General features: G+C 42.7%; 2 protein-coding genes and 1 non-coding gene across 5 annotated transcripts; all 3 read right to left on the bottom strand.

Annotated features, from left to right (window-relative positions):
- Nucleotides 1–996: 996 nt before the first annotated feature.
- On the bottom strand, nucleotides 997–10767 carry Morf4l2 (mortality factor 4 like 2). 3 transcript variants are annotated; one of them, XM_036174740.1, is made up of 4 exons: nucleotides 10257–10361; nucleotides 8859–8948; nucleotides 3709–3807; nucleotides 997–2551 (listed from the first exon to the last, which is right to left on the bottom strand). In XM_036174740.1, the coding sequence occupies exon 4, from the start codon at nucleotides 2524–2526 to the stop codon at nucleotides 1660–1662; it is 867 nt and encodes a 288-aa protein (XP_036030633.1). In that variant the 5' UTR covers nucleotides 2527–2551; nucleotides 3709–3807; nucleotides 8859–8948; nucleotides 10257–10361; the 3' UTR covers nucleotides 997–1659. The 3 variants fall into 3 exon arrangements, with proteins under 3 accessions (XP_036030633.1, XP_036030634.1, XP_036030632.1); XM_036174741.1 differs by lacking the exons at nucleotides 3709–3807; nucleotides 10257–10361 and adding an exon at nucleotides 10746–10767; XM_036174739.1 differs by lacking the exon at nucleotides 3709–3807 and having other exon boundaries at nucleotides 10257–10394.
- LOC118574926 lies at nucleotides 7833–7994 on the bottom strand. The gene has a single exon (XR_004943801.1). It is a non-coding gene; the product is annotated as a U1 spliceosomal RNA (small nuclear RNA).
- An 18413-nt stretch (nucleotides 10768–29180) lies between the features above and the next one.
- Nucleotides 29181–52681, bottom strand: LOC118574014 (glycine receptor subunit alpha-4). The gene is made up of 9 exons (XM_036174607.1): nucleotides 52283–52681; nucleotides 48320–48450; nucleotides 47975–48042; nucleotides 47043–47266; nucleotides 46819–46901; nucleotides 45525–45665; nucleotides 41686–41900; nucleotides 37208–37357; nucleotides 29181–31066 (listed from the first exon to the last, which is right to left on the bottom strand). Exons 1-9 carry the CDS (start codon nucleotides 52345–52347, stop codon nucleotides 30776–30778), a joined length of 1368 nt encoding a protein of 455 aa, XP_036030500.1. The 5' UTR covers nucleotides 52348–52681; the 3' UTR covers nucleotides 29181–30775.
- Nucleotides 52682–71423: the final 18742 nt, after the last annotated feature.

Consider the following 71423-nt stretch of genomic DNA (forward strand, 5'->3'; position numbering starts at 1 on the left):
TAATCCAATCGACTGGGTCCTTGTAAGAAATAAGCAAATATATGAGGACAGAGATGGTCATGGATAATCCTGAAGAAAAGCCAGCTCTCTCAGCACCATGATCCTTTTATGTGGCAGAACTAAGAAAATACATTTCTGTTCATCAGTCTGTAGCATTGTTATGCTTGTCCAAACTGAACAATGTATGCCATGACTCTGCCTCTCTGCCAATAATGGGGAAAAACCCCTCAAGGACTCTGACTGATCCTATGGGAATCATGATTCCCACTTCCAAGTGGCCCTTAGTCACATTTCCCCAAATTTCAGTAACAACTATAGAATACTTCTCTTGCTAAGAGTAAAAACAGCCATATGGGGGGTGGGGTGGGGAACATGACTGGGAAATTTCCCTAAGATTTACAAAAATCCACAAGTATTCCTAATAGAAATAATACATAGGGTGACTATCCATGCTTCCTTTGGTGGGAAAGGATTAAACTTTGATTCTGGGACCTGGATATAGGGTTCTCAAAAGAAATAGAAAAGAACTGGTTTGGGGCAGTTTAGAGTACTCATCCTGGTATCCATGCCAAAGTCACAGGCATAAGCACCCAGAACAAACCTGGCTAGTATGAGCAGCACTTCTAAGCAATCTAGCCCAGAGAAGCCACACTGAGGAGGGGCAATGACTTGATAGGGCATAACCTTACTTGCTCCAGCAAGCATTTTTTAAAGAAATATTTTCACTTTTAATTATGTGTATGTGTAGAGGCATGTGCATGTCCATACAAGTACCTGAAATGGTCAGAAGGTACCAGATCCCCCAGGGCTGGAGTTACAGGTGGTTGCGAGCTGCAGGGAACCAAATCCAGTCTTCTGAAAGAGCAGTACAGCTGAGCCATCTATCCAGCCCAAGAAAGGAATTTTTCTTTTGGGAAGACAAATTCTTCTGTGCTGCCTATATATTTCATGAACCTGCATTTGTCGATCTCAGTAATATAAAAGGCACACCACAAATTTTTTTTTTGCTTTGAAATTTAGAAACAAGTTTTATTTAAGATCTGAAATACAATTCCTAAAATATCAACTTTTCAGAAAACTGTGGCTACACAATAATGCATTGCCTCTATCATGTTAGAACGTGCATTAGACTCAAATACAAAAACCAGGAAACAAATCACCATCCTTCAACAATTTGAGCAAAGATAGAATGAATGCCTAAGGAACAACAAAGATGGATTTGCAGAGGATGGGCTGTTTACGTCAAGCACCATAAAAAAAAAAAGAGCACAAATGCATGGGTTTTCAGGTATATACATTAAGTTGAACCTTTGGCACTAGGAACCAGGGCATCTTATCACGTAGCATTAACACATATTAGAAAACCGTGTAGTGTCAAAGGGATAGAACCACCAGCATTCAAGCAATGTTGTCAACTAGGCAATAAAATGTTCTACTGAATATCATCTTTGTCTAATTACTGCATACACTGGTAGCAACTTTGAAATGAGGAAAGGAGCCAGGCACTCCTTTTATTTTCTGCTTACAACAGAACAGGAAACGAACTGAAACATAAGCCCTGTTTTACATCGACAGTTTTAAAGAACATCAATTATACAATGAAAGGACTAAACAGAAGTGTTTACAGATACCAGACAATAGTAAGTGGTCAGTAGACCTTCACAGGGCTTTGCGATGGTACTCAGCAGAAGCCACTTTGTAATCACTGGCAGTAAACAGAGAGGCAGAATTCTTTGCCAGATACTTAAGGAAATCATGCAAATAGCCCAACAATAATGCAAGGCTTTTCTCATCAAGGGGCGTATAGGCCAACATTGCCCCAATTCTCACAAATAATCTCAGTAGGTGCGGAGCCCCATAGATCTGCGACATTGGCGCATCAGGGTGAGCCAAAAGGATTTCAGCATATTGGGGCCTTTCAAACTTGTAGAGCAGCTGAGTGCCCAGCATCACATTGAAATACTCCTTTATCCCTCCCACAACTTCATTGACTGCATACTCCTTATTATCAACATTTCCCTGCGACTTCTTGCAATTGGCATACTCCTCAAGAATGGCATCTACATTCTTTTTAGCAGGGAGCTGGAACAACTGCTTCTGCCTAGTAACCAAGTCCCAGTCCTCTACCAGCCATGGTTTCAATTCTTCGGGAATCTTCACTTTCACCTCCATTCTATTCTTAAATGCCTCCTCACTCTCCACAGTGGGGTCAGCCCGTGCCCTTTTCTTACGAGGGGGCTGGGCCACTTCGCTGGTGCTGCCACCGTCTCCGTTGCCAGGAGTCTTCTGCTTGTTCTTCCTTGTCTTCCGCACAGACCCAGAAGGGGGGTTCTCAGCAGAGCGACCCCCCCACCTTCCTGGGAGGGCTGGTTCAAGATTCTTCGACTGTGAACCAGCTGACTTCTTTCCTGAGGCAGCTCCCCTCATCTTACTTCTCTGCATGTTGCTTCGAGTTGGCTTCTTAAAGTTGTCTTCCTCAGCAGATTGTTGTCCACGAGTCTGAGAAGCCTGCTTTCTGGAACTCATTCAACCCTGCTTTTGATTCCAACCACTGCAATACATAAAGTATTGTATTTGCTTGTTGACTATCGTGACTTTGGGGACCCCAGAGCACAACACATGCCCAAATCTGTTGGGTATGGATTTTAGGTCCTATTTCTGGACCATTTATAAGTGCATTTCTATCTTCTCCTTTCTCTAATCCTTGCTACCACCCACAACCCTTGCCTCCCCCAACAACTCACCAGACATGCCTACAAATACATTTCTCGATGCTGTTTAGAAGACAGCGATTTAACTTTAGAGAAAGATATTGTGACAAAACCATAAAAGGAAGTAAGCTGAAATTCAAGACTTTGGAATAAGAATGAGAATTTGAAAGTAACAGGGAAGAGTAGTTTAATGGGTTGTAGGTAAAATGAGTTAACAGTAAAGGTTTGTGTATAGAAGTCTAGGAGGCCTTAACTAGTGTGACGGCAATGAAGGGGAAAAAACACACACACACCCACACCCCTCACACAGAGGGATACAATAATTGAAGGTTAATTTCAAACTGGATACTGCACCACTAATCCTAGGTAGTTAATTAGAAGTGCGGGGTTTTAAGGGTTAGTTTGACACCATCAGAAAATAAGATTAGTACAATGAGAGTTACACGCTCAAAACATGTCAGTGACTGCTTGCTGGAAGATGAGAAACTGGGGAAGGTGTCAGCAACAACATTCAGGTTTGGAGGATGATCTTATTTGTATCATCATCAAATGAGGATTACATATATACACACATATGCGCACACTGCTCCGAGAAGGAAGATAATTAGTTTGAGGCTTTTGGATCTGGAGTGTGCACTTGAACAGACTGTTCAGACTCAGGTCAGAGGTCAGAGCAAATAAATGGAGATTTAAGTAATTGTTGTATAGCTGGTAGCATATACTATGAACCAGTGAACCGTTTCATTGAGAACAGAGGAATTTTACACATAGAATTCTGGAAAACCTAAGGAAGAAAGGTATCAGGTATTAGAAAGGAGTTATCAAGAAAGAGACCACAGATAAAATGAAGTGGTGAGACCCTCATTGGAGAATAAGAATGTGATTTTGGAAGCCAAAGTAAGGTTTCAAGAGAAAGAATTTTCAGTGAAAATGCATTAAAAAATAAGTCTCCTGCTACTCTTATAGCAGGACTCATTAGACAGTCCCCTTGACTTACACAATCTTCCTTCTTTCCCTTCCAAGGACTCCTAGTAATTTCCCAGATGGAATCTTACAGATCTCCTAGATGGTCTGAAGGATGAAGTGGGAATACAACCTAAAAAGGAAAGTAAGTATGTGCAATGAAGATGAACATTTGAGACAACATGAAAGAAAAAAAATTACAAACGTGTCTTAGACATATGAAGGAAACTATTAAGAGTTCTTGATTTGTTTGCCACATGGAGTTGGAAGAACCCGGACAAATGATACATGACAAACTATTACTGGTTGTTATGGGCTGCCTTAAGCCTGTCTTGTTATGGCTGAACAGCTAGCACAGTACCACACACAAACATGGATAAAAAAATGGTTCCTGAAGTGGTATTTGCAATTAGGAACTGTATACATTTACATATTGAAGACAGTAATATAAAATAGATATGCATACTACAAAATACTCAAATGAGCCAAGCAAAGGCCCATACACTGAGACTGAAAACTAAAACTGTTCAATGTCACTAATTAAACAGGGAAGTAGCACAGAAAGGGAGCCTAAAATGGACAGATAGCACAGGAAGAACTAAGCACTATTCTTATGACCAATGTGATCCCATCTGTTTTAAACAGGAGTGCTAATGTGTAAAACATGACTGTTACATACTCAGGGCAACCCCAAGAAAAGGATGACAGCCCAGATTTAATTAAAGCCAGATTTAGCCAATCATGTGGGTAGGTATCATGGAATTCCCAAGGACGAAAATTCAGACTTAAGACTTGCTTAGAAATGAAAGCCATAGGTGCTTAGACTACTATGCAGTTTAAGAAAATACTCTAATTCAAGACACAAAGCTCCAAGCAGAGAGTGGAAAGCAATATCAGCCTTCCAAGCATTGAAATTGGTGACACAGAAGCTAACAATATGGGAATAAAAATCATTATGCTAAGAGGTAAAAATTTCCCTGTAAAGGTTCTGTGGTGATGGTAGCTAGAAATGCCATTATCCTGTAAACTCTCATACTCACAAAATGCTATTGCTAGTTTTTTTTTTTTTAAAATTCAGAATTATGAGTAGGACAGAAAGGATCTTGGAGAATGAGTAAAGTCCAAAAAGCTCATCCTAGGACTCACTATAACTGTTCCATAAAACTGAAGAAAATTAAAAAAAAAAAAAAAAAAAATCACAGCATCCAGGAACCATTTTGGGAGCCATACTGAATCAGCACTTCCTTACCAACGAACTTGAGAATGACAGCTGAACTTATGACATATCCTTATATTTTTGCCCATTTTGTAAGAATTCTACCATTCATACACATTCCTATGCTAAATGCACTGTCTTGATATTTCTATAGGAAAATCCATACAAAATTTGGGCCATGCTTGTATGACCAGAGTAAAGGCAGGGACACATGCCTGACTCTACAGCCCAGGTGCTGGGATTAAACCTCTTCTACATCTAGCTCCTAGATGTAATACACATTTCAGGACAGGTTTACTATTTACTATGCTTTGTACCCACATTTCCTACAAGTTTAATACCACCCCATGAAAAAAGTTGCCCTCGCTGGGCAGTGGTGGCACATGCCTTTAATCCCAGCACTCGGGAGGCAGAGCCAGGTGGATCTCTGTGAGTTCGAGGCCAGCCTGGGCTACCAAGTGAGTTCCAGGACAAAGGCACAAAGCTACAGAGAAATCCTGTCACGAAAAACCAAAAAAAATTGCCCTCATATATTAGCACATAGTGCTTAAATTTTGGCTCAATTCTGTTCTCTTGCCTGTCTCCCCAAACCCCACTACTAATGTTCAGGCAGCATACCTACCTTTATTCCAGTCTTCCCTCTCCCTCATTTAAATACAATGAAAGCCCCAACACAGAGCTTGCATTATACCTAATCTTGGATCTTTTGCAGTAGCACACAGGTCTTGGACCAATATATCATTTTCCCACTCAATCCCTATATGCTATTTCTAAAATTATCCAGAGAATGTAGTTTTATGTTTGCCCCTATTTGTGTACTGAAGTAGAGGTGAGCACGTTATCAAATCTTGGATCTCATCATTAAAAAAAATCATGTTAAGGTAATTATATTCATCTCTTGGCCTATGATTAGACATTTTCTGTTTTCCCCAACACTCTAAGTTGATTTATTTAGTGAATCAAGAGGTATAACATATTTAAGGCTTTTTACCATGGTGCTAAATTGTTTTCCCTTCAAAAACTATATGTATTCATAACTCTAGCATTGAGTAAAAATACACATCTTCTGGGAAGCACCGGCAAACCTTCACTTTTATTTTTTGCCTTGCATGTAAGGCAAGTGCTCTATCACTGAGTTATATTCCCGAGCCTCAGTACCTTTAATTTAGGGCCTCCTACATATGAGGCAAGCATTCAACTGCTATGTCAACTATACCTGAAGCTTTAAACATCTTTTCAACAAAAATCTCTCATTTGTTTTTGTTTGTTTGTTTGTTTTTTGCTAATCTAACTTGCACAGTGGGGTATCTTCACTTGAAAATGTATGATCTCAAGGCATCTTCATAAATCAGTGGTCAGATCTTTTTTTCTTACATGGGCATTTTTATTTCCTTTTTTTCTAGGGTGCTTGTTTCACATTGATCACAACACCATGCTTTTTTGTTCAAATATTTTAAGTGTGCTTAATAGTGTCTTACAGACTGTGTATATATCTCAGTATTACAAACAAACCTGGCTGGCTTTTCCTTTGCAACCTTTGGCTTTGTTATGCTCAGGAAAAATGCCAAACAAATGTTAAAAATGAGTTCCTGTATTATTTCTTTTTATGTTTTTAGTTTCCCCCAAATTTCCAGCAATATTTTCTCAATGATCATTACTGATGAGTCTATCCTTTTCTCAATGGGAAGTGCTATTTTATAAATATTCATAAATGTATGTGGCTTTAAAAAATCATGTGACTCTTGAGGGGCTCTCTTCCCAAGTCCAGGCTGGTCTGGAATTTGCACCAATCCTCCTGCTTTTGCTTTCCAAGCACTGAAGTTACTGCACAAGCCACCACACCCATTTCTAGGTCTTCCCAGCGATAATTCTGGTTGTTCTTAGAACAGCATCATAATGGTTCAATTATTATGGTTTAAGGGCATAAATGTTGCTCTAGAATGCTACATGCAAATGGATATAAAAGGGGATTGGTGTGGTATTATTTTAGAAGCAAAATACTGGAGAAAACCTTATAGTGTTTGATGAAATGTGATATATTTGTAAATCGGAATATCATCTTAGCTAAAGGAATGTCACTGTGAAAGAAACCATGAAAAGAAGTTAGACAAAGCTCTATGAATGGACAAAGACATTCAAAGACAATTTGTTAAATACACAGGAGTTATAAAATAGTATGTATATCGACACCACAGTTTATATAAAGAAAATCATAAAACACTCTTATGCATTATCTTTACACATTTTAGACAAGTTTGCAATTAGGTCATCTAGAAGGAAATGAAGAAAGCTGGTAAGTGACTGACTGTAGGGAGAAGTAAGGTTAGTGAGAAAAGCCCCAGAGCCATACATATTCCTCACGACTTTGTGATGTGCTCATCCAAGGATTTTACATATTTTCATTCCATTACCACTGTACACTGTATGCTTTATAGGCACAGTACTCAGTCAGTTCCCAAAGGTCCAAGTCAAGATCCCTTTCCTCTTTGAGGCTTTCCTCATTTCAGAGCTCTCTGGCCCTGGCTTTTGTCAGCCCCTATCGATCCACTTTCAGCCCCCAATCATTCTCTAAATTGCCTCTCTACCAGGGAAGTGCTCTCCGCTGAAACCTAGCTTTCACAGAGGAGAAAATTAAGGAAATTATATAACTCCTTTCAAAATGTAGCTCTGAAGAGACTGGGACACACCCCTTCCTTTCACTGTTTCATGCAATCAGACTCCAAATGCAGTTTTGTGTGTATGTGTCACAAACATATGTAGCTAACAATTCCAACAATTTGTTGGCATAAACCTTTCATTAACTGTACACATGGGACCACATATTACATCATTTTTTTCATTTCTTGGTTTTTAACAAAACCTTTCATTTCTGGATAAAAACAGGTATACATCAACTTTCTCATTTGAATCTTGAAACATTTATTTTTATTCTTTTTTTTTTCCCGGGGAGAGCACGAACGCAGTCCCCCACTACCACAAATTATGCAGTCGTTTCCCACATTTGGGGAAATCGCAGGGGTCAGCACATCCAGAGTGCAATGGATAAGCCTCGACCTGGGAAAACCACCTTTGTGATTATGGAATCTCCCCTGCCAGGTAAATATTAACATTTCTTATTCTTAAAAAAAAAAATTTTTTTGGAGAAAGGGTCTCATGTGACCCAGGCTAGACTCAAACTCATTATAAAGCTGAGTATGACCTTGAGTTTCTGAACTTCCTGCCTCTGCCCCAGGCTTGTGTAGAGCTGGGGAATCGAACTGGAACTTCATGTATGCTAGGGAAGCACTCTACCAACTGAGCCACATTCCCAACCCAGTAGATTATTTTCAGTCTGAACAAAAGAGGAAAATGATATAAAAAATGTTAGCTGCTGGATATGGTAGCTAAAATCAGGGTTCCTGGCAATTTCCTCTAAAGTAAATGCACTTAAAACTCTGATCAGGTAATTTCACAATTCAGTTCTAGTAGCTAATTGCCGCTTCTGGAAAATGAGAGAAACCAAAAATATTAATTAAAAAATTCCAAGAAAATTATACTCACTATTTTACAAGAATGTGTTTTTGTGTATGTATAAAATGTTTCACGACTACTAAAGCCAGAAGTATTATTCTAGCAAATATTTTAATGAGGACATTTTGAAACAAAGGAAGTTTCTTGCTCAGGATTACACAGTAAATGGCAGAGCCAGCAATCAAATCTATCACGTCTGCAATTGCTCTTGAGAAAAATACTGTACTACTGGAACCTGTGAAACCATTATATAGCACTAATTTTCAGAATTTTTTTAAATTAAGAGATCAAGATTACACAGGCCTATATTGTTTATCTAATTTGCACCCTTCCCCTTTCAGAATTTAGAATACTCTCTCAGATGAGAGCTTATTAATCTTCAAAATATTCCTAGACAGTTAGGAAGGTTATGGGAAATTATCTTGTCTGTGAACTGAGGCCAGAAGGAAGGCACTTACCCTGTATTCTGCAAACAGGAATGGTTCTGCAACCAGGGCCAGAGCTCCTGATCCTTATTGTATAGCAAACTTAGCTTTTCTGATGGTGACCTAGAAGGTCAAACAAAGAGATGGAAAAAGACAGAAAAAGAGATGAGATGGTGATTTTCTTTTCTATCAGCCAATGCAATTTTATCTCACACAAAGGACATCAAAGCTGATAATGTACAATTTTTATTTTCCTGTGGTTATATTTTCAAATGTGCTTTATTTGTTTATCAATTTTTGAAAAAAAAAAAGATTAATTTCCCCTAAAGATAATGTGAAATAAATAAAATTGTAAAGGAACACCATTACAAACCGATGCGAATCCATCATCCAGCTCCAACAATTACCAACTGAAGGCCATCTTGTTTCATCTGTAACCCCACCCACTGCTCCCCCCCACTTTTTTTAAGCTTCCGAAAAAAATGACTTAAAAATTTATGAAAAATTTCAAATATATACCAAGAGAAAAACATGAATACAGGAAACCCCATCTGCCTACCTCTCAGCTTAAAGTGATTAATCTGGGGTCTCAATTATACCCTCCCATCTTTCTCTACCGCTGAAATTATTCTGAAGCAAATCCTAGTCATCCACGTATTTTGAAGCCATTTTCAGACATTATTTAATCCCTCAGCAAATATATATACATATTTCCACAAAATAAGGCAATCTAAAAACATAACCACATTGCTCCCATAAACGCCTAAAAAAACCTGACACCAATTTCATTAAAGAATATTAATTCTGCATTTAAAAATTCCCGATGCGTCTTAAAGAAAATTTTACAATTGGTGTGCTCGAATCTGGATTCAAACAAGGCCTACTCATCGCATGTGCTTCATATCTAGCTTGCTCTCATTCTCCTTCCTCTACTTCCTTTCTTTTTTTGAATTCAATGTGGGAAAATTCCAACCCCCAGCTATTCTAAAGCAATTCTCGGCTAGCAAATTATTTTATTGGTTAGGCTTAATATATGCCTGTTATCAAAATTTCGTCTAGAAACGAGGATTATGTTCAGAAAAAATACCATATCGAGCGAATCTGCGTAATTTTTAATTTTCTTCTGCTACGCAAATATCTATCTTTAATAACAATTGCTAGAATTTTCCGAGACAGGCTTCACATTGAATACTTTACACGCACTATTTTATTGTGGACATTTGAGTCCACGTCTCTGAGATGGATACTATTATCACCGTTTTACAAACATGGAAACCGAGACACAGAAAGGAGCCTTGCCCGAGTTGGGCGTTGGCGAGCAGGAATATGAATCCAGCTTTGCCTGAATGTGAAGCCGCTAGCTAATCCTGTTTATAGACACGAAGAAAAAAGGAAATCATCGACCCTTCCTCCCCACCCCCACCCCGAAACCTGAAACGAGAATCCAGTTCTTTCCAGCAGCCGACGTGTGATCACTGCTGCTCCTCCAACCGCCATAGTAAAGCCAGGTTTCTCTGGCAACTGATATCCATAGGCAGACACGTCACCCTGGGGGCGGGCTTAGCCTTTCAGCCAATCGTAGTCGTCTTGTCTCAGTTTTAGAATGTTCCATAACCAAATGATTGGACCACCGCCCTCACGTCAGCAGTGACACTCCGCCGCAGTAAAGGCGGGTGCTAGCAACCTGCTTCTTCATGGTTAGGGCCGAAATCAAACCAATTACCGTCCTTCTTCAGTGCGGATTCCGACCAATGACAGTCGCCCTTTTAGGCTCTTAGCCCGCCCTCCAAATGCGCTACAGCCGTTGGGTCATAAGTCTATAGGGCAGCGTGTTCACGTGGCCTATTTTCACGACCCAGAGTTCCTCTGACCGTGGGTTTTTTTTTTTTTTTTTACCCCCACCTCCTTTCCCTGGCTCACCCTTTTTCTCCTGCAGGGAGGCATTATGGGTTTGTGGGTCCGTTCTCCTCCCCCGCCCCCGCACCACTGGGAAAGGAAGTGTCTACGTGGCTTGCGGAAATAGGATAGGCGGAAATGAGCTAAGGTTCCCGCGAGTGGGAAGAGCGAGGTCAAACCTAGGGCCACGCCCCCCGAGCCTGTTGCGCAACTCTCGGAACGGGAGAAAAAAAAAAGGAATAATGAAGGTTTTGCTGTATGTGTGTGAGGGTGGTGAGTGCCACAGGCTCAAGGCGTGAGAACAAGGGTGCATGTGCGCGGGTACGCTCGCGTGGCCGTGAAGTGTGGGTGTGGGCGCACACCAGCCCTCGTGGCGCTGGAGGTGATGGGTGTGCGCACGCGTGCACTCCTTGCGGGGGCGGGAGGGGCCCTGTCTGTATGTGTAGGTGAGATGCTTTATATTGATGGATTGCTGCTTTTTATGTTTGCAAACTGCTTTATGGAAAGATAAATAATTACGGCCAAGTACTAGTAACAGAAGTAAAGGGCTTTTGTTAGAAAAGGCCTGCTGATTTAATTTATTTTCCTTTTTTTGTTTGTTTGTTTGAGACCTGGTCTCGCTATGTAACCCTTGGATGGCCTGGAACTCCTAGAGATTCCCCTGTCTCTTTTCTTCCTCCCGAGTACTGAGATTAAAGGCATGTGCCACTCCACCCAGTCTGATTTAATTTTAGACCGTATTGATGTGCTTTGATTTATTCCCGCATTTTAATCCACCAAAATAAAGCCAAAGCTATATTAGTAACTTAAAAGAGCGCTTCTTTAAAGTTTTCAAGTATATTCCCCTCCTTCCCATCACTGAGACCTTCCCTTTGCACCTCACCAATTTTACTGCATAATGGCAGAAATAATTTCTAATGAGAATGTACAGAATTAAATTCCCCTATGAGAGACCCCTCCAAATTTTTGTGGACTTTTAAGCCTCACCTACCTTTTGTCCTAGTCTCCAAGCATAGTGATCCTTAGGCAAATAAATATGCATTCGGTCAATTTTCCAGAAAGTTCACTGGGTGAGGTTTATACCTCTTGAATCTTCCACTAGATGTCACCAAATCCCAGCAATGGATTTGTTGTTAGGTTCCCAGAGATTGTGAGATTTATTTATTTTTTTTGCTCCACCCACTTCTAATTTGATGAACTCAATCATCTCTGGCTGTCTCATATATATCTTAAATTCGCAAAGAAGAATAAAATCATGTTCTGTAAAATAACAACACTAGGCAGGGAATTATATATCCAAATATTTTTGTTATTTTCTTTCCTTAAAGAAAAAAGTCATGTGCTTTTCCAGATTTTCTTTCTCCCTTGTATTCTTTTTTACTCAGCGTTAATAAAGGAGCCTAAATGCTGATGCTAAAATACTGTGTGGGCTGTGGTGGCATGTCTGCAGTATCAGCACTCAGTAGGTAGAAAGACCCCAAGTTGAAGACCAGTTTTTGAGATCATGTCTCTACATAAAAAAAGAGAAAGAATATCCTTTCTGCATTTTTGCCCACTTTATTTTCAAAAACTTAAAATTCCTCCAAATGGTAATTGCAGATGACTATAGTCAGTCTGTAAAGTTAACTCGGAGGTAAAGTTAGATCTCAGTATTGAAAATTATCGTCTTGAAATTTTTAGCAGATATGTGTGTTTGCATCTTAATTTTATGTGATGTTTCTGTGTTGCGAGCAATAAGGTAGGTATGTATAGTTGGTATAAAAAAGTTATATTTTATTATGCGGAGGGTCATCATACAAAGTTCACACTCTTAAGTTCCTAACTACAGTCCTAAGCTTATCCCCCGGAAGGTGGCTTACCTGTTCGAAGATCCGGTCCAGCCTCAGGATCCCAGGAAAGACTTTCCAGCCCCAGGGTGGATCAAGGTGGCGGCTTCCCTCCAGGTGGAAAGAGGAAGAGCAATGCTCTGGGTCCCTGCTTATATACTGGCCAGAGGGCGTCATGGGGTCTAGGACTGTGTCTGGTTATCTTGAGTGATGTCACTGGGTTCTGGTTATCAGATCTAGCCTTGGGTGTAGTGCAGTTCCTGACTAAGCTGTTTTTACAAGTCTGAAAGGCATTTTTAAAAAATGCTCATTGCATTTTACAGAACTTGATTGTGTCTTTAGAGTCAGATAGTAAATAGTGGAACATTTCACACTTACTTGCCCTATGTTTCAGGGCAAATAATGATGTGGCCCTGAGGTTTTTTTTGTTTCTTCTTGTTTTTAAAATTTCTGTGTGTTTGCACATGTGTGCAGGGGTACTTGCCTGTGTATGTCCATGTTGGGGCTAAAGGTCAGCTTCATTTTACGTCTCTTCCTCTATTTCTGTCCACCTTATATTTTGAGGTAGGGTCTCTCAGTGAACTTGGAGTAGTCTATGTGGGCTGTCCTGGCTTGTCAGTGAGCTCCCAGGATTTGCCTGTCTCCACCAATAGTTCCCTTAAAACACTGGGGTTACAGATGTGTGCCCCATGTTCAGCTTTTATGTAGGTTCTAGGGTACTGAACTCAGGTCCTCATGCTTGAGCAGCAGACACTTTACCCCCTCAGACATCTCTCCAGCCAGACCCTCATTTTTTTTTAATGTTTTCTATATTTTGGATGTTGTATTAAATACTTTTTTCTTAACAAAATTATACACCATAATCAACCAACAAATGTCTGTTCCAGTTATCAATGATATGTACTTGTGCACATGTGGGTAAAGAATTTTTTTTAGGATTTTAATTTTATTGTTTCTAATTATGTGTAGGTGTATATATCTGCTTTTGGGTATGTGACCTGAGTTCAGATATCAGAGGCATTGGATCCCCTGGAGCTGGAATTATAGACTGTTCTGAGACACCTGATATGGATGCTGGGAACCTAACTCGTGTCCTCCGGAAGAGCAGTAAGTGGTCTTAATTGCTGGGCCATCTCTCCAGCCACAATGGTGAAAGGTTTTTAGAATAGTTCAACTGTATTTCCTAGGCAAACCAGAAGCATCAGTATCACCTGGTAAGTTACCAGAAAATTAGATTCTTAGGCACCACCTCAAATCTCATAATTCAAAGGTTCTCTGGATGGAGTTTGGCAATCTGTGCCACTACAAATTGTTGTGGTGAATCCAAGGCTGTCAAAAATTAAAGAACCACTGCTTTGGAGGGCAAAAATGCAACACTTGTTTGTACACCACTAGAGGGTGCCATTGAATGTAAAGCAAAATCAACAGGACATAAGTGTTCTGAGATACCCTACATAGTATCAGTCTTATTTTGCAGATTAAGGGATATGTAGAAGTGTTGCCATAAGTGTTTATCTTTCAGAGTCTGAAATAATCTTCACATTCTAGATTGTTCTCTGCTTTGACTAATGCTGACTGAACCATTAAGAAGTTAGTATGTGGAAATAGCTTGAGGATTTTCACTCCTTTCCTCCATTCCCTTCTATAACATGGTATAACACAAAAGCCTAAGAACGGCCTCCTTCTTAGTTCTTATTTCCCAATGCTCTTTCTAGTCTGTAGTTACCTGTTTTAGCTTGTGTCATAATATATTTTATGTATAATAAAGGCTTGAGGGTGGTAAGACAGAGATTTGAAAACCCATCATGGGTCACCCACTCTATTGCTTTATACACATAACTCCCAATAATAAGATTATAAATTAGGTGAAATTAAAGTTTCATAGTGATGAAGCTGAGTTCTGGTGTAAAGTTGCTTTCATTCATCATATAATTTACGAGTGATAAAATCTGAATAATCCCTGGCATTTGTAATTCTAGTATTCAGTTAAGCTTTCTAGTTCTCTGGTTCAGTTTCTATTTAAATGGTTTTTCTTCTTTTTTTACTTGTGAGACATTGATACTTTTTGACCCAAGAGAAAATGTAGAGAAGTCTCTCTCATATTTTGGCTAGGTTTTATCTGACACCAGATATGCACTCTCCAGGAGCCCTCCTCTCAGCCACTCCAGTGGCAGGATTTTGACTCATCCAAGCACTTTAGAAACAATTCAAGGAATTTGACACCCAGTGAGGCTGACCATTATGGCACACCACATTGTGGTGCTTTGTAAAATAACAGTGTGTTCAAGACCAGAAGTGTTTCAGATTTCAAAGTTATTCAGATTTAAGGGATTTTAAAAAACAAGTTCTCCTAAATTTTATAAACTTGAGTGTCATACCACCTATTAGATAGAAACGAACATTTTATTTTCATGGTCTTAGAGCCACCCTATATAATACAGTATCCGACTAGCATATGTGACTGTTTAAGTCACAATTCATTAGACTAAAAAAAAATTGATTCAGTTGGTAGCTCTGGCTATATTTCAAAGGTCACTACATACTGTTAGCTGTTGTCTTACATTTAGATACTGATCATTTCTGCCATGACAGAATGTTCTGCTGGACAGTGCTGATTTAGATGATAGACAGTATGGGAAAGGGCCTAGTATAGTGTATGTCTCTTGACAGATGCCCCAAAAGGTGACTTATTTTCTCTGCTCTTCTCAGAGCAAGGGTGCTCCATTTGATTGATAGGGTCAGGAGAGGGAGGTAAATTCCGAGGTTCTTTAGCAGGGGTGTGTCTGGCACTGGAATCTCTATTTCTGCCTGTGGCTACAGTTTTCTAATAGGCCTGTCCTTGTGCTTTACTGGGCAGGCTTGCAAGAGCAAGACCAGTAATAATGTGAACTAGTTTTAGAATCAGACTAGGAACAAAAAAATGGCTTAGAAACAATGTTTTCTGTATTCCAGGTAGCACAGGACTCAGCTCTTTCCATCTGTTATCTTAGCAAATCCTCACAGAAGCCCAGAGAAGTTAAACAGTCACCTAAAGTTGCTCAACCAGTAAATTGCAGAGCAAGGCCAGACTTGTTCCCGGCTTAAAGCCAGGCTTTTTCCTGTTATGCTATGTTGTCTCATCAATGTGACTATTCCCCTGCAACCTTAACTTATTAGTGGGATAAGGCCTCAGGTAGATTCCTCACTTATAGTCAGTTCTCGGAAAATGAGAAACGTTCTTTAGAGTTTACAGCTGCCCTGTTGCCTTCACATGATTTCAACTGGAAGAGAAACATAGCTTAATTGTATTTGGTTCTGAGGCCCAAGGCCAGACAAACTATTTAAGGTCTCAGCCCTTACAGGATGTTCAGTGGCTCTATGAACCCTGTATTAATTTGCAAGACCACCATTAGCTCATACAATGCCTTTGTGGTAATCAGAATCATAGGCCACCTAAGGGCAGGCAAATTGCAGAGATATGTGCACTCCAGTGGAACAATGAGAAAAATGACCCTTTCCTTGCCCCTGCTGACTGCTGCAACCTCACCAAGGCAGTTAGTTGAAAAGGATATTTCAACTAGGAATTGTGTTCTCTTAGTTGAATACCGTTGTGTAGCATGTAACCTGCCTGTCAGTACATATAGGCCTGACTTGTGTTACCTTATGAATAACAAAACCGTCCTTGGTCCAAAAGGTAGTGTTCAATAGTGGTCAGAATGTTCTATTGTCTATTCCCAGTGTCCTCCTATGTCTTATGAGTAGTAAGGAAAATTGCTCTAGCCTAAGCTTTATTTGATATTGTATATAATTTTAATTTTTTGTGTGTGGGTGCTTCATTTACATGCATGTGCACTGTGTATGTGCCTGGTGCACATGGAGGCCAGAAGAGGGCATTGGATCCCCTGGGACTGATAGTATATACAGTTGTGAGACAGTATGTGAGTGCTCCAGCCCTAAATCAGAACCAAACTTTAAAAATATCAAATAGAAGCTGGAGAAATGGCTCAGCATTTAAGAGTACTCACTGCTCTTGCAGATGACTAGGGTTCAGTTCCTAGCACTCATATGTTGGCTCAGAACCATCTGTAACTCCAGTTCCAGGGGACTTGACACCTTTTTCTGACCCCTGTGGATACCAGGCACGTATGTGGTGTACATACATATATGTAGGCAAAACACTCATGCATATATAATTGAATAAATAAATCTAAAAAACGTGTTTAAAAATTGGTTCTGATTATCTTACTTAGTATTTCTTAAAAGCAAATCCTAATATTTCTCGAACTCTGTGAGTTTGAGGCTAGCCTGATCTACAGAGTGAAATCCAGGACAGGCACCAAAACTACACAGAGAAACCCTGTCTTAAAAACAACAACAATAAAAAGTATAAGTTCCACTCAATGTTTTGGTTAATAAGAACTCTTCTAAAGAGAAACCCATGTGTGTACTCTAATCCATGACTGGAAGCACTTTTAATTTTTTCTTCTTTAAAGAACTATTTTATAAAGAAACTTTCAGCACTGCACAAAAGTAGGGAAATAGTACAAGCAACCTTATGTCTACCATTAAACAATTTAGATATGTACTTTCAAGTACTACTGGCTTGTCCTTTTAAACATGGCAGTTAACAGCTTCAAAAGCCATAACTTTTTATCACTTCTAGTAAAATGTAGACGCTAGGTGGGAATTACAAACCTAAGAAACTTAGCTGGAGAAAAATGATTCAAAGCAACCACTTGATGCAAGGTTCCAACTACAGGCATAAACAATCACTGGTGAAAAGCAGTCTTTATCTTTCTGAGTTAATGTATACCATGGGTGGCTTTAAGTAATCCTTCCAAGTAAAGTGTGTGCTGACAAAACCATGAATTTTGGCATGCTTCAAGCTAAACTATTAACTCAGGAGGAGAAAAACAAGGGATCATGTGCAAGTCTGGCATCTGAAGGTCATCAAAGGTCATCGCTGACTAGGTTCAATTGTCAATGGTTTGGTCATTTGAAATAAGCTTTTCTACGTCAAGTGGAGCCATGAGGGAATAGTTGAACTATGGAAGAGAAAACAGATATCACTAAAAGGACAAATTTTTCCCCTTGACTATTTCCATTTGCTTTGCCATGGGCTAACAAACTAAACTGATCCAAAGAGATATGCAGGACTGGCTTTATGAAATTCCTATGGAATGAGGCAGTATAAATAGACAGAAAGAAAGATATCCTTATTATAGAAATGCAATTTTGCTTGGCCTTGAAATATTAGGATTTGGGGGGGATTGTTTTTTGTTTTTGTTTTTGTTTTTTCAAGACAGGGTTTCTCTGTGTAGTTTTGGTGCCTGTCCTGGATCTCACTCTGTAGACCAGGCTGGCCTCGAACTCACAGAGATCTGCCTGGCTCTGCCTCCCCAGTGTTGAGGTTAAAGGTGTGCACTATTGCTGCCCAGCTGGAACTTAAACTCTTTAGTAGAGATGGACCATGTCATATTTAGGGAGAGAGTCAAATTGAAAAACCAAAACAAACCTCTTTACTAGAAATTGATAAAGTCTCCTCAGAGGACGGTCTCTTCCTACCTCTTCCCCTCCACCAGACGCCATAAGAAGCCTTGCTGAAATGAGCTACTGTAAGTGGCGTCTTACAATCCCTCAGGCAATTATGACCAGAGAGAGGTTGAAAACCACAGAAAGAACCTTCTGCTCGTTCGTGAACCTGTTAGCCAGGAGGCGGAAAAACACAGGCAAATGGAAGCTGGGGCTCTGCAAGAGAGAGCTAAGAGTGTGTTAGAGCTTTGCACTCACCCTTGAGGAGTGCTGCAGAAGGCAAAGCTGCTACGGAAACAGGAGACCAGATTGTGGAATCTATGACAGGACGCCACATCTATTTTTAGAAGATGCTTTTTCCTACCTTATTTACAGTTTTGAAGAGCAGGAAGACCATCTGAAAGTGAAGCATGTGAGCGTGCACGTGTGCAGGAAAGTGTAGACATTTAGAAGAAAGGTGTCTTACTACCCTGCTTAGAATGGCAGGTTCTACAAAGCACACGTCGAAACAATGGTTTGGGTCTGTTTGTGGCAGTGTTTTACCATATGGATGAGCAAATGAAGCTGTTTATACAGTACTGTGACAGAGCAGATAAGGCAGGCTTAGGGTATGGGGGCCTCAGAGGACATCTTCCTTCAAGGCCCTGAGCTTGTACCTGAGGACGGAGAAAGGAGTAAGAGCAGTTCCTAAAAGGTACAAAGCTGAGATACACCCAGTTGCTCCCAGCCTAGAGTTCTGGGTGGGACGTCAGTGGGGCCCAGGACAGTACAGCCAGCTTTCAATAAAGCTGGTCTGTGAAACTTGGCTAAGAGGACAGAGGAAAATTGATGTTTGCTCCAGAGTGGGGCTGTCAGCTGTGCTCACCGCCTCACCAGGCTCCCAGCTGTAAACAAAAGTCCTGGCCCTTCATGGCACTGCAGAGCAGTCCAGGCTGGTGTAAGTCTCTGAGGACAGCTAGACCATTTTCTCATCCTGGCTGACAACCAGGAGACAGAAGAAACAATAAAAGGTAGAGTGGGGGAAGGGGCAAAATTGCAAGGGAGTGAGGAGCAGAGACCATTTGAGGGAATTGTGTATTTCAGATCTTAGGGCTCTGGATGAAAGTAGTAGAAGCAGTTCAGGGAAAGCAGACCCCTTTACTTATGTAAATATCCCAGGTAGTAGTGAATTACAAAGGGGCTTCAGAGACTCCAGTGTATCATCCACTCATTCATTTACAAACATACATGCTCACGACCATGCTAGCTATTCTGGGTGATGCTAAAGTACTGGAGGATAGCTTATACATTCCAGGGTCTAAGAAGGAGTTTAGGGGTATGTGTGACAGTGAGTCTTAACAATACCAAATAGACTTTTTATTTGTTTGTTTGCTTTTGAGACAAGGCCTCATGTAGCACAGGCTACCTTTGAACTTGCTTTGTAGCCAAGGATGGCCTTGAATTCTTGAATGCCCTTCTTGCCTCCCCCTCCACAGTGCTGGGATTACAGGCACATAATACTATGCTCAGCAAATAATAGACCTTTTATAATATTAAGTGACAGACTTGGAATAAAGTATCGAAGCAACATAACTGGGTATGGATTACAGAAAGTGGGATTTGAGAGAACTGTAGTAAGTTAGACATGATGTGGCTATGAAGAAAGGGCATCTAGAATTTGAGGCAGAACAAAATTATTAGTACAATTGAGACCTGCTTTGACTGAAGCAGTAGGTTAGTGTGCCACAGAGACTCTTCATTTCTTGCCTCCTTACACTCCTCATCATGCCTAATCCAGTATTCAAGTCTCCCTTTAAGTGTCACTTCCTCACAGTGTTCCAACCTTCTCGCCAGGACCAAGTTAAGTACCTTGTTTTATGTTCCTCTAGCGCACACTGCCTTTGCCTTTCCAAGATATGGCCATTTTCACTTGATGAACTAAGCCTATTTGTCTATAGTATACAAGTCAGGAAGGCATATTTGATTGTTTTCCCTCCTCCTTTTTGCAAAATTCAAATCTGTTCTTTCACGTGCCCTTTTAAAACTGCCTTGCTCCTGCTCAGCTCTGGAAGGAGAGGCAGGCAGATCTCTGTGATTTCCAGTCCAACATGGTCTACGTAGTGAGTTCCAGGACAGTCAGAGCTATAGAGAAACCCTGTCTCAAAACAACAAACAAACAACAACAACAAAACCCCATTCTACTCCTGACATCTTTGTTTCTTTGGATGTTTCTGTTCCCTTCTCTTCATTCAGGTCATAAGTCTCTGTCCTAGGAAAGACTTCTAGGACATACTCTTTTCATCACAGAAACATTGTCCATAATACTTAATAGTTTCTCTATTTTTCTACTTCCTAACAACTTAGTCAAATTTTATTTCTCCTGCCATACTGTAGGACCTCTGAGGGCAGGGCTGTTTTTCTTCACTGTGTATTCTGTGTACTTAGTATGTAGTACCTGGCATGTGATGGAAAGTACGCTGTGAACATTTGCAAATGAATCTAAAGCAAATGATACAATATTGGTATCAGTCTAAAGGTTGATTATATTCCTATACATGAAGAAAAATCTTTAGAAGTTTTCAACTATAAAGGGGGAGAATTATTTTTAAATTACCTTTTTGCCAGGTAGTGGTGGTGCACACCTTTAATCCCAGCACTCAGGAGGCAGAGGCAGCTAGATCTCTGTGAGTTTGAGGCTAGCCTGGTCTACAGAGCAAGTTCCAGGACAACCACGGCTACACAGAGAAACCTTGTCTCAAAAGTAAGTAAATAAATTGCCCGTTTTGTTTTAATGCTAGAAATGGAATTCTTTTATATGTTAAGCAAGCACTAGACTATATTTCTTGCCCTTGAAGGACCACTGACCTCTGTAAAAATAACAGAGAATGTAGCCTCAGCCTACTCCTGATTCTTGCCTTCTCATTGTCTTGTGGTTTCATGTTCTCTACCTCTCTGTTATTCCCATGTCCTTCATCTCCACAAGCATAAAATTTACATATCAGTCCTCCTAAACAAAAAATTGGCAGTATGACCAGACACTCCTGTTTGTACAGGTGCAATTGCTCATTGAGCTGCTATTTATTGCCTACCTTCATTGTACCAAGCTTGGTACTGATACCTATAGATGAAAACCTTGTCTGTCTGTCTTAATGAAGCTCCTAATTGCATGAATACATTACACTGGTCACTCAATGGTAGCTTTACATTCCTGGTGAAGGGGTTTGCCTTAGAGTCTCAGGCCCATCAACTGGCGATAACAGATTAGGTTCCTATCACAGGTAAAGGAAACTGAATTTCTACAAGTAGAACTCAGCATGACCTTTTTGCACCCGTAATATTGTCCTAGATCAACCCAAAGTCTGTGCTCTCTTCTTTCTACAGGAACTGTGGCTTTTATACATATCAGGCAAAAGATGAGGAAGGCAGGGGTTGAGGACTGCTTGGTTACAATCCACCACCACAAATTACCATTAGCATGAATCTGTCACAGACTAAGCCAGAGCAGTCCCAAAATGAATGTGTATAGCTAATAAGTGACATTTTGTTAGGGAACAAAGGGAACTTAAAACAAGGGCCTGAGCTGTCAGTCAGTCAGCCCTCAATAACTGTATATTTGATAAAGAGACAAGACTGAATGAGTAGAGAAGATCCTCCTGTTGTATCAGGTGCTAGAATTATAAGACACTGTGGTCTGTTGACTGTGGTGTCTTACAGGAAAGCCTATGAAATAGTAGTTTTCCAAAAGAGTCAAGTATTTGTTACTCTGTGTGAAAACAAGATAAGCATTAAATGCACTCAATCAAGATAACAGATGTATTACTGTGACCAAGATCTGAAACATTCTTGCTCTTCTTAATGGTTTCAGTTGTGTAGCTAACAGTGATTCTCCTGTCTTAAGTGGTTCAAATAATGTGAGAAACTGGACAGGCGGTGGTGGTGCACACCTGTAATCCCAGCACTCAGGAGGCAGAGACAGACGGATCTCTTGAGTTTGAGGCCAGCCTGGGCTACAGAGCGAGTTCCAGGGTAGCCGAGACTACTGAGGACTGATAGGACAGAGGTCAGCCAGTAGACATGGTTAGTAAGTGTAGAGGGAAGCACATCAATACATCGTTTTGGACTTCTGTAGGTTGAACAGGGAATTGCAGTAAGGAAGATGCCTCATAATTAGAGTTTTTCCACTTTAGTCTATTTGCTCCTGGGCTGATTCATCTTCGCTGTCCACTTGGCTGGATTTGGATCACCTAGGAAATTACCGAGGGCACATCTGGGTGTACTTCCGTGAAGGCATTTCCAAGGAGGATTAACTGCAGAGTAGATCGACTCTTAATTTGGATGGTACTATCCCCTAGGCCAAGGTCTCCGACTGACTAAAAGTGGAAAAAGAAGAAAACCAGCAGCACATCAACAGCCCGCTCTCTGCTTCTTGTGTGTCATCCAGTGAACAGTTCCCATTCTAGTCAGCGATGATGTGGATGCTCTCACTCTTACGCCCATGATGCTTCACCTGGGCACTCGAGGTTAGGAGACTGTGGACTGAAGCCACATAAATTGTGAGCCAAAATAAATCTTTCCTTCCGTAAGTTGTTTATGTCAGAGATTTTGGCTATGGAATTAACAACCCAGTTAATATACCCCCAAAGACAGCTTTCATATATTAGCCAAATAATATAGCTGGAGCACCCCTTAACATTAAATGGCTTATATCTGAAAGTCATAAACAATACAGTTTTGATTTCCACAAGTTTTAAAGCAACAGTAAAAGCAGTAAGGCATCTCCTCACCTCCACCAAACAAAATGCTGTAGCAAAGCAGTTATATAAGCTAAGTAGACTTGCTCTGATTGAATATGTGTATGTGCGAGTGTGTCTGCTTTTTCTTTGCATAAGACCTTGGGGCCTGTTGAAGATGATTTGAAAATTTCCTGCCCACTTGATAAGGCAATGTACCGAGAAAGAGGAAACGAGTTTTGCTTCTGTTGTGAGACTAGAGTAAGCTACTTCAATTTTTTGAGTCTCCGACCCTCACTTCTTGCTTGGGTACATGATTCTCTTACCTCAAAGGTTTGCTTTCAGGATGAAATGCTACTGAAATGTTTGTACCCCTCTCCCAAAAGAAAACGTGCAAGAATGCGTGGCACTTGAATAATATGATCCTTTTCAGGGAAAGTATAGTTGGAAAGAACTAGCATTGTAATTCAGTGGTTGAAAAAAAATTTTAAGGAGCTACAGTGTTAGTACTTAAAAAATTATATAGCAAACACTAATTCATTTTATGTAATGTATTTGGTATGGGTCATACAATGGTAAATGTATTTTTATTATTATTATTATTATTATTATTATTATTATTGTTATGTGTTTTAATTTTACACATCAGCCATGGGTTCCCCTGTCCTCCCCCCTCCCGCCCCCACCCCCACCTTCCCCCTAGCCCCTCCCCTCCATTCCCATCTCCTTCAGGGCCAAGACTCCCCTGGGGATTCATTTAAACCTGGTGGATTCAGTACAGGCAGGTCCAGTCCCCTCCTTCCAGGCTGAGCAAAGTGTCCCTGTGTAAGCCCAAGGTTCCAAACAGCCAGCTCATGCACTAAGGACAGATCCTGGTCCCACAGCCTGGGTGCCTCCCAAACAGTTCAAGCTATTCAATTGTCTCACTTATCCAGAGGGCCTGCTCCAGCTGGGGGCTCCACAGCCTTTGGTTCATAATTCATGTGCTTCTATTCGATTGGCTAGATAAATGCATTTTGATTCCAAGCTTCAAATGCAAATTTCTGTGTGAGAGGCACGGGCAAAACAGCATATATAATCTTACAACTGCATATATAGAGCTATATAGAGAGCATTATTGGTGAGTCTAAATCTATCTGAATATCGGGCTCGAAAATACTTCACAGAAAACATGATCTCTGGTTGAGTCTTGAGAGATTGAAACAAGTCCCTGAGGTGGCAGAAGTCAAGGCAAGTGTTTAAACACTAGGGAATAACATGTGCAGACGCATGACTTGTGAGGCAGGCTCTGTTACCTGTGGCTGGGTTCAAGGTTCTATAGGTGGATCACCATGATTAAATGGAGAATACATTTTGGAGACAGGAGTGGTAGAAGAGAGGAGAAGCACTGGTGGGGACCAGAGGGAAAATCCAGTATAGGCCATTTGAGGAGTATGGGCTTTTCCCTGAGGTGTGGAGGAAGCTGGTGATGGATTGGAAACTCGGATGTATGAGAAATAGACTGTTTATGGTGCAGTTGACAGTAGTGTGGGAGGTAGGAAAACCTTAGCCTCGGCGGCTGAAGACAGTAATGTCAGGGAGGATAGGGACTAGGGGGGCTATTTGAAGAGTAGAGTGTTCAGTAGGATTTGGTGATTGATTTGAGGACTATGAAAGGAATTGACTCTAAAATGTCTGGCGTAGGTGACTGAGTAGGTAGAAGTTCCCCTTGTCAGGATTGGGAGGACTGGACAACACGTCAAGCAAAGTCGGAAGATGATTGTGAGTTCTTCAGTTCTGGGAATGTTGAGTTGGGGATATTTGTGGAATGGGGTTAGTAATGGAGAACCATTAAGCATATTGTTTGTCCTAGCCATGGAAATGGTGACAAACACCAGAGCTTTACTATGCAGTGAAGAGCTGTGAACTCAGGAAGGAATGGAATGTCTGAAGAATAAGAACACAAGGGACTGGGGAGATGGCTCAATATGGAATACCACTTGCTACATACATAGGAGGACCTAAGTTAAAAATCCCCAACAACCATGTTAAAAATCCAAGAATGAGCTAAGTGGTGGTGCACGCCTTTAATTCCACCACTTGGGAGGCAAAGCAGGCAGATCTCTGTGAGTTTGAGGCTTGCCTGGTCAGCCAGTGTTACCCAGAGTAACCTTGTGTCAAAAAACAAAACAACAAATCCAAGAATGGCTGGCTATAAATGCCTGTAAGCCCAGCATTTGTGGGGTTGAGACAGGCAGATCTTAGGAGCTGCAGGGCAGCCCACCTAGCCAAAACAGTGGCCTCTCAGTTAAGTGAGAGACCTGGTGCCAAGCAAATAAGGCAGAGAGTGATAAAGGAAGACACTTGATGTCCCCCGACTTCTGCATGCACTCATATAGGTGCATACACCTGAATAGTCATGTATATGCACTACAAACACACACACACACACACACACACACACACACACACACACACACACACACCTGAAAAATGGTCAGAGAAGCAAGAGAAGAAATTGGAGAATGAAAGCCATGGGAGAAAAGATGTGGCAAAGCAGATGTTGCAGCTCTGACAAATGTTAGGGTGAAGCATGACAGATTAGAAAAGTTTTGACTTAATATAGCAATTATGAAGGTAGTCTAAGGAATATGGAAAGAACATTCAAAGAATGAGTAGGAGGAAGGAGCAAAAGATTACAGTGTAATGAGGGATAATTGGTGAGGTGGGAATGTGGGAATCATAGTAAAGGCATTCATTTTAAGGAACTTATTTGGTAACTGGAAATGGGGCACTAGAATAATACCTATCGAGAAATCCAAGGCCAAATGGATAGTAGTTTCTATTCGTAAATCTGAGAGAAATTCAGTCTCATCTTCCCCATTTCTTTGTTGTTTGACATTGACAGCATGATGCTGTGGTCTACACATGTGTTGATCCAAATTCATGCCTATCCTGTGACATAGGCAGCCTATTAACTGCAGGTTATAGTTGCCTGTAACCAAGCAAGGCATGAAAAAACTGACCAAGTCTCGGAGATATTCAGCAATTTCTCATGGATAATTTTTAAAGCATGCTATATCTTCGTAGGTGTCCAGTGCCAATGAAAAGACTAAAAATATAAAAGAAAAGTGATTTTAGTCTGGCCTTTTTTGTGAGTGTGGGTTTAGAGAAAAGCCCACACTTATTTTGGAAATTTGAAGGTTTAAATAGTCCAAGTGTTAGATATTTGACAGGTGTAGAAGACAGACTTTTAGGCACTAGCTAATTTTTATTGAGCAATTTATTGTGTGCCAAATTCTGAGTTAAATACCTGCATTGTTCAATTCCCACAGCACCACTATGAGGTAGTTCCTATTATCTTCAATTAACAGATGTGAGCACTGAAGTACAGAATAGTTCAGTAATTTGGTCAAGGTCATGTAGTTACTATGTTCTGGATTTCTTCAAGAGTTCGAACTTGTAGAGGCTGAGGGAATTGTTCAAATCTAGTCTCTGCCTGGTACTAAAGCATCAAACTGTCATGAATGGAAGCTAGTAAAATAGAGAATATGCTTGTATTTTTCCAGATTCATGCTGTAAGACAAAAATGGTCCCTGGATTTAGGTGATGGTAAGAATTTCCCCTTATTCCAAGAAATTAATATGAGATCTGTTTGCATATAACATACGACACAGTATAACACAGCAGGGCATTTGTATACAACTTTACAGTGAAAACAGGGTACAAAAAGAGCTACTCGGGAGTGGTGATAGTTGAGTTCCCATGGGACTTCTTCAGGTGACTTCATATGGGCAGACTTTCTATGCCTTCCATGGGGAGAGTTCTTTGTGAGGGTGAATTGGCTCAGAGGCCATTCTTCCCTAGCCTTACAATCTGCTAACAAGCTGTCTGACTAATAAGCCATCAGCCCATATTTGTAGACTAGAAACATTATTCTAGCTGGAGATTGTGGTAGAGCAGAGTGCGAGGCTGGGAGGAATGTATTAATTGCTTTCCCTTCAGAGATGACTATCTCGTCAACAGAAACAACGTGTAGAATAGGGGGAAGCAGATGGTTGCGCTGCCTAAATTCCCACTACTGTACTCACTTGTCACTGACAGTGTTTATCTAGTGATTGGGCTTTTAATTACAGCTTGATCCCAGTCTGAATATATGGTGTATTATTAATGTTTAATAAGAACATTATAATTCCTTTTTCAGTGATTCAACCTACGAGGTTTTAGTGTCTTCTTAATTTTGTTTCTGTTATAACTGGAGACTGCATTGTGTGTACATAGCTATATGAACTCTTATTTTGTAGGACTTCTTCTAGATCTCTTTTTCTGTGTTTAATAAACTAATGGAAAGGGAATGAACAGAAACATACATGATATAGCAAGTGGGAAGATAGGCTTTTATTCAAATCACACATATTGTGTATTAGGAGGTAATACTGGGTACCAATAGCTGTGCAATCTAACAAGTTATATAAAGTGCATCTCTTGTCCTCCAAAAGCTTATTCTTCCATTGAACCAATGAGCAGAACCTTGCTCCTAACCTCTGGGTGGTTCCTGAACTAGACTGGTTAGTGTTCCTAACAGTGTAACCTAACAAGATTAATCCCAGCCTGGTGAAGTACAAATTTTGAGATTTTGGTAGACAGAAATCATGAAATAAGACTAACAATGCCAATACTGATATAGAGAATCAAGATTGGTTGGAGGACACATAAAAAATTCAAAAGATGTAATACATTCTGGATAGAGTTGAGGGAGGCATTTACATGGCTCACCAAAAAGAAAAAGTGATTTTAAATCAGTCTAACACTTTAAACAGAAGGGTGCCTGTTCTGTTTTTTTTGGTTTTTTGTTTGTTGTTTGTTTTGTTTTGTTTTTTCAAGACAAGGTTTCTCTGTGTAGCTTTGCACCTTTCCTGGATCTTGCTCTGTAGACCAGGCTGGCCTCGAACTCACAGAGATCTGCCTGCCTCTGCCTCCTGAGCGCTGGGATTAAAGGCATGTGCCACCTCTGCCTGGCCTGTTCTTTTACAATAGGTGGGAAAATGCTTATGGGAAAGACAAAGGGGTACACTTTATTCAGTCTGTTTCTTCCGCTGAGAAAGCTCCTTTTTGCTTGGCCTGTGAATTTGGAGAGAGCAAAAAGAGCTACTAATAGATTAAAGGGCAAGAAGAGGCTGAACCACTGGCATTCCACAAGGCAGAACAAGCTGGAAGGAAGATGGCGGCACCAATAGCCTTAACAACTGAATAAATAAGCCTTTCTTCTTGAAGAATCCATTTATGAAATATTTATCTAATATTAAATATTAACAAAGAATTACTGAAAATATCCCGAACACTTTGTCTTCATAGGAAGCCCCCTACCCCCCACCCTTTAAAAATGCTGTTTAAATCTCAGAATTACATCAGATGTGATTCAGGCAGAAATTAGTATTGGTCTCTGAGGAGTAAGTACTACAAGAGAGCTAATGAGTGAACTTGACCTCCAAGTGAGGCTCTTGTGTCACCTTTTCTCAAGTCATTGGTAAGAAGGAGCCAAATATAACAATTTTGTGATAGAACAGATTGTTAAATGTCAGACCCCTCAGTGAGACAGCATTTCTCTAGTCCCTGTGCTTATGTGGAAGAATAAAGAAAATGAAAGCCATTTGCACTGGATCTGATGTTGGCATTATGCAAATATTTCCTTCGCCTAGGGGCTCCAGTGAGAAGGATAGTACCTTCCACCTGGCATTGGCTCTGAGTGCCTTTGTGAATTCCTTTGGTCTATTATGTTGGTTGGTACTTTGGCTTCTGCGGCACCCAGCACCAGCTGATGGCCTGATCCGAGTCCCAGTTGGGCAGCCTTTATTGCTCAGTACTGTAGCTGTCTCCAGGGCATTGTTCTTGAGACTTCCAACAGGGCAGATTTGTGTAGTCGGCCCATCTGGACAAGATCTGTAACAAGTAGAGCTCTGTGTGGTGAGCTCATCTCCATAGTCCACCCCCACCATCCCCGCCTCCGGGCTGCAGCAGCCTGACACCCCAGCCCCGTCAGGGACAGTATCAAAGAGATACTCTCTGCTCCTGTCAAAGGGGTATTGCTTGTGGCCTCTCATTGATTGGCACTACCTGGGCAGAAATGGGAACATAGGGGCTCTCTTCCTTTTTCAACTTAATCTCTTCCTGTAAATCAGTTTTAAAAGTTTGATTCTTGGTGTGAGAGTGCTAATGTGGCCAATAAAAGGAATTTCTAGATCTGAATATGATAGTATACACTGTTAACCCTAACACCAGGGAGGCTGAGATAGGATTATGAGTTCAAGCTAGCCTGGACTGCAAGTAAGTTCCAGGATACCTTAAGATATACAAAAAGACCTTGTCTTTAAAAAAAAAGAAAGAAAGAAAGAGAGAAAGAAGAGAAAAGAAAAGAAAAAGAAAAAAATCTAGGCCAGCTACCTTGGTCTTCAGAATCAAGGGAGACCAAAGAGTATTTCAATGAATAAGACAAAATCAGTATGAAAATGGAGAAAGAAGGCTGATCTTGTCCTCGTACTATAGAATTTACATTGACCATTGGACTTAATTGACTTTGGATTAGGAATACTTGTGGGGTGAAGTACCAAGGCAGAGATGAAATAGAGAAGAGGGGGAGATAGGGAGAGAACGGAGGAGGAAAGTTGGAAGGAAGGGGAGAGAGCTCAGGTTACATAGTTAATAATTATTCTGGGTGCAGAGAAAAGGCCATCATATTGTCAGCAGTTACTTGTTTGTGCGCCCCCACTACTATCTTCACCTTTTTATCTTTGTGTGTTCTTCAGAGTCAGATCACTTCAAAGAACTCATTGTACCAGGCCCATTCGTCCCTATGACACAGAGTGACACACTAACCCACTCTATTCTGACCTTTCCTATACCCTTACCTGAACCATATGGAAGAAGATAGGGAAACACAAAAAGGGGAAAGAAACAACCCCCAATACAGCTCTAACTTGTGCAACTACTACCCGAGGTAGGTTGAGAAATATCTCCATAGGGACACCCACTACATGCCCATTTCCTCCTCAGGAACTTTGCAGCCTACACTATCCAGAACAAAGTGGCATGGCACCCTTATTTGCTTGCCAAGGAGAAAGTTAGAAGGTCCTAGAAAGTAACGAGACTTGGGAGAAAAAGAAGGAAGAAAAACAGTAACAGGCTCTGTAAAGATTGTTTCTGTCCTCCACTCTTCTTAGGTGTCAGCACCTTTCATCTCCCTTTCCTAGATCATCAAATACATTTCTTAAGGAATAAGCCCCCCACCACCTTTTTCCTACCCAGCAGCATAACAAAACCAGTGGCCATGCTAATTGATTAAGGACTAGAACAAAGATGTCTGGGACAAGGAAGTTTAGGTAGAGCTGGGAGGGTAGACTTTCTGAGAGTCCTAGGTTCTTGCCCCACTTCTGAAAATGATAGCTTTTCTCCAAGTGAACCTCTCTCTGTTGGACCATGTAACAGTGCTCTAGCCCGGTGCAGCCTGTGACCGCCACATCCTTGTGAAGTGGGGAACAACCTTGTGAAGTGTGAAGCCTTTGTCTTTCTGTCAGAAAGGCATCTGACTAGGTCATTCAGAGCAGGGTCTGTGGACTGAAAGGACTCCATATTTGTGATTGCAGTGGGAGAGAGAAAAGTGCCAAATACAGGGCAGACTCTGAATGGAAGTGGACAAGATGAAGAAGACAAGCCGAGAATGCAGTAGTCTAAATATTCTTCACAGAGGATCCCCAGCAATGACAGAAAGTCGTTCTGGCGTCAGGCCCATGGACAAATGATGAGAAATGGCAGAGTAAGCAGTAAATGTGGATGGGTAGGTAAGCCATGTGTGTAAGTACAGCCACCGTCAGCACTAGGCAGTTCCCATATAGCTTGGGGACTGCTGATTGACCTTATGAGTGGGAGGTCAAGAAGGAACTGTTCAAGTTCCCGACAGAGTTGGATGGAAGGGAAAAGCCCACCCAGCTGAAAGCAGGAGGCCAGAAGCTGTACACTATAGCCTCCACCCTATTCACAGTGCCTGGTGGATATCTTCTGACCTTAGAACTTTATAGACAACCCAATAGAAGATATTGAAGACAAGAAAAGTAAAGGGGAAGACAGCCCTGGAGATAGTGTCAATTCTCTTGGCTCGGTCCACATAGACTTTTCTCATGGTTTCTCCCTCCTTTCGAAGAGAGGCTGGAGGTTGGGGACTATAAATACTGGAACCTTCCATTGGACCTCCATCCCTTGCTTGTAGGCAGTGTCCTAGGCCATAGCCACGAAAATAGAAGCGGCCTTCTCGTATGATGTCTTCTTCCTAAAAGTACAACAGATAAAAGGTTGTATTTGAGGCCAAATTAAAAGCTAGCTAGACCACACATAAATGTCTCATATCCAATGTAATACAGGCAAATGGCTCACTACACTGGCCCACTACATGCTTTTTTGTTAACCACAACATTTACACACACACACACACACACACACACATATATATATATATATATATATATATATATATACACACACACAACAAGCAGTTGTATGTTGTGCATAAGTGATATGATTTCATTTGGAGACATGCACGTAGTTGCCATTTGAATATGTGTAGCATGATTTGGAGTCATAAAATCCACCAAAGTGTCAACATCTCAATGGCAGATTATTTCTGATAGGTAAACAGAACACCAAAAACCAGGCAGTGAAGCTGAGATATTTTGACTTGGTGAAATTGACTTTAGTGATTTTAAAAAGCTTTAGAATTAGTTTGTTTTATATATAGTACTTTTGTACAAAATTATTTTGACTTAAAGTACAAAAATGATTTTGACTTAAAGCTAAGAATTCTAAAAATTTTAAATGACTAAGTAAGCTAGGCTACATAGGTTAAAGTTGATCACTCTTCTGAAGATCTGTATATTTTTTTACAAATTAGCTGATCTGAGAAGAGAATCAGTAAATCTACAGTAATACTTATTACCCAATATGCATTACATTCCTATACAGTGCATGTCTTTGATAGACACATTAACACAGAAGAGGTACATTTTATATAAGTAGTAAGCAGTATGGTGTAGACAGCAAAGTCTATTAATACAACCATTGGCTGACAACATTGAGTAGCTATGACACAGCTGGGAAGCAGGAAATAAGGGTAGAAAGAAATAAAAGAAATAGAAGGGGGAGAAGGAGGAAGAGGAAGAGATACCCACAAGAGTATTTCTCATATACAAAAAATATATCCTTCACATAGAAGAAGAATATTATATAAATTAAAAGGATTGAATTCTCTGTGGTAAAAGCTTCAGCTAAGAGATTGCCTGACATGAAATATCCTTTACTATGATTTCATCTACCAACTCAAGTTTGCCCAGAACTGAGGAGGTCCAAGAGACTAGAGTCTCTTATCGCTAACACTGAGAAGTTCAAGGTAAAACAGGAAGAGTCAATCACCCAAGCTACCTGGTGTAGTTCTATACATTGTAAGAACAAGATACATGTATATTGTATGGGTATGTCACATGTGTATATGTAAAATGCATACAAAGAAGGTGTTAAACATTTTGCACAATTTGAGGGATATTGTGGGATCTTTATAATAAGGACTCTGCAGCTACAGAACCCGATTGAAAAGTAGTTTTATAGATGAGATATGGTATGGTTGGTCATAGTAACGCCTGACTATTACATCACCCAAAACTGAATTGTTAGGAGGGCAAGCCTGGTACTGGGCATCAGTGGCAGACAAACTCAGGCTAGAAATTCACAAGCAAACCCTATTCCTTCCTCTGCTATCTGTTATCTCGTATATAGACTTGTTCACAATTATATTCCCAGTGACAGGCACCATGCTTAGACACTCTGTAGATGCATGTTGAATGGACGACTGGGCTGATGAACCACATGCTTCAGGATATAAGGAATGGTGTGGCTATTTGTTCTTGTGATGCTAATATCTTGTCAGGGTCCCAAACTAAAGAGTCCACTCAGAAGGGAATCTAGCTCAGTTATGAAATACTTGGCAGGAAAAGCAATTACTATTTGCCCCCACTATATACAGTGTCTCCATAGCCTTTGGCTTCTGCAAAGGGAGTAGCACTTTAAACATAGGAAAAACTTAAAGTCTTCCCACCAGAGAGCTTTGCTGTCCTGTTCTTGATGTATCAGGGTCTTTACAGAGAGTTGTATGTGTGTATGTCAGAGCCAGTTCACTATCCTGCTCTTCAACTTTGAACTGGTACAGTTTGGCAGCCTGAAGGCTTTGCTCACTTATCATTTTAGCCTCTTTGATCAAAGATATTGATTCGTCTCACATGCATCCTGTAATTAATTTTCATACTTTTTCTACAGGAGAGGTTTGCTGGGTCCATTTTACAGAAAAAGAACCAGAGGCAAGCAAGGTATCTCAGAAGGAATTGAAAAATGAGAGGGGTAAGTAAAGTTAAAGAAATCTTCCTAGCATTCCAGTTGAGGACCCTGTACCCCACCCTTCACCTTGCCCCACAATTAGAAGATACAACTACAGAATATAGGTATTGAGAACAAAACTTCTAAAGGAGAAAGTCAGATGCAACTGCTATTTCTGTTTTATAAACCCTATTGTTTCTCCTTTTATCCAGTAAATTGGAGGGAAATGATTTGGGAATATTTCCCAGGCTAGAAAAGATAACTTCATAGAGAAGGGAAACTATATCTAGTAAAGTAAGCTGCTCTTTTTAATTTTAATATGCATCTTTTATGGCTGGCCCAGCAAGGATGAGTAGCTTAAAATCCAAGGATAAAGGGGCCTGGGTTTGGATATTAGATATTTACGACAAATTCTGAGTGGTGAGTGTATATGTGATGGGGAGGGACAATGTGCCATTAAATATTACTTTGCAATTTCCATGTTCATTGAAGTAGAGTGAATTTTTTTTCTACTTATCTGAGTGTGGAGTGATGAGAGGCTAGAGAAGGAAGCTATACCCGTGCCAGCCTGGGAAATAAATGCCCGGTGGAGAAGGTGGGGTATGAAGATGGGGAAGAGTGGTAAATAGTCAAGGGAGACAGGAAGAAAAGGGATTGGAGTGGAGTACTCCGTGGCAGATAGAGAGGTAAACAAGGTTCTGAGAGTAAGTCTGAGAGGATTTGCTGCTATTTGGTAATTTGTTTAGTTCTCACGTTATTGGATTCATAATAGCAAGAAGTTCTGTCTATCCAGTTGGACAGCCTTTGCCTTTAGCTGCTGTGTTCAGAGCCAGGGGCTACCCGTGCAGGGATGATGAGACAGAGGCTTTCAGCCTTTCCTCTGAATCATTTGGGCCATCTGGGAGGACAGAGCAGAAGCGCATGCAGAACACCCATTAGTTTAGGCAGTGCTGTGGGAGACGACTGTTGTGCGGGGAGACAAGTGATTGAGGAGAGGTTAGAAACAAAATGACCATCTCTAGAGCTGGGTGGGTAGGTGACTGGCTCCCGAAGAACCCTGTTTGGACCTTGACTCTGGGTTCCTGAGAATTAGAATATTTCTCTCCTCTTCCATTGGGTTTTCTCAGGCTGACGGTTTCTAGTTCTTTTACTGGAACATCAAGGCCCCCAAAAGAGGGTCTAGACAAATATGAGCTTTCTATCAACTTGTTTAGCCAGTTTATGGCCTCCAAGATTCCTGGATAGTCCTGCTAGGGTTGCATTAGCTTTAGTAAACTCAAGAAAGGGACATTATTAATGGCACAGATTTGGTTTTCAGGTTTTATTCACATTAATAAAGCCACAGTCCACTCTTAGGCAAGCCACAGTGTCCTAAGTAGGCATCAAGCTACTGCTAAGAAACTTTGTAATAACTGAGTACTGTGGCTCACTCCATTATAAGCTCATGGCCAACCTGCATATAAGCATGAGCAGACAGAATGTGGGCAGTAGCTGGTTGGATGGGTACAGGGTAGGTGGTGGGACTCCGGTGAAGCTGAGTAGCTCTATAATAACTGTAGTAATCTTTGTTACTGGGACATCAACACAGGCATTTTAGGTAGAAAAGGGACTCTGGACTATTTGATGGCCTGCTCTCCTCTCCTAGGAAGGCAATGTTAAAAAATATCAAAATAAAAACTCCTGTGAATCTAAGATTTTCATACCTTCAGACAAGTTTCACACAACAAAAGAAGATGCCAAGATAGTTATTTTAGAAAAGGGAGAATCCTGTTTTCTTTCTCTCTACTAACTCTGTATGTGGTTTCCTATCTCCACTATGAGGCAGGAAGTCTTATAGGCAGGTCTGTGGAAGAAAGACGTATTCAAAAAGATGCAGTTCTGTATCCGTTCACTAGAGGGCTCACTATTTAGGAACTGTGAAAGAACTAAAGAGCAGAGAGTAGGTATTCAGAAAAATCTCCATGAGATAGGAGCCCTGTCTTCCCCAGAAAGAAATGTGAAATCATGCAATTTGTGTGATCATTGGAAGTCATGGTGGGGTGCTCTAGGAGCAACTGAGGTGGGAGTTGGGTGTTAGGAAGAACAAAGTCCTTACATTAGTATATCTCAGATAGGCTGGAGTCAGAATTTGTGTGTGTGTTACTATAGATCAAACCCAAGATTTATGTATATGCTAGGCAAGTACTTTGCCACTGAGCCTACATCCACTGTCCCCCAGTGTCAAGATTTTTTTTTTTTTTGAGCTGAGGATCGAACCTGGGGCCTTGCACTTGCTAGGCAAGTGCTCTACCACTGAGCTAAATCCCCAACCCCAGAGTCAAGATTTTTAACAGTGGGTTCGGGTAATTTGTTTTCTATCCTCCAAAAGTAATTATGTGCTTGGCCTTTTGGTTTTGAAGCCTCTGGATTAGGCAGAAAACAAGGAGTCAAAACATTGTGTCTCTAAAGATTAAGCAACCAGTCGCAAAGCTTTTGGCTTTGCCATAATTGGAGCTTGTTTTTCTCTGGGTAGCCCAGGCACCTCTGTTGTCATGGCAACTTACCTAGCGCCTATTGTCTGGGCAATTGAGGGAAAGATGCTTCTGTTGTCATGACAACTTCCTCTTCTATCTCCCCTTGGTGATCACTCTGCTAGAGAAGAAATGAGGCTAACAAATAAGAGTGAGGAAGAATACCACCTCAAGCCTGACAACTCTGAAGTGCCTGATGATCAGGCCAAATTCCACCAGTCAAAAGAGGCAAATAGTGATCTTTTAATTCCAGTTCAAATATGGGGACCATCTTACAGTGCTCCCCTTGAATGGTACCAGTGTCTGACTGAGTTCTTACCAGTAGGACAACTTAGAGTACCTTCCTTCTTGATGTGAGGAAAACCAGAAACAACTGTTATTACTATAAGCTTTGCATCTTGGATAGAAAGGGATCCTGGCAGACAGGAGCCCAGGAGTACCACAAAGTCACCATAATCATAACAGCTTACAGTCCTGCTCCAGGGAAAGGTTCCCCAAGTGTAACATCCAAGCAGGGGAGGGTTTTTCCAGGGAAGTTGTTACAGTTCTGCTCAGGTCCTACGAGTGTAACAAGTCTGCTCAGCCAGGAGGTTTCCCCAGCGAAAATGTTGCAGTTCTGCTCAGCTCTGGTTCTGGCTCAAGTTGTTGCTTCTCTGCTCTGCTCCAGTGAAAGAAGGTCTCACCCAAACATCGTTCAAGAGAGTTGTTGGGAGGGAAGAATCCAGGAGAGTGGATGCCCCTTCCAGGGTGGAAAAAGGCAGCTCCCAAACTGAACAAGTACAGGGCTTTTAATTGGGCTTCTTAGGGGCAGAGTTTTTCCAGTGTGAAGATTTCCAGGGTGGGAATTGGCCAGATTTCAATCCCTTAGCTTGGACAAGCTCAGAGATTGACTGGATTTCATGCTCAAGAATGGGTTGGTTTTGTTCCCAGGAACTGGTTTTCCTGCTCAGGGATTGTTTCATTTTATGCTGACTTGGTCAGGGGCAGAGTGTGTTTCTTTGGCTCTGGTTTCAGGGTCAGGCTGTGTTTTTTTGGCTGGCCCTTTTACCCTACAATTACTTCTCAAAGCAATAGCATTTGTGCTAAGTCAATAAGGTTCTAATACTGGCAAATATGTTTTTGTTTGTTTGTTTGTTTGAGACAGGGTCTGTATGTAGTCCTGGCTGTCCTGGAACTTGCTATGTAGATCAGGCTGACCTCGAGCTCACAGAGATCCTTCTACCTATGCCTCCCGAGTGCTGGGATTAAAGGCGTGCGCCACCATGCTTAGCCCTGGCTAACATGTTTTAAGTTCTTACTGTATGCCATACTCTTAATCCCTCTCCTGCCATATAGGGGTTAATGTCCCATTGGATAGTTAAAAGAAACAGAACCAGAGGAACTAAGTATTTAATCTTGCTGTCACCAGTCTGGGAGTAGAATGTAGGGTTCCTGATTGCCTAGCACTTGACCCCTGGATTGGGACTCAGTTTGTGGGAGGAGTGATAGGTAGGATGGAGTCCAAAGGAGGAAGGAAGTGGAACCCTCCCTGTTGTACTCACCATGCGTTGGCGTCTCTGCCTTCTACGAAGTCTCAAAAATTCTTTGTGTTGACGAGAGACAAAATTGACTGCAGCATACTCAAGCAAGGCAGCGAATACAAAGAGCAGGCAGACTGCCATCCAGATGTCAATCGCCTTCACATAGGATACCTGCAACATCCGTCAACAGAGCAGTTATCCTTTCTAGAGTCCTCCATGGACTAGCCAGTGGATTTCTAGCCTCTATCAATTGCTTGTTATTGCTCAGTTTTATCCTGAAACTTTTGAGGTTTTAAACAAGTCTATGGTGATATGTATGTTTATCTGAAGGCCTATATCAAAGAGACTGGCCTACCATCCGTTGTCTCTCAGCAGTCTCTACCCTCTGCTTTTATTAGCTTTTCATCCCTAGTCTTCATTTCCTTTATTTATTCTTCTTGCATTCTTGTTTTACCTTCTGATTCTTCCCTCTTAGTAAATAGCAATAAACAAAATCATATTTGTTTGCCCTCTGGTATCCCCTGGGTTTCTTCTCATAGCCGCAATGATAATTTGTGTGAGGTGTGTGGAGACATTTAATACTCACAGAGAAAGGGTCTTAGCAGAGATCGCTTAGTTAGAAGGTGGTATTAGGACTTGGGAAGTTCTGAGCTTTCAAATTAGTGAACTTGACATTCACCTAGGTTACAGCTTCACTGGCAGACTAGGAGCCCCCGCATTCCTTTTCCTGTTAACCCTGTGGAGTTTTCTGCTGCGTTTGCAGGGGTCACTGCTGAGGAATGGAGTGCAATGGCAAGCTAAGGCTTCATCTCTCATCTTGGAGAGAATGGCAGAATCCTGAGGAGTGCCACCTAGCCCTTGTCATGGCACTTCAGCAATCACAAGGCCCTCTCAGCACCCACCCATCTGGTTCCTACTGCACTCTGCCTTTGGCAGCTCTTAGGAGTGTTTGTCTCCCATTACCCTGGTCAAGGTTGAACACCAGCCTCTCCAGGAACAGGGTACAGCTAGCTGGGTCTAAGAGGAGCTTTAGTATAGTGAGATCCTTTCACCCCCTTAACCAAGGGGGTTCTCTGGGTAGTTTTGAGCTCACTCCATCTAGCTTCCCGTCAGGAGTAGGGTTCGTGAAAAGTGACTTCTTTTTATCAGCTTCTGCATTATAGGGCACTGAGAGTGCTGCATATCCCAGCCAGGGAAGGAAAAGATTTCACTGGATAGATTCTCTACTTGTTGGCTTTCTGTGATAGTGGAGATTGAACCCATGGCTTCATGCATTGCAGGCACAGTGCTTTACCAAGAAGCTGTATCCCTAACCTCCCATCTTAGTGGTTCTGAACTGGAAAAAATGTTCTACCCACAAGAGCATTAGCAATGTTTACCAAAAATTTTGGCAATATGATTTTAAAGTGGTGATAGCTACTAGCATATCATGGGTAGAAGACCAGGATGCTATTAAGCACCCTAAGGTACACATCGTTCCTCCCTCTAAAACACACACAACAGAATTATGTGCTGCATCTGAGGTGTTAAAGTCAGCAAAGCCTGCTTCCGTTTCTGGGCGGTTCCACGGAAAGGGTGAGTTGTAGTGGATTACTAGGTAAGTCTGGTCAAGAATTCCTTAGTGCTGTCTCCATCTCACCACCTGTGAAGAAGGCATCCCATTTAACTGTCTGTCGCCCAGGCCCACTGGGCTCTCAGGGACTTTAAATACCTGCTATGAAGATGAGTAATGGGGCCGTGATAAAGGGATAGTAAGGAAGGGCCTTAGACTGGTAATGAAAAGTGAACCTTAGTATTCGGGGCTTGTTAATGACAAACGTGTCCCTGTGATTATATCACAACCCCCTACAACCCTTTGGAGGTTCTCTATTACCCTTGTGATCTAGCTATGTTACACTTACCATGGCCTTTGACCTCTGCCTACCTCTTCAGCCTCATTCTGCCCTTTATTATCTATGATCCTGCCACAGTGAAATAGTTCAGTGTTTTCAAAGAAGCCAATCTCCTCTCCTCCCTGTGATTCAGGTATCCTTTAGCTTCCACATTAGCTATCCTATTTTTGAGAGGCCTCTCCTGATCATCCTAGTGTGTATTTTCCTTCTGTATGTACTGGCTTACCCATACCTCTTTAGCATCCATCACATAGCTGACCATTTCTTCCACTAGCCTGAGCGTCTCCATGTCAGGAACTATTTTTACAGTGTTCAGTGTTCTGCCCCCAACACCTGAGTGCTTGGCACGCAACAAGTAGTTTTGGAATGAGTGGGTAGAAGAGCTAGCAGTGTGTTTGTCTCTGCAAGCTCCCACTTGCTCTCGCTGACCGTTGCTCCTTTCTTTGCTTCACGAGCTAAGGGCAACATACAGAGAATCTTATCCTTCCTCCCTGGTGCAGCTCTACATCTTAGCTTTCATTCGCTCTTCCTCTCGCAGCTATGGAGATGAAGAGCCTGGCAAAGGGATGGACGGCAGTGTCTTTAGGGTACTGCACAAGGCAGTGAAGGAGTGCTTTCTGGACACTATGGAGAAAGACTACCCAACCTGAGTTCCCTTTCAAAGAAATCTCTCTTGCTGTCATGTCTAGATGGCAGAGTTGTGTTTTGAGGGAGAGTGGTTGGCGCTGTCAGATGCCTCTGGCCTGCCCTCATCTCCTTCCTTACACCCTCAAGGAAACCTAATGTTGTGCAAACGCAGGGGTGAACAAGAGCTCCGTAGTTCGCTGATTCCTTTGCTCCATGGATCTAGCTAGCAAGACTATTCATTTTAGGCTACATGCCTGAATATTTGCTTACTGGCCAATACAGCTATTCAAAAGTCATGAAAATATGACAAGAAGGTACTAAATGTTGCAAACAAATAACCTCTTAACGAAGTCCATTTTTCTAAATGAGGAAACTTTGATACCTAGGTGCAGATGGATTGTGCTCACTCACAGTGGGGAACCAGAAAGGAAAGTCTCTTCAAAAGAAGGCATAAATGCAGTATCGTCTTGGGTTATGAAAAATCTTCTTACTTGACAGAGACAAAAAATTGGGGCAGGGCTCTTAATGCAGTGATCCCCATATAAGGCTATTATAATAATACAAGTGTCATAGCTCAGTCTGGCCCTATAGCTCTCCTAGGGATAGGCTGCCTCTAAGAGCCTCATTAATACCCCAGTCCATTTGGGAAACACATACAGGAGGGGTCCCTGACAACTTCTTCTCGGGTGCTTGATCCTTATCTGAACTTGATCCCTGTTTATCTCTGTAGGGGGCTTGGGAGTAACTCAAAGGTTTCCTAGCAAATGAACAATCAGTAGGGGAAATACCTTCTGCTTTATTCCTAGATCCAAAACTCACTCTTTTTTAACCCTGACACCTGATAATTATAGAAGTAATTAAAATTTATTGAGCAATTATGTGCCAAAGACTGGCCTTGTATGTTAATATATAATTTATTTTTCACAATAACCTCATGGAGGGGGTAGAATTCTTAGTTTCATATTATAGGCAAGGCAACTGAGAGACAATTTACCCAAGGTCATACTATTAGTAAATAATGAGGCTGGGATTTAAAGCCTAAATCTGCCTGACTCTATTCTCCTACATTTAAACTCCCCTATAGCAATTTCATAAACATGCTGTCAATGTCCATATTACACACTGCTTAAGTCTCCAATAAAAAAAGTCTTATTTGGAACAACCAATAAGAGATAGCATTTCTCAGTGCCAGGTTCCCAACAAATCAGAATAAGAGGGGATATGTTCAAGGGAATATTTGTGATTCTTCCATGACCAAGTACAGTACCTGGTACATAGTACGTGTTCAACCAATATTTATTGAATGAAAACAAATGGCCTCACTACCTGATTTTCTCCAAGCCACGCTGACCGTAAGGACTTTGAGGTGACCTTTAAATCCCTACATGAATACATGATGCAGAGAGAACTGTTCTTACTCCCATCAGCACAAATTTTTCTGCACAGTCAAAACATTAATGGGCCCCAGATGATCAGAGTCTACAGTCTTTAATTGCTATTATTTTTGCAACCTCAAAGTATTCTCCTTCCCCCCAAATCAACACTATATTTAGAGCACTTTATAATAATAACTTAATTGTTAAAGAAAGGACAGAATTTGATTCAAAACTCTACTATTTCTTTGGTTGTTTTCTGCTCAGGATTGACCTTGAGGAGGTCATTTAAGCTGTCTGATCATCAATTCGCATCTGTACTATGACGGAATGGAACTTTGTGTGTGATAAGGGTCTTTTGATGTTGAGCATGCTCATATTTAGTAAGGCACTGTCTCTACTCATTCCCTAGCCAGCACCATTCACATTCTTGTACTGTTATTACTAGTACGTTATGGAGAAGAAGAAATGTTAGATGCCAGCTATTGCCTATCCATGGTTACAACCTTAAATCCAGGGTAAAGAGGGAGTAGCACAGTGGGGAGCATGTGATGAATGGGGAGTAAGGGGCTTTATGTCAAGCAGGTTCTCTTGCATATCTCTTCACCTTAGGCAAAGAAGCTCTAGATCCAGAGCTCTGGGTTGTCATGGTGAGGACAGTGGTGATGCCGAGGCCTACGCGGGCAGGAGCAGCATCCATGTTGATCCAGAAGGAGACCCAGGACAGGATAACAATGAGTAGGCTAGGAATGTACATCTGAATCAGATAGTAGCCCATCTGCCGCTCCAGGTGAAACTTCACTTCTATGCAGGTGAATTTTCCTGTAAGAAAAGAAATGAAATATTAGGCTCTGAGTCCCCAGACTGCAGCTTAGCCTGAGGGAATGTGGGTCAGGAATAGGGCAGCCCTGCTGAACCAACCTCTGGGATCCTCAGCTGACCAATAAATGATACTTTCAAAATGGCCCCAGGTAATGCCAGATGCTACTGTGAAAGCTCTCTAATCAAGCCATAAAGATTGCCTTTTTGCTCCCAGAATTTTACCTTAGAGGATAAGATCTTTCATGTAACAATTACAGAAAGAGAATAAAGAGTAAGAGGGCTCCAGACTCAGACCCTCTGGGGTTGAATCTCAACTTTTCCTTTAATAGCTGTATGATCTTGAATAATTCATCCAAGCCTTTTGACTGTTATGCTTTTTGTTTTTGAGACGAGGTCTTTTTTATGTAACCCAGGGTGATATCAAATTTGGAATTCTCTGCTGTACCATCATGTTGATTCCCACCCAAGCTTTCTGAACTAGTTTTCTTGCTTAGAAAACAGAGTAATTAAGAATATCAACTCCATCATTGGGCTGTTAGAAAAGTTAAATGCAATGTTGTAGTCGAGGTGCTGAGCACAGTAGCTGTTTCTACCATTAAATCATTATAAAAGAATTAGTTTGGACTTCATTTGCATTTCATTATCCTTCTTTGCACTTGCTCATGTCCCTAAATCTCTAGTAACAGCTCGAATAAACACTTCCTGTGTCTTCAGTAAGTGAGAAGAACAAGCTAGTATACATTTGGAAAGGATTTGCGATAGAGATCAGCTCTGGATTCTGCTAAGCAGGTTCCCATAGAGTACAAGGAAAGACTATTCTGTTGCACCATAAAAATGCATTGGTTCTAGGCACATATCTCAGTGTTCTTCTTTTTCACATGCCAACCCTCTTTCATTTATCCTGCTTCCCGTGGCGCTTAAACTAAGAAAAAAATCATTAACAGCTTCTCTCAAAACCAGAGGCTTAGGAAAAGCAGAAGACTTGTACAGCTATCTCCAAATATCTATTGGGAGATGGCTTTCAAGACCACCTCACAGATACTAAAATCCATGGATACTCAAATCCCTTATATCAGATGACATCATATTTGTATTTAAATTATGCATACCCTTCTATATACTTTATATTAGGTCTGTATTACTCATTTTAAACATGTATTTGTGTGTGTGTGTGTGTGTGTGTGTGTGTGTGTGTGTGTGTGTGTTTATACCACAGCATATGTGTTGAAGTTGGAGGACAACCTTCAGTAGTCAGTTCTCTTCTTCACCACATGGGTCTTGGGAACTGAACTCAACTCATTTACCCACTAAGCCCTATCTTTTCAGCTCTAACTTACTTATGATATAACACAGTGTAAGTTCTATGCCAATGGCTGTTAGACTGGATTTTGGGGGACTAATGATAAGGAGAAGTCTATCTATGTTCAGCACAGGTGAAATTTATACTTAATGCTTTTGTCTGAGGTTGGAAGGACACTCGGACATGGAACATGTGACCATGGAGAGGCAACTGTGTGCTTTGATGCTATTCTGACTAAGGGTTAACTCTGATTACTGAAGACCAGTGATTTGAACTGTTCCTGCTTGCAGCTTTGGCATGCTGTCTGTCTCTATGACATCTTGCTCATCCCGTAGTCTACCCCTACTCAACACCATTGCTTCTTCCTGGGACATGCCCTTGTTATGTACCTGTATTTTCTTCCTATGCTTTCTTTCATTCTTTATTGCAATAATAGTTTGGGTTTTGATTATAAGATTAACATTTGTTTAATATAGAAAAAGGAAAAGAGAAAGAATAACATTCTTAAGCTCATATTTATCAATCATTCCTAAGTGACTAGATTTTAATACTTTAACTAAATCCTGTAGCACTGTTTGGGGTGAGTAAAATGATTATCTCTCATATTACAGATATGGCTACTGAAGCATAAAGAGATTCAACTATTTTTCTCAATGGTATCCAACCAATATATAAAGAAGCTAGAATCTAAACTCAGGCTTTATTACTGAACTATATCACACTACTTTAGAAATATTTAGTAGTAGTATTTCCTTTCAAGGATATTAAATACATATTTTTGCTTTGTTTTTTTATCATAGTATAATCATGCTCTGTATACATCATTGAATCTTTTTTTTCCTCCAAGACAGGGTTTCTCTGTGTAGTTTTGGTGCCTGTCCTGGATCTCATTCTGTAGACCAGGCTAGCCTCAAACCTGGCTCTGCCTCCCGAATGCTGGGATTAAATGTGTGTGCCACTGCCGCCCAGCACATCATTGAATCTTACTCCCTTTTTAAATTTGTACTTTCCCATGAAGATAGAAGAACTGTGAAAGTATCATGTTCATGATGGCATAATATTTTACCAATTAGGCACACTGTTTAATTTACTTCTGCCATATGGGTGGATAGTTAGAATAATTCCAAGTTCTTGCTAGCATTAATAGTGACAGAGAAACCTTAGTGACTAAAGCCAATGAGATATTTTGTAATATTTTCTTAAAATACATTCTAAGGGTGGAACTCCTGTATAAAGAAGTAGGAAAAAAACTAGCCTCTAGACTAACATTCCTCAAAATATGGTGTTTCCTGAACTACCTGCATCATAAGCCTCATGATACTTGTTAACATGCAAATTTCTAATCATTTTCTGTAGTATATGTGATCAGAATCTTAGAGAGTTATAGCCTAAGAATCAGTGTTTTTAAAAGACTCCCCAGGTAAAAGCTTGAAAACAATTCACCTACTTACAAATTGCCACTCCCCCACCCAAATTTCTACTAATTTCTACTCCCAGGTGTAGTTTGTAAAGTTAAGGAACTGTTTTGCTAAAGGAGATGAGGAACCAGCTCCTCTTAGGAAAGCTGAAGGATTGAGCTGTCCAGTTTTGAAAAACAGTTCCTCTCCACTTCCCATGCTCCATGTTGAGGAAAAGAAGTTAGTTGAGGAGGGCCGGCCAGTGGAGGAACTATGGAAAGTGGGCCTGGTCAGCTGCCTGCCCTCTCAGGCCTGTCTCCTCTCTATTTGAGCACAGCTATGGACAACTAGATGTAGATTTCCCAGCTCTCACAGCGAATTGGCCCTAGGAAAAATAAGACTCTTGCTGCTCATTGTCACAGGCCTCTTTACTGTGCAGCATAGGAGAGCGATACAAACATGGGCTTTGAGGTTGGATCTGGATTTGAATTGTCAATTCGACGTCTACTAACTGTGTGACAACTGACTGAAAGTCTACCCCCTCCTCCGTAACTTTCTTTTTAAAATTTGTTTTCCAGTCATTCACTTTTTCTATATGTATATGTGTGAGGATGAGCATGTCACAGTGCATGTGTGGAGGTCAGAGGAGAACTTGTGGGAGTCAGTTCTCTCCTTCCACCATATGGATTCTGGGGATTAAACTTGGGTTGTCAGCTTACCTGCTGAGCAATCTCTAGCCTTTCTGTGTTCTCTCATGAAAGTGGGGCTGATAGCCACTTCCATGATGAATAAGGTATAGGACACATGGAGCATCATATCTCTTCTATTCTGTTGAGACTCTAGTGGAACCTGGTTGCCTTGTCCCCCTGTCTCTCCTTTTGAGACCCTCTAGTACCTTATAAACACTAAAGACCTGTCTGATCTTACCTGTGTTGTAGTGCTTGGTACAGTAACCTAGATCCTTCTCATCCCGCAAGATAAATTGGGGAAGTGTTAACCCCTCAGCCACTTGGACAGCAGGAGCATCTTCTAGCCACTCAAACACGAGGTCATTCATCGTGTAGCCAACTGCAAGTGACAGAGATGTCAAAGAGCTTCAGAGTGTGTGTTTTGGGTGAGGATAGAGGTGGAGTTAAAGTTAGCAAGTATACATAGGTGAGGAGCAAGGTTTGGGGTTTAGAAATAGCATGCTAAATCTTGGAAAAGGGGATATTTCAGAAGAGGGTATGTCCTCAATTGTCTCACAGGCTTGAAGTAAATGAGCAAGTCAGAAAAATCCTACACTACTATGTAGGTCTCAAGCTTGGTAAATGCCTAGAGAGAAATTACTCTGGCAGACTTAGGATGCAGGCCAAGAAGTTGGGAAAGATGTCAAGGACCCCAGCTGGGAACCTCCTGCTACTTCTTAAACCCAGAGGAGTAAGCATGTGTACCAACCACATGTCCTGAGCTGAGCCTCAGAGCCAGGGCTTCTGCCACTTCACCTCAGGGAAGAGAGCTATTTCTGTCCTTCCAGTCATGCATGGGAGAATGTGCATGCCACAGACTGCTAGCCAGGGACTTGAGTTGGGAAAAAATGGAGACTTAATAGCTGAGCATGCCAAGTTGCTCACAGATTACTTGCAGTTCATGAAGGCTCCTGTCACAGACATGATGACTTTGGCTTTTCTGCACATTTGCCAGCCCACATAGGTTGATACCTTCGTATAGAGGACCTTGGCCCACTTCACCTCTCTAGGCACTGTCCTATGTATAGGCCTGAAGCTGTCCTCTCATTCTCTGTAATCATTATCAGTACTCATGGAGAATCAAAATTCCAAGGGTACCTTCATCTTGCCCCACACTTGCATTTATATGGGCATCTTCAACGTCTTAATTGCGGCAGAGGAAGGTAAAGCTACTTTAGAGACTGCAAGAAGAAGTTTGGACAGAGGACGCACCCTTCAGGTAGTGCCCATGGCCAGTGCAAGCACATTCTGTAAAAGGCTGGGAATCATTATGTTCCCATAAAAGGCTGAGAGTCATTATGTTCCCCAGCTCTGGAATCGTCAACCCAGCAAGTCATGTGGGAACACAGAAACCACACTGGGCTAGGTGTCAAGGAACCTTGGCTTCTAGTCTTAGCCATGACCAGAATTGATTGTGTGTGCTTGGTCAAGTCTCTCTGCTGTCTGAAATATCATCAGAGGATATTGCCTTGCTGTTCACTAGAGACACTTACAGCTTTCCAGCTGCATTGTGCAGGTCTGGATGTCCATTGGGAAGTTCTTGAGGTCCATTGGGCAGGACAAAATGAGGGTCAATCTGGTGGGAGCAGTAAAAAAAGTAATGACATCAGTTTACTAGGGTGCCGCATTATATAGCACGGGCCATATTCCCACCCTTCCATCTCCACCTGGCTGTTTCTTCTTGATACAAAATCCCCTTGCTATATATTAGGTGCACCTGATACTGTAGAGCACATTCCCATTCTTGAAGATACGTAGTAACTTGTTGTCTGTGGTCACCTCATGGAAGTTGGCCCCTTTCTCATTGGCAAAGAAGAGGTCTGGCTTCCAGATAGAGTCGAGCATGGAGGGGTCTAGGTCCAGAGAGTCATCAGGATATTCTCGGTAGGCCAGACGTGGGTCATTCCACTGTTGCCGCAAGAAGACATTTACCCGGTAGTCCTGGAAGGGTGGTGAGGAGGGCCTATCAGAGGCAGTGCTTTGCCCAGGGGTCCAGTAAAACCAACATGAGCAGAAGGGCCATGAGGAGGAAATGCTAGAGATGCATCTTGGGGGCAGTAGATATTTTCCAATGGAGAAAGCCCACTTTGGCCAAATACAACAAAGATGGGAAGGGAAAATACACTTACTTAAGTATCTACTATATGTCAGACTCTCTGCTAAGTTCTTTTTTGTAGAACTGGGGGTTGAACCCAGGTTCTTGAGTATGCTGGGCAAATACTGTATCACTGAGCCACACATCCTCAGCTCTAATTACTTTCCTCAGATGCATCATTTTATTTAAACCGCTCATCTTTCTTGCGTGGAGAATGGTTTCATGGTCAATGCTTTGCATATGGATAACATAGACCAGGAAAGATAAGTCAACCTGCTTACCATAACTAGTAGGTGGCAGAATTGGAATTGGAACTCAGCCTGCACTCTGCATTGGGTTGCTTCACATAGTCGATGAACTGTTCTTAGACTCGTTTGCATTTAGCTAGGACAACCCTGGACTAGCAGTAACCTCTCAGTCATCAGCTCAAATCTCCCGGGGCTTAAGCTGTGATCACAAAGCAGGAAGAGGACAACAGAAAGGAAATGCTTGCTATCTGGTGAGCTTCTCCCATTCACACTGGAATAGAAGTGGGGAATAGGAAGACCCCTTACCATGGTGGTCTCAGTGACGGAGCCAAAACTGTTGATGAAGATGTTGCAGGTCACATTCACAGGTGGGCCTAAGGGTAACAAAGCACAGCCCATTGGCAGGGCATTCCAGAAAGCTGAGCCCAGGTTCCAAAAATCCCTCTCTGAGCTTCAGATCAGGCCACTGCTGGGAAAAGACTGACAGCTACCTGGACCCACAGACAATAGGGAATAGAGGCTCTTTCTGAGCTAAAAGATCTAGCTTTGGACTTCCAGCTCCTTCCTTAAACCTGGCCATCGAGTACTAGCTAAGCAATATGCCACCCAAAACAGTAAGCATGGAGGATTTAATAGATGTATGTTTCCTACCTTTGAAATTGGGCCTAATCCTGGCATCATATCCAGATGTTCGTCCCATTAGCTTATCCAAGAAATCAGAGGGGGACATGGGCTGGGACCCTTTGGGCCCAGATTTGACATCCTCTTTTGCCAAAGCCACACTGGATAGGAAAAGAAAAGAAGTTTGAGGATAGTTGTTTTCTACATTTACTACAGATTGTGCTTTCCCATCTCCATCACCCTTTGATGAATCTGCCCATCGGGCAGTAAGATAAGAGAGAATGGGCCTCTGGTGTATTAAATGAACAAACAGTTATGAGCCATCATGGCTACCCAACAATAGTCCTGGGAAATGGCTTTCACATAGATTATATGTTTTTACTCTTAATTCTCAAAAACATGGCATTAGGACTCTCATTTCCATTGTACAGATGAGAAAACAGGCTTGAAAGTTGCGTGCCCGAAGTCTCAGAACTTCTGAGTGACACAGCGGACTGAGAAGCTACTTAGTGTCCTCTTCCTGAAGGCGCTTGGAAAGCATTCAAAGAAGAATGGCATCTTACCCGGTGTGTTGCTGATAGAGCCTAGCCAAGGATAGGAGGGGCTTTAGGACAAACAGCTTCCCTGAGAGCTGGTATCGGTTGCTTGCGCTTTCTGTAAGATTTGCAGGACTTAGGACTCAGCTTCTATTGGGGTAGGCTTCATTTGTGCCATTCATTTTCTTCTTCTTCTCCTTCTTCTTCTTCTTCTTCTTCTTCTTCTTCTTCTTCTTCTTCTTCTTCTTCTTCTTCTTTTCATAGCGAGAAGCTATGTTTAAGTGTCGGCTGATGGCTACTACAGGCAGGTGAATATGGTAAATAAGCAGGGATCTATAGCCATGGGAGTTTCCCAATAGAGTGATAGTACTGAGGGCAACTCCCATCTTTCTCTACCTAACAGCGTAATTGGGGGAAGATGTCAGTGTGGTTTAGCCTGGCATAGAATCTAGCCTCTTTTGTCAGTTTTCCTCCTAAGAGACCCGAGGAGGTGGATCAGTGAATAAAATGCTTGTTATAGCTTTTGTTACAGCACAAGCACAAGGAACAGCGTCCAGATCCTCAGCACCCAGGTAAAAGTCTGGGGGACATGGCAACACACTTGTAATCCTACCACTGGGGAGTCTAGCTCTCCTGTGGCAAGCTGAATAGCTAGATGAGCTCAAACTGGCTAGATATGACTTTATCAAATGACTGACCCTGCCTCAATATATAAGATAAAGAATGATTGAAGAAGACATTTGAGCCATCAACCTCAGGCCTCTACACACATATGCACACATGCATGTCAGTGCACACCCACATGCACTCGTGCCCACACATCGGCAAACACTTATACACACAAACACAAGTTTCCTTCTAGGAGCAGAAAAGTCCCTTCCACATACCCGTGCACTAGTGTCATAGCCAACACACAGACTAGGCACCAGGGACTCAGCAAAACCTGAGCAGAGAGGCAGATCTCAAGACTGCACTCAACCAGACTTGTGGCTAGAGCAGGTACTTTCTTGATGCATCCTACTGTCATCACTGTGCCAGACATAGCCGTCTCCACAGCTGCCACAACTGCTGCACTGTGGGACTGAGTGGTAGGATGACAGCTGTCTTTCTGTGTCCTAGTCTCCTCTAAGCCAGTGGCCCCCTTTCCCCAATAAGTCTGTGTTCTAGTCAGTGACTGGCAGAATCATTAAAGACGTGAAGGTACCACATATCGAATGTTTTACAAGCCTTAGCTAGGTTAATTCTTACACCAGTCCTTCCTCGTTATCTGTATTACAGTTGGCTCTCTATATCCATGGGGCGTTGGTTCTAGGATTCCTTTGTAGATAATCAAATTTTCAGATAGTCTTCCATATAAAATGCTGTAGTCTTTGGATATTACTTGTGCACATCTTCCTGTGTACTAGCAAATCATTTCTGGGTTCTAATACCTAATGCACTGTAAATGTTATACACATGGTTGTTTAGGGAATAAGGACAAGGAAAATCCACATATGAGCAGCACAGGTACTATTAAATATTTTGTGTCTGGGATGCTTGAATCTGAAGATGTGCAACTGATGGATATGGAGGATTGACTGTATGTAGATTAGGATATGGGGGACCAGTGAGGTGGAGGCGAAGTGACTTCTCCAGGAGCCTATAGTTGGTGAATGGTAAAGCCAAAATTCAGAACCAGAGCCAGTGACTTCAGGACTCAATGTGTGTGTCCTCGTACTATTACAAGGCAAGTAGTCCAGGATGATGTACCAGAGTGAGGAATGGTCAAGACCTATCCTGCTGTGACTTCCTAGAGTTCTGCTTGAATCCCCAAAGCAGGCAGAATCCCTTGCCCTGGGGACAGAGGGCCACCCTGGCCCTTGGCAGGAGTAGCCAGAGCAGGTGGCGTAAGCAGGCTGGGGAAATCCAAGGAGGTTGGTAGTGATGTTGGGGCAGGCAGAAGTCTGTGACTTCACCACAGGATGTCCACACTGGCCAGGTGCTTCTGCTGCTGCAGTTGCTGCTGCTGGCCATCTGCCACCTGCCTGCTGGGACGCCATATGGCCCTGCCTACAGAGCAAGAGACCTCTCTACTGTCCTCAGCCTCACTCAGGTCACCTCTCCACTGGTCCCCATCCTAGGACTCTAGGAGAGGCTGCGAATCTTGTCTTTAGTCTCCAAACCTGTTTTGGTCCCGCATCTTCGAAGATTGTCTTGTCTAAGAAAACATACTGAGTTACTTTGTAAAACCACCGTATGTACTTTTTCCTTCCTGAAAAGTTCCAAACACTGACAGGACCTAGAAGGATCCAGGACTAACAATTCTCATACAAGGCCCTTGGGTGGTATGAGGAGAGAACTTTGGGTCAGCTACTGGGTGCTCGAGCAACCTTGAGCAGGTCACACTACCCTTCTCGAGGCTTCGCTTTCCATACGTCCAACAGCTAGCTTGAACTTGGGACTCTAAGAGCCTCTCTTCCTCTGATTACATCCAGTTTATGAACACACATGGTAATTGTGCCACTTGTTCTTGGAGCTTGAGGCAGTTTCCCCTCTCCAAGGGTCAACTCAGTGACCCCGTTATGTCTGTCATGTCTGTGTCCTTTCACCTCCCTCCAAGTCACCACTCCACTTGGAGCTGCTTCTCACTTCTAAGCACACTGGCCCACTTTGCACCCTTTCCTGCCTGCCATCCAATGTGTCCATAAACAACGGGGCAGAAAGCGCCTCAGAAGCAAGATGTTCTGGGGCACTCCGTGGGTTAAGACACTGCTTTGCCATTCACTCGTTCTACTTCATGAAGTATTCCTATGAAGACCGGCTCAGCCAAGCCATAGCTATCTTTTCGACTCAGTGTACATGTCAACCTAGACTAGATTTTGTTATAACGAGAAGGGGGCAGACAGTCAGAGGACATTTACAAGGAGCCCCAAGAATTCCTCGCTTGCAAACTCAGGAAATAACTGCTACCTGGTTCCTCGAAAAGGACAGTGAGCAGCCATGTACACAAGGGCAGGGTGACTGCAGAAAGCCAAGGTTCAGGTAGTCCAGTTCCATCCTGCTGTGGTCCTGTGGCAAACCTATGCCACCTGCAGCCCCTTTGGCAGGCATCTGACATGTTTTGTCATTTTTAGGGATCCAGCTGATAGGGAGATGGGGTTCAGTTACAGGACAAATGACCTGCATTTTAGGACTCAGCTACCTAGCCCTTAGCCAGGCCCATGCAATTCACCCACATAGAAGCTCCTCCACCGGCACTGGAGCCCTCCATCTGTACTGGACAGCTCCTGACTAAGGAGGGTGTGTCCAGCCCCAATGCCCTCCAGACTGGTGGTGGTTTTTTGTTTGTTTGGTTGTTTTGTTTTTTTTTTGTTGTTTTTTGGCAAACTAAGAAGACACTGTGCCAGCTACCCCATCTGTTACCACCAGCCCCCCAGTTGGGTTTGCATGCACCTCTTTCTCACCCCACTGAGCTCACCTGAGGAGGACGTGCCCTGGCAGGGTCCAGAGAAGGAAGAGGGTTGCAGGAACAAGAGTTGTCATTCTGCAGAGGGACCTTGGAGTCCTTTCTCAGCCTGGCTGCCAAGGTGAGAGCAGGTATCCCTGTGGGAAAGCCAACAGTGTAGAGAGAGCCCTTCTTCAACTTGGGCTGGAATAAGCAGCCTGTGTGGCTGGGCTAGGAGTTGAGCTCTTTTTCCTCTCCTGACTCTTTTCTGCCCTGTCCTTAGCAGTCAGGGTCTAGAACTATCCCTCTGGAACTGAACCTGACACGGATAACCCTCCCAGCTCCAGCTCCGGCTTGGACTTATCTTGGACTGAGGAGGGCCTCAGCCTGCCGGTCAGGGAGCCAGAAAAGATTCTCTTTGGGTAGCAATCACTCTGCAAACCCTGGAGAGTCTTGGAAGGGAGGGAGGAAAGAGCCCGGTAGAAAGATGTTTCCCTCCCTCCCACATCCCCCTAGATGCACCCTCCGAAAGCAGCAATTTAAAGGCACAGTCGCCAGCAGCTGGAGTGGGGTTCCCAGCTTGTCTGAGTACTGGGGAGGAGCTTGGGCTGCTGAGCTGCCGCTTGGGGAGAGCCTGAGGTGTTAGGTCCAGCCTCCAACTCTCCGGAAGGAATGCTCATACATTGGCAGCCTTATTACCCCTATACCCACCAGCCTTCTTTTCAGCCTGGAGCCAAGATCGGGCACTAGAGTAAAGTCTTAATTCATGCTTTTTCTAGGGAGAAAGACCCCAGAGGGGTCATGGGAGAGCCCCGTGGTATCCTAAAGATGACAGCTTCAGGTCAAACAGAGGTGTAGAAGAAACTGACTGCAGGGACTGCCTTTCTGTACCCTATGGATGGAGGCATGGAGGCTGGAGGCCCACAGTCTGCCCCTCTCATTACCTGTCCAATTCTATCTTTTCTCTTATCCCCTTCAACCTGCTAGTTGTGCATTCTCTCCCCTGCTTGCTTTCCCTCTCTCAGGTGATCTCTGTGGAGCCTGTCACCTGTGGTAGCTCTCAAAATCCTTCCTCCTCAGTGTCCATTCCCAGGCCTGCCTATGGGAAGGGACAACTGTCCTGGGTGGAGGTACGGGACGAGCATGACTCGGATGTTGGCTTTGTAAGCTCTAGAGGGATCACAGGTGGGAAGTGAGGTGAGGAGGACTGTGCCAGCAGCCCCACAACCCTGGATGGAGGAAGAGAGACAGCCTTGACCTAGCTTCCTCCCTTACTTTCTGCACATTTGCCCATGCCGTCCAGATGCTTACAGAGCTCCACTTCCTTCTGTCTGCTCTTGGTCCAGTTTCCCTGTGCATCAGCTAAGGAAGCACAGGGACTTCCCAGTGCCTCGCCTTCCCCGCTTTGCTCTCTTCCTCTCCCTGAACTTTTCCGTTGTCCGCCTTTTTTTCCATCTCAGGTTTCCTCTGCTCCTTCCCAGTGTCTCAGCCCCATGTCTGTCTTGCCCTCCTTCCCCCTCTCTTCCATTGTTTTCTTTCTCTAGCTCCCCTCTATCTTCCATCTCTCACACTTTCCTCCTGAATTAGAGCAGTGACAAACCAAAGGCGTCCTTTTCTTCGGTGGCGACTCTCCTACCAGCTCTGCAGAGTTTGAGTGTGTGCTGGGGGAAGGGATCAGTGCCACTTTATACTGACCAATTTGTCATCTGGCTGGCCGTAGCCTCTCTAGCCTCTCCAGAAAGAGATTTGGGAAGATTAGATGCTCTTGCCCAGGGGGTCCTATTGCCTGTACAGAGGGATTAATAACAAGGCATTCATATGCAGCATCTATCTCTCTCTCTCTCTCTCTCTCTCTCTCTCTCTCTCTCTCTCTCTCTCTCTCTTTTGCTGTGTTATTAAGGAAAAGGATTTTTTAAATTACAGATGAAAGCCAAAGAAGAGAATTTTCAAGAATAGGTGCTGAAATATTGATGAGTGAGCTGAGCTTTTGGAATTGGGACTGAGAATGTTATATGCTCCGATGCTTATATGGTGGGTAAAAGCAAAATACTAATTACCCTGGTAACATCTTGAGCTGCCCTCCCCCTGCTCACCTTTCCTCCTTGTCGAGTAACCCACTCTTAGGCAGGAACAGAACCTGGAACCTTTCAGGGCACAGCACCAGGCTGGGAAGCTGAGAAGAGGGCTGAGCCTGGCTCTTGCCTTGCCTCAGCAGTACCCCTACTTCTCTCAGGCTGCAGGACAAGACCCTGCAAAATTATCGAGTCGTCTTTTTCATTTCACTGATTTGTCTAACACTGTTAATTCTGTCTTCGTAGTTTGTGGGTATTCTCACGTGTTGCCTACCAAGTATTCTTCCTTATGTTCTTACTCACCTGCACTCAGTGTTCTTGTTGGTTTGTCAAAGCAAGACTTATGGAAGCACATCACTGCCCTTAGGTTTGGGTTAGGAGACCCCTTGTGTGTTGTCTCGGGTCTCTCCCCTTCCTTCTCCTCAGCACCCACACTCGCCAATTTCCTTGCCTCTCCCCCACTCTGTCCAGAGCTTCCTGAGAGCAGGGACACATTATCTGCCAAATCCACAGCACAGGATAGGCAATTAAGGAACACTTTTTAAAAGATTCACCCTTGGCACCCAGATCCTCAAGTTTACCACCTATGAATCACCCTCTGTCAAGTTAGAATGATAAGTTTGACATACAGAGAAAGGACCAGCATGAGGCAATGGTAATAAGGAGAAATGAGGAAGCAGTTTTTATTCACTTGCCCCTTGGGCCCGTGGCCTCACATTCAGTCATCTGGAATTCTTGGCTAATGGAAGGCACAGTCCCCTGGGGACTGGTCCATTGTTGCAGGTCTCACCTCCTCTGTGCCCCATGGGATCCCTGAGAGCTGAAAGCATGGCAGGGTCAGCTTCCTGGGAGGACAGATTCTTCCTCAGGAGAGGCTGCAGCAGTGAGCAAATGTCTGGCTGGTCTGATGAAGAGGTACAGCCTTCCTAGGGTGCCCAGGGGCAGACTATGAATAAAGAAGGAAACAAAAAACTGAGTAAGCTGCTGCTTGGTGTTGGCAAGAATCAGCTGAGATGCTAATTTCACAATTTGCTGTACCAAAAAGGAAGCCATTTCTCTGAAATGATGGTGGGGGAGGATACACAGTTGTGTCCTGCTTTTCCTTCTCACTACCATACTATGATGCTCACAAATCTGCACATTCCAAAAAGCGCTGTATCTTTTCCAGTTTGCCAATTGGATGCTACATTGGCATGAGAACTGCTTTCCATGCAGTGCTCAGGTGGTGTAGAAGTTACAATAAACAATGTTTGTTTCATATTTTTGTCTTGAAAAAAAAAGTTACTTCTCTAAGTGTAGTTTTATAAATGCTAGAAGTGCATTAAACACATTTTCACAAATGTTTAATTCCACAAAGGGAAGCCATCAGTTTCAGTCCCATACAGTGAAAATTGTAGCTGCACCCTGTTGACAAGCAGACTTGCAGAAATTTCCATGTGAAGAGCAGCATTTCATTATTAGAATGGGTATAGTGTGTAAATTCTGTGATTTCTGGGCTATACTTGTGGAGGCAAACTTGGAGAATGGTTTGGCATAACTTCCAGGACCTATTCCAATAACTGTGGATGCTGTAGTCCTGATATTGCCCATTTCACTTATTGAAGAAGAGAGTAGACTGAGACATACCTCAAAAAGTAGGCCATATTCACAGTCTGAGAAAGCTCTCAGGCTTAAGCAAGTTTTTGGAAGCAATGGGGTAGGGAGTTGAAAGCAAGTGTGTATGAAAATAAAAGATAGATATCTTTTAAGAAATCTACCGATGATGATCAGAGTATTTCTGTTAGATCTCCAAGGGACATGGTTCCATCGTTTTCTGTATGTGAAATTTTCTTTTCTGAGTCATTTTTAACTTTCAGGATGTAATAGTTTATGTGAAATTAGGAGCTCCACTTGGTGCTTGGGAGCATTGGCAGCAGAAGCAGGAAGCCCTTTAGCCTTCCAGGTATTGGGAGATGGGATAAAGAGTATGGCAGAGTACAGCACCAGAGATGCTGGGAGTCTCATAGTGCTGCATGCAGGTGGGGCAAGGGAGGACAAAATTGTTCGTGTTCGATATGTTCACCCAAGCCTTGGAGAGCAACTGCTTCAAGTCTGATGCTTCAAAGATTTCACCTGCTTTTCATGAAATGTTTCAGGCATGGACTTTGCAGGGATAATGTGGGATTATAAACTTCTGGGAGGCCTGTAGAGAGGTTAACTGAGATCCTTTCAGTCTCTAAGGACAGGGCAGCTGTCAGCACCAGAACAACATCAGGGGGCAACCCCTACTTTTTTGTTGCTGGCTACTGTATTCAGTGCCCAGGATAGAACAGTGTGGTAGTGCTCTAGCTAGAGAACATGTACTAACCAGCACGGAGGCGTGCATCATTTTTCCCCTGCTACATCCTCAGAATCATCATTCACTCCATTAGTCATGTGAGGGCAATTTACTGGCTGTGCAGAAGGTTCATTAAAGTTTCCCAGAGTTTGCATTGATTCTCCTCGACCCTTGGCTTTTATAACTTCCACATTCTTGTTCAGACTTGATAGGTCCATGTCACGATTCTCCTCAAAGCTAAATTTTCTTTTTGTTTGTGGGTACACTTGTTTTAATGTCTTATTTCACTCATTTGGGCATTATTGATAATCTGTGGCTGTGTAAAATGAGAAGCCCTTACATAGCAAAACCAACAGAATTTAGGAAAATAAATATTTATTGTATTGAATGGATTTCATTTCCACTAGTTCATGCATGTGTTCCCCAAAGATGTTCCCCAAAGAGTGCAAACCATATGGCGGATGTTCTAGGTGCCAGAGATATGACAGTGAACAAAGCAGCAGTCTGTGCGCTTGTGTAACTTGTATTTTAATGGACTAGGAGTAGAATTCCTGTCCAAGAGGGCTTCTGCATGGATTAGCAGGTCCAGGTTGAGTGCCTCTCAGAGCGTCTGAGCAGATTACATACCACAGGGCATAGAAAACAAGCAACTCTTTGGCAGGCAGTAGTGAGCTTCATTTCCATCGATTGCAGAATCTCCCTGCTAGTGATGACTTAGCTCATCACTCTCCAGAAACTCCCCCAAAATGATTATACTCTGTCCAGTAATCCAGCCGTAAAACCTTACTCCTCACTGGGAGAGTTAGGTGAGATTATTAGCAGCACTGGTCACTGTGGAGCCTCTTTAAGGAGTTCAGGATTGTGGTCCTTTCTTTTCCCCTCCTTTTCTACCTTTATTCTAGTTTTTCATTCTTTCTCCCTTTCTTTTTTTCATCATGATTTAATTAAATGTCCACTGTGTTAGGTAGGACACCAGACACTGGAGCAAGGAGAACCTTGTTTGGTGACTACATAGAATTATGTACAAAGTTGAATTTACAGTGGTTACACCAGTAATATAGACAGAGCTAAGTCCTGAAAATTTGTATGCTAAGAATTAGAAATGTAATTGAATGAACATTGTATTAACCTAAGCTTGCACTCGTGCAGGCTCATCATCTGTGTTATGCACATATGTGTGCATGCAGACTAATAGAATGGTCCCCTCCTTCATATTTGGAAGGTGATACTCCTGCTGCTAGCAATTATCATGCAGGAGCAACTGACTGTAGCTGAAGAATTTGGATTTTGAGGAGTAAACCTTTGCTGCTGTGGTTTCTACATATTCTGTGCTAATGAAGCCCCCTTAGCCACACTTACTTATCTAGAATAATTGTAATCGGTAAGGTGCCAAACTGAGCCACTTATTTTTATTTTTTATTTTTTGGTTTTTCTGATACAGAGTTTCCTTGTGTAGCTTTGCGCCTTTCCTGGATCTCAGTTGGTAGCCCAGGCTGGCCTCGAACTCACAGAGATCTGCCTGGCTCTACCTCCCGAGTGCTGGGATCAAAGGCGTGCGCCACCACTGCCCGGCTGAGCCACTTATTTTTACACCAGGGATGATTACTCATTTTTGTGATGTTTCACTGCACATGGCCCCAAATAAAAAATTCTAATAATATCAGCGAAGATGCTAATCGGATAACAGGGTCCTCTAACTTAGCAGGTCACACACATCAGCTTTTGCTGCCACCTGCTCCTGCAGTGTCAGCAACATTGTCCTTAGACACTGACTGTTGCTTTGAGAAATCTGACCTCTCTTTTCCACCCACTGTCAGTTTCTTTCTGTAACCTTCACAGTGCCTTGCTACCATGTATTACTTCCCACGTGTTCTATAATCCCCTCACTTTCCACAGTGTGCCCACTGCTGAGTCAAAGGCAGGTGCTCCTCCACAACTGCAAACCCGGTACAACTAGCTTCAATTATGGTCCAGGTTCAGGAGAGACAAATAGGATGCTGAGGTCTTGATATTTTCAGGCAAGCAGTAGCGCAGAGGCAGGAAATCTGCTCAGCTGTATTACCTTAAGCAACGGGACTTGGGGGACCATGCGTTCCCCATGTATATTGCCAGGTCTATGAAGTGGTAAAATGGAATAGAAGACAACTGTTGGAGAGCTCACTGAGCAGGGGTGAACATTTTAGCACTGCGGAGAAGCACTCAGTAGGAAATTGGGAGTGAGAGCAGGGGACTTCAGCTTAGGCAGCTGTGTTAGAAGGAGAGAATTTTCTTTGCTTTGTTCTTTTTCTGTTTTTTTTTTTTTAATGACTCTGATGCCAAAAAAATGTTTGCTATGAATCCATTCAAAATCAAATAACAGTCAGCAGCAGTCAGAGGAGAAAGCCAAAGTGCTAAGCCTCGATTGTCATGCATGCCTGCATTCTCAGCACTTGGGAGACAGAAGCAGGAGGATAGTATGTTTGAGGTCAGCCTGGGATACATAGAGAATATGAGGCCAGTGTCGGCAATGTAGCAAGGCTCTGTTAACAAAGCAAAACAGATAATAAAAATGCAGCAAACAAAGCAAAACCCAGAACAAAAAAATGCTCCTTCACCACCCAAATGCCAGGAGTCAGTCTCCACGAGAAGCTTTTAATGCAATGTTTGGCGTCTAGGGATTCTTCATTCATGAATCATGCTATAGAAAATTTAGTCTACTGTAGCCTCTAATGACTACAAAGGATGCTCCCCATGACACTGTCCTGAGTGGATTGATTACCTTATCCTGTAGAGACTAAAATGGAAGCATAGTTATTATGATAAGTTTCAGGCATTCAAATGGGCTCAAATTGTCAGAGGTAAGGAAGTCATTCCAAGTTGGTGGGATACAGAACAACTATCTGATATTCAGCATCCTGTTTCAATTGGTCCTTCTTTGATTCATTTTACAGATGGACAAAGTCTCACAACACTATACAATCTTCTTATACTTCCACTATTATCCCACTTTGATTTCCCCATACATAACTATATAATGTTTACAAACTGGCAAAAAAAATCAAGATAGACAATAGAAGATAGTATATAAAACTTCTATTCTGAGCCAGGCGGTGGTGGCACACGCCTTTGATCCCAGCGCTTGGGAGGCAGAGGCAAGCGGATCTCTGTGAGTTCGAGGCCAGCCTGGTCTACAGGGTGAGTTCCAGGAAAAGCGCAAAGCTACACAGAGAAACCCTGTCTCAAAAAAACCAAAAAAACAAAACAAAACAAAAAAAAAAGCTTCTATTTTGTAGCTAGTGGCCAGGAAATATTTAGATATCTAATGTTCAGTTCTGAACTAATTCATCTGATGCCCAGCAAGGGTTAAAGGTAATCTTTTGATTTAGCAAATCAGGCAGTAGGAAGTACAGAATGTTTGATACTTCATTGGACTTTATCATGATCTCCCATGGTCTCAGGAGGTGAGTAGGAAGTGGAAAACAGACAGCATTCAAGCTTTGAAGTAATCTAAAGCCACTCTGAAGGCTTTTGTTTGTTTGTTTGTTTTCAAGACAGGGTTTCTCTGTGTAGTTTTGGTGCCTGTCATCCTTGATCTCGATCTGTAGACCAGGCTGATCTTGAACTCATAGAGATGTGTCTGGCTCTGGGATTAAAGGCATGCGCCCACCCACCCTGGACAGTAAAACCGACTGTCCTCTTAGGTGATTTAGACATGCCTTTTCACTTCTATTTGATGGCTGACACATTGTTTTGGTAAAGAATAGGGAGAAATACTAATATTTGAGAGAAGAGGCTTTTTTTTCATGTGGCAAAAGAAGAAAGGTTGAATTTCCCTTCTTTAAAAATCTTGTGCAAAAATCAAGTAAGGTGTGCCCAGATCTTTGAGACCAAGTGCAAGTCCTTCTTTTTGAAGGCCACAAGTGTGACCAGTAGAGCCACTGAAGGTCAGGGCTCAAGGTGAACCAAGGATTTAGTGAAGAAGTTGGATGAGATCTCTGAAGTTTTAATTTTTTATGTGTTTCTTGTCAGATTGTTCCCTCCCACCAAAAACTCAAACTAGTTTACTTTATGCTCTATGACATTTCCACTGTTTCCTTCCCCAAAAGACATGCATGTACACACCTGTGCTCTATACTGCACTCTGTAACCATGACCTCCTCTTGTTACAGCACAAGGTCAGGAAATCTGGCCCTCCTGAGTGTCCAGTTTTTAGGAAAGAGCCACAGAAGATATATTAAGCCACAAGTTAGTCAAATTATGCATATATAATATACATTTCACTGTCTACTCAGTAACTTGTTCTAAAAAAAAAATCAGAGCTAAGAAAGAAGACAGGAGGAAGCAAGAGAGAAAAGCAGAATTGGATCAGTTTCCTGTAAATTTCTTGACTTCTTTCCATCTATCTGAATCATAGTGTGTGTGTGTGTGTGTGTGTGAGAGAGAGAGAGAAAGAAAGAGAGAGAGAGAGGGAGGGAGGGAGGGAGGGAGGGAGGGAGGGAGGGAGGGGGGAGAGGAGAGAGAGAGAGAGAGCGAGAGGAGGGAGAGAGAGAGACAGAGAGACAGAAAGAGAGAGAATGTGTGTCTTTGTGTGAATGTGGTAGTTTGAAATGAGAATGACGCCCATATGTGCATATATTTGAATGCATGGTCCCTACTTGGAACCTTGAAAACTGGTTTAGGAAGTTTTAGGTGTGGCCTTGTTGTATGAGGTGTGTTCCTGGGGTTGGGCATTGATGTTTCAAAAGCCCATGCCATTACCAGTCAGCTTCTCTCTCTGCCTTGAGCTTACAGATCAGATATAAGCACCCTGCTACTGTTCTAGTATCATGCTTGTCTGCCTGTTTCCATGCTCCCCACCATGATGATCATGGAATCACCCTCTGAAACCGTAAGCAAGCCTCCGATGAAATGCTTTGGAGATGGTGTCTCTTCATAGTAACAGAAAGGTAACTAAGACAGTATACTGTGTGCATTGTATGTGTGTTGTCTTGTTTGTGGACATACAATGTGAATGCATTCATTGGCCAGAGGAGCACATCAGGTATCTTCCTCTATTGCTCTCTGCCTTATTGGTTGCATTATTATCTTGAGTCAGGGTCTCTCACTAAACTGAACATGTGTTGTTTTGGCTAGGCTAGAGAGATCAAGGATTCCCTGTCTCAGTACTCTGATGCAGGGCTTCAGGCATGCATAGCCATGCCAGAATTTTTATATGGGTGCTGGACATTCAAAATCAGGTCTTTGTGTTTGCATAGGCAAGCATTCTTATGTACTAAGCTATCTCCTCAGCCTTCTGAACCATTTCTTTAAACTGTATTCTTTGGGACAACCTTCCTTTGTAGCTCTGGCATCCATTATTTCAATACATTGATGACAATAATGTCTTGGCAATGTTTTTATCTAGAAACACCCCCAACATGGTTTTGTAATGATGTGCCATGCTCCATCCATAGTGGGCAGAGAGGCTCTTCTTTAGGAACAAGAGGTAAGCAATCTGTAGTGAGGTCCTTCCTTCTCCAAGAGACAAGTACGCACGTGTTATGGGCAACTTTAGAGTTCCATGCTTTAAAGAAGCCCAACTTTACTGGGCATGGTGGTACAGGCTTGTAATCCTAGCATTTTGGGGGTGGAATCAGGTGGATCAGGAGTTCTAAGCTAGCTCAGCTACGTAACAAGTTTGAGGCCAGCTTAGACTGTATGAAACCTAATCTCTAAATGCACAAAGCAGCATGTTGACACTGCCTATGGCACTTCTATGGCCATCATTTTGTTTGACTCATAAATATCCTTATTCCCAGAAACAAGCTCAAAAATGACAGCTGAATATTCAGGACTTATAGACAGGACATTGGACCCCTAACAACTCCTCAAGTATATGTGGAGGTCTAAGGCCATGAGAGCCTGGCTTATGGGGAACAACAACTCTAAGTGTGTTTGCCGAGTACGGAATGAATGTTTGCAGGAACTGTCTGAGGAAAGAGGAGGCTCACAGCTAGGGCTCTTCCCCTCTACTTCGGTGGACTTCAGCAGAAGACATGCTGTTTTGTATTGTCGGTGGTGGTATTTGTGTGTGTGGGGTTGTTACTCTGTTTATTTTTGTACAGTAGCTTTTTATTGACCAATTCATACTTCAAATAATACCAATTAATGTATTTTCTTTGACCCCCTTATTCTCATTAAGTAAGTCAGAACAGTATGTTCCTTAATTCTCTTCAGGAAGTAGACAAAGTGGACAGGCTTTAGGTAGCCTACTTGGGTACAAATCTTCATCTGCTCCTTAGTATGTGACCTTTTATAAGAAGTTTAACTCTCCTGTTTCTGGATCCCCAGTTTTTGTCTTGTTTGTTTTGTTTTATTTTTTTAGACAGGATCTTGCTATGTAGTCTATGCTGCCCTAGAACTCTGTATATCCCAGACTGACTGCCTTGAGCTCATGATCCTCCTGCTTTGGCCTCCCAAATGCTGGGACTGCATGCATGCATCACCACATCCCATTCTCTACTGCTGTTTGTTAACTGAGAAGAGAAAATCCATCAGGGATGCTGTGAATATTAAGTGGGCTAAGAGACATTAAGCACTGGAGCACGGTCAGATACGCAGCACTTGATAAATGATGATTATGACTCTCGACCCTGGGGCCCTTCTTTCCTTTTATTGGCTCTGTGCTCTGAAATGGTTTTTGCTATACTGTGTTCCTAGCTAAGTGGTGGGAAGATGCCAGAACCGAGAACATGGGCCTTAGAAGGAATACCATTTAGAGCTCAGTCAGTTAGAACAACAGCCAGTACTCACTAGGACATTGGTACTGTGGCTGATAAAACATCCTGCGTGAGGGTGTGGATCTGGCAGAAGAGAAATAGAAATATTGCTAAGGGTACAGACGACTGGAAATTGGGAGGCCAGAGGAAAAAACCAAAGGAGACATACATAGTAGGGAAGGGAAAAATGGGAAGATGGAAAGAAAAGGATTGCAAAGATAGTGAAGGGGTAAAACTAGAGAGACTCTAAATCGATCCTGGAACATTAAGCACAAATGAAGGAAAATAAAATTAACATCTTTATTGAAGAGGAAAACAGGAAATAGGAAATATCCTTGTTTAGGGAAATCTCATATAGAAAGGAGCAGTTGCTGGGGGCCTTTGGAGGTTGGTTACCATGGTGATGCTGTGTCTTCTTTTCTCTCACCTTGTGATTCTGTCAGCAGATGGCTTCTTTCTGTTTTAGTTTCCAACACCAGGGTTTAGCCCTTATTGAAGCATTGGTGTTTCCGTCTACTGTACTGGTGTTACATTCTGAGACCTACTGGCTGTTGTCTAGCTCCTTTTTGATAAGTTGCACATGTAGGAAGACAGCGGAAAAAATACATACTAGTAAGCTGGAGGCAGAAGCCTATGTACCTCTTTTCAGATGCGTGGAAAGGCATGTTTAGCAGGCCAGGACACCTCATGTCTGGGGAGATTGAGAAAATTTTGTAACACCTCCCTTTAAAAAAAAACTTTTTATTGCTTTTTTTTGTGGATTTCACATCATGTATCCCAATCCCATTCATCTTCCTGTCCCTTCATATCTGCCCTCTACCTTTGCAACCTCTTGCAGACCATAGAAGAGGTGGATGTTGGATGGGCTAACTTACAGCCTTGGATCTCGGCCTGCGTGCATAGTAGCTGGATTGGTCAGCCTGTTAGCTTTCCTTCATTATCACCACCAGGGTGAGTTCTCCATCACTGCCCTGGCTAGCTCACCCATTGCAGCAGGCAGCAAGGAGTGGGGCAAGTTCTCCTGCTCTCATGCCTTACCCATATCCACACCACCAGGGCCATCTCTCCTGTTTTGCCCAGGTGAGGTGCAGGGCCTGCTCTCCAATTGCTGCAGTTGATGAGGAGCGGGAATAGCTCTCATGCCCCATGAGGCCAGTTCTTTTGCCACAGGTGACAAGGGGTGAGTGGGGGAGGGCATTTTTCCCTCACCCATGTCACCACATGGAAATGGGGGGTAGTGAGGGAGAGGCAGGGTCAGCTCTTCTGTTTTCACATCCTCATCCTCATCACCAGCTCACCTTTGCCCCTGCCAACAGGGTCAGCTCTAGTGTATTGCCTAGGAGAGGTGCAGGGTGTGCTGCAGCCGTGAGGAGCAGTAAGTAACGTTTCTGTTTTAAAGATAAAGTGAGCACTTCCCTAGAAAACTTGGGTCAGTAAACATGTTGGGCTGTTCAAGACTAAGGGATAACCATGGAAACAGAATTTTTGATGTGAAAAATGAGCTGATACTAGGCAAACTGCGATTGTTGGACTCCCCTCCCCCAATATGGCAAAAAAAAAACCCTAAGTTTCAACTGGACACCTGAAAATTAAAGAAGGCTCATGAGACAAACTCATCATTTGCCTGTGGTACCCAAACACGGGTACTGATTTACTAGTTTAGTTTTTGCCATTAACTCATCATCCTCATCTTTTTTTTGTTTGTTTTTTGAGACAGGGTTTGTAGTTTTGGTGCCTGTCCTGGAACTCACTCTGTAGCCCAGGCTGGCCTCAAACTCACAGATCCGCCTGGCTCTGCCTCCCGAGTGCTGGGATTAAAGGCGTGCGCCACCACCGCCCAGCGGTCATCCTCATCTTATTCATTATATGTAATGTGATTCTCTGAGATCAAATATTGAAACCAACTGAGACATGGAAAAATGAAAACTTTAAGACCCCATTATGATCTGCTTAATCAAAGTCACTGTCACAGTGCAGCCCAGGCATCTGTATTTTCTCGTCTTCATGATCCTGTCCACAAAATCTGATACAAGTTCAGATGGGGGGATGCTCTTTAGACAGCTGAAACCCAGAGGGCACCCTGACTTCGGAGAACTTGATTCCTCCACGAAAACAGGTTTCCAACACCTTGGCCCCAGGGTGGAGAACTGCTGCCTTCTGCATCTGCACTCACCTTCCCTCCACACCTGCCTGAATGGTGCTTGGTTTTTCGTGGCAATGAGACTTCAACAACATCTCCTCAGAGCTCTTTCCTGGCCTCTTACCTTGTCTTACACCCTGTCTCTTTGTTTCACTGCACTTGTTGGAATTTGCAATCCCACCTTCCTGTATACGTAAGTGTTCATCCTTACCATACTCGGACTCACTCACTCCTATGCACTATGCATCTAGCATGGGAAATGTGACAGCTAAGTATTGATGAATCAGTCCATGAATGACTGAGTTGATGAAGAGGCACTGGCCCATCTTAGCGTATGGAATAATGCTGAAAGGCAATGTTTCCATGGGGCCAGGCCTAGATGTTCTCTTTGCAAGGTCTCTAGCAAAACTACCTTGCCCAGATGGGAAGATGGCTACAAGCCATCTGCGTCCTAATGTGGGGGAAGGGGACAGGAGAAACAATGAGACTCTCAAGTCTGTTCTCTTTCTCCTATCATGACACTAATCCCTTTGTGAGGATCCCACACTTACCATCTCATTGAACCTCATTATCTCCTAAAGTCTTCGGTTTTAAATAATCACCATGCTGAGTGGGGGTAAGGGCTTCAGAATATGAATTTTATGAACATTCAGTCCATAAAGCCATGAATAGGTCTGGGGTTAGCTCAGTGGGTTTGAGAGGGCTTGTTTCACAAGCAGGAGATCCTAACTTCAGATGTGCAGCACCTACGTAAAAAGTGTGGCGTGTCTGCACATTTCGGTAAAAAAGTACAGGTAGGATGCAGCCAGTGCTGGGCCCCTTCTCCACAGCTTCGAGTGTTTAAGGAATCCTACATTGCACCCCAAAAGCATAGCAAACAGCAAAACCAGTATCTTGGGAAAGAGAAAAGGGAAGAGCCTCAGCTCCTGCTGGCCAGCTAAATACCTGAGGGCGGGGGAAGGGAATTGGCTGCTTCTTGCCGCTCTCGGCCTACCTGCTCAACGTCCTTGGCCCCTGAAACAGCCCTCAGCATTTATTGCCTGCAGTCTGGTGAAAGACGGGAGCACTGGTCCCCATGCAGTGTTTCCAAGACTGAATATATTCTGAACGGCTGCCTTAGGCAACTTGCAAGAGAATGTCATGTTTCTTCTGCAGGGACAGCTGAGCACCTGGAAAGGTACAGCTCTGAGCACCCAGCATTTCTGAGTAGACACCAGGGCCCAGCACTGGCTGCGTTACACATGTCTTCAGGAATCTCTGAGATGGGTGCTACTGTTGTCCTTCTTACAGATGAGGAGAGCGAGGCTTTGGCAGAGTAAATGGGTGGTCACCTTCCCACACTCAGAGGAGCCAGAACTGGACTGTGATCCTCATGTATCCATAGGGCTCATGATCAGAAGCCCTTTCCAAGAGTCTATGCTGTCTGCTATGTAAGGAGAGGACTCGGGGCGAAGGGAGGCCAGCGCAGTCCTGGAGTCAGCCAGCCAGTTAACGGTAGAGCTGGAGTCAGCAATTAAGTCCCCTTCCCCTCTTCAGCTCCTCTACATCTCCTGACCCCAGTGTCTCTAACTGCAGTAGTGATAGCTTGTCCTGTGCTCCAGCCACATAGAGTTGGCAACCAATCCAGACAGGGCACTGAGGTCTCTTAAGTCCTAGTGCTAGATCAGCTGTGAGTGCTCAGCACTCAGAAGACTCTGGGACTGTGAGTCCATGGTGAGAGTAGGCCTTCTAGGTTGGACCAAAGTAGAAGGCTATCAGCCCTACCCACCACCATGGTAAGCACACAGTCACTCCGGCTGCCATCTTCCAGAGGTTCCTTTCAGCCTTCCTTTCGTGCTAAGGCGACAGCTGCTAGTCCCACTGCCATCTGCCTTCCTCTTAGGCTTCCCCTCTGGCTAGCTGTAGGGACTAGATGGAGTTGGTCACCCTACCCCGGGCTTTTAATGAGAGGTATTTGGTTATGCCCAGGCAGCAAAAATGAATAATTCAGCAAAGGAAGCCCAGGAATGTTAGTGTTTCAGAGCAGATTCCCTTGACAGTGGGAGAAGCAGAGAACCACTGCATCTCCTGGGGGTGGGGTGACAGCAGCAGGAGGAGGGCTACACAGGAATCACTAGCAGAAATCGAAGAGATCCTTGTCAAAATCTCTTTGCCATTTTGGAGGTAAGCCGATTGAGGCTGTGGTAAAATCTCCACTAATCCGAGCCTTTTGCTTTGTAAATGAGTGGTCTCTTACTGACCATTGTCTATCTCCAAAGAGCAGTGCGGTCATCCCTGGGTGGGAATTAACCTCTTTTCTTAACTCATTGGACTTTCAAAATGATTAGGACGGCTCAAGGGGGGAAGAGCACAGAAGGGAAGGACAGGCATGCATTCAGGTTTTTGAAAGCAGCATTTTAATTCGTTCTTGGAGAAGTTCATACAACGTATTTGAACTCCTCCTGGTAGCACCTTCTCCACCCTCCCGTGCCTTCCCTCCTGACTTGGATTTCTTTGTTTTTGCCTTCTTTCCCTATTGAGTCTAGTTTGGGTTGCCTAGTGCCCTTTAAGTGGGGCCTGTCTTGGTGTGTGTCAGCCTACCAGGGGTACATTATTAAAGAAAATGTCCTTGCCCTCTCCCGGCAGCTCTCCTAAACTAATGGTGGGATTGCGCGCCTCCCTAACCCCCTGTGTGCTGGAATTTTGTTCTTCTGGCTGTGGGTCATATCCATGCTGTCACAATCTCTTGTGAATTCATATGTTCAATTGCTCTGTTATCTGGAAAGCACTGTTTCCTTGGTGTTAATGCCCCTTACAAACTTTACACTCCCTCTTCCATGGAGATTCATATTACAGCCCTTCCCCCAAGGTTCAATTTCTTGTTTAAGTGCCAGTATAGAAACACATGGCCCAGAAGCACCTTGCTGCTCAGATTGTATCTGAGCATAAGCCCCTCCCCTGTTGGGTAGCAGCTATTAGGTCATTCTTAGACAGCACCTTGGAGGCTAAGACATCAACTGAGTCTTCTACAAGGTGGTGTGATTGTAATTCTGTAGGGCATGCAGAGCTAGTTGCTTGCTATTTGACAGCTTAGGACACAGCATGGAGGTCTTAGCTGTTTGGATCAAAAGTGGCAGTCTCTTAGTTGGGATTCATCATGGCAAAAGCAGGGTTTCCAGGGCTTTTGGTGCCAATAGTCCAGTGGCTTCTGGATGTTCTAGAATCAGAAAAGAATAGGTATGACCCTAGCTCTACTACTCCTTAACCACGTGACCTTAGGAAATTGGTGTTATCTTCCTAAGCGTCAACGTTCTTATCTGTAAAACAAGGAACAGCAGAACACCCTTGGACTGTTTGATAAAAAGAAGTTGTTTTGTGTGTGTGTGTGTGTGTGTGTGTGTGTGTGTGTGTGTGTGTGTGTGTACACGTATGTATTTAAAACTGAGATTTGGCCCTTGTGTTTGAGATATTTATAGGAAAAAAGGTGAAAAACCTCTAAGTTCTCACCTGAGACCCTTAGGCCAGACTGGTTTGCGAGAGTTCAGAGTGGCTAAGTAACTGTGCCAAGCTAACAAACATGTTAAGGTGCCAATTTAATGACTTTATTATCAGTGGCACTTCTCCATCACCAGAGATGCAGAGATGCAGGAGAGGGAAGCCTTAGTCTAAGGGACCGGAGTTTGGTACCAGGTTCTGCCATTTATTAGTGGTGTGGGTTAGGAAAAAATATCCTTGAGTCCCATTGTCACCTATGGAATGGAAATAATAATACTTTCTACCGTTCATTAATTTACTGAGTGTTAGAGTGTACATATGCCCTGATACATAGTAATTGCTCAATAAAATGTAAGATCAGTGTGTAGATGTTATTTCTATTTAAAATGATCAGTAAATTGCTTTATATATATATATATATATATATATATATATATATATATATATATATATATAATATGCTTAATTTTAAAGACCTTCACTGAATATTTAATGTGTACCTAGAAGTACTGGATACAGTAGTGAACAAAACGATTTGCCTTCACAGAGTCTAATGGCCCTCAACAAGTGTTTGATGGATGAAAGCAGGATTCCACACATGCTCAGAAAATAACAGATGTAAGGTATTGAGGTCTAGAGGTTGTGGCTGATGAGCTGATTATTTGCTCCGACTGAGATTCAGCAGTTCACTCAGGGTCTGAGAAGGGTGTGTAGATTATATCGGGCAGCGGGTATTGCACAGAAGAAGGGAGAAGCATTTTTTCAGGAGGAAGCCACATCCATTTACAAATGAAGGCATCAACTCCATTAATAAACAAAATGAGCAAGTAACCTTTTACTAGCTGTGCACATGAACAAACACCCCAGCCCTGAGTTTTTCCTCCACAATTTACAGCCTTCTTGTTAAATCAATGAGTTTGGCAATTGAGTTAGCAATTCAACCATATCTCCTCAGTAGAGGACTAATGGGGGCTACCCAAGCATTAGCCTCATGTCTGATTTGTAACTCAAAGCCTAGGTCACTAATTCTGCCTCTTCCCTCTTACCTGTCTAGCTTCAGCCTCAATCTCTTGGGGCAAGGGGTTACAAGCAGTAGCCAGTGAGAATAATACAGCTAGTGACATCCCCTTAAAGCGTTCTCAACCTGTGGTTCATGACCACCATGGAGCTCACATATTAGATATCCTGCATATCAAATATTTACATTACAATTCATAAGAGCAGCCAAGTTCATTACAGTTATGAAGTAGCAAGGAAATAATTTTATGGTTGGGGTCAATACAACGTGAGGAACTGAATTGAAGGGTTGCAGCATTAGGAAGGTTGATACCACTCACTGCCTTAAAGACTGCCCACCATGGCACATGCCTGTCCGTCCATGAGGCTCAGTGCCCTGTAATGGTCAGACAGCAGCAAATAAGGGTTGTGGTGATGGTGCCTTTGGGAAAGTTGGTGAGGCAGAATTGGAAGTCAGAGACTATTTCCTAAGGGATATGCTGCTTCTTCATTTCTTATTTTCTTTTACTCTATTTCCTTTTCTTGCTCTTGGCCAAAGAAAGAACAAATGGCTATGTGCTGACTGGTCACCACACACATTTTTCTTAAGCAGAGGAATCTGTTTTGGAGGCTTAGGGAAGAAAATAGTCAGGGTCGGTCTTCACCAAGAATACTGAACTTTAATACAAGTTGGCATTGGAGACCCTCACCATCTTCCCAAGAGAATTCCTTAGGGGTGCTGCCTAACCTCCCTCTTCCCTTTGTTCTCGCAGGTGTTTTCCCCTTTCAGCTTTCATATAGCCCCAGAACCGGCTTAATTACCAAGTATTGAAATCATCCCAGGCAAGGCAAAGCAGCCAGCCTCTGCTCATCACTATCAGCTGGGTTGAAGTAAACCTGGAGGCTTACTGGTTGCCATGGCGAAGAGTAGGCCCTGAGAGTATTAAGAAGCTGGAGCTTTTTTGTCTGTTGGTTTTGATGAGTTCTGTTTGCTTTATCCCTCCCCCCCCCCCACGTCTCCTTCTTTTCTGCTCCCTCCTGCCTATCCCTCCATAGTCTCAAACCACTAAAGCAAAAGGCGATTACTAGGAGCAAAAGCAGGTCCCGATGCAGGCTCTACTAAATACAGGCTGCCCTGCTGAGGATAATTGGGGTATATTTGGCAGTGCAGCCTCCTGGGAGGGCCAAGTTTGGAATATAAGTTGTTATACCTTTGTGGCATGCTGCAGCATCCTGAGACAGGGAAGGATGCCTGTGGAAAAAGGGAGACAACTCAGTCCTGGAACTTCTGGCTTGTGTCTTCATACCCTGAGGGATTTGGAATTTTGTTTTCTTTTGACAGGTCCAGGCATCTAGTCCACACAATTTTCCTCAATTAGCTGTCTTCTTTCCCACTGCTGACCTGGGTAGAACATATTTGTAGAGAAAGTGTAGGTTC

Source organism: Onychomys torridus, chromosome X (genome assembly GCF_903995425.1).
Source record: "Onychomys torridus chromosome X, mOncTor1.1, whole genome shotgun sequence".
Taxonomy (NCBI): domain Eukaryota; kingdom Metazoa; phylum Chordata; class Mammalia; order Rodentia; family Cricetidae; genus Onychomys; species Onychomys torridus.

What these genes read in the sequence shown, in the direction of transcription:
- LOC118574014 (XM_036174607.1), bottom strand. Translation starts at nt 52,347, where the DNA reads ATGACAACTCTTGTTCCTGCAACCCTCTTCCTTCTCTGGACCCTGCCA. An exon ending in GATTAGGCCCAATTTCAAAG is followed by an intron (nt 48,043 to 48,319) that starts GTAGGAAACATA and finishes TGTTACCCTTAG; the next exon opens with GCCCACCTGTGAATGTGACC. An exon ending in AATGTGCTCTACAGTATCAG is followed by an intron (nt 46,902 to 47,042) that starts GTGCACCTAATA and finishes TGCTCCCACCAG; the next exon opens with ATTGACCCTCATTTTGTCCT.
- Morf4l2 (XM_036174741.1), bottom strand. Translation starts at nt 2,526, where the DNA reads ATGAGTTCCAGAAAGCAGGCTTCTCAGACTCGTGGACAACAATCTGCT.